We start from the raw sequence: 72,089 nt of genomic DNA, 5'->3' as shown, positions 1-72,089 counted from the left end.
AGTCTAGCCTATGTCTGTTGGGCTCCCAACTAAAATTAATAGTCTTGGGTGAGTGGGCAACTAGTTCTCCATGTGTCTAAGAACCATGTTTCTTTCAATAATGACTTAATCGGAAACAGGGACACTGAGCCTCCCCCCATACATGGTCAGTTTCGAGGACTAGGTTGAGGTCTCCTCCTATCATAAAGGGTCTGTTTGACCAGGGAGTGAAGGTGTATATCTCCTCCATTAAGAAGGGCTCTTGTCTTGGTTAGGGATGTAAACTGAAGCTAGCATAAGGGGCATGCCTTGCAGAGAACCCCATATGGTCATCCATCTCCCACCTGCAGGGTCCCTTCAACCACCAGCCGGCAGCTTCAGTGTATTAAGATGCCCACCTCTGTTGTCTTCTTGCAGCTCAAGGACAAATATTGACCTAGGTAATCTTCATATTTTGGAAAGAGTGGTCTAATTGTAGTAGATGGGTTTCTTGCAGAGTCTCTCTATCCTCTCACAGGAGGGATAGTTTGCGAACAAGGGAGCTTCTTATAATTGGGTTATTAAGGCCTTAGATATTATAGGTGAGATTATGAAGGCCGTTCAAGATCATAGGTATGTTTCTGGGAGTGCCAGCCCTATGGCTATTCTGTTAGGAATGGAGTCTTTGGTTGGCAGTCAGGTTACCCCCTGTCCAAGCAAGGACCCTCAATCTAGTCAGGGTAAATGAGAATTATACTCAGTTAACTCAGTTAACCCCCGCTCTCCTCCTTGGTAGCTTGGGACTAGCTGGCAGGCTTAACTTCAGAAGCAATGTGTAAAGTATTTGTACCAACACACACTATAATACAGTGAAAACACTACAAAATGGACACTACACCAGTTTAGAAAAATAGTAAATATTTATCTAAATCAAACAAGACAAAAATGACAAAAATCCAACATACACAAGTCAGTATATGAATTTTCAAAAGAATAAGAGCCAGATGTAGCAAAGGGTTTTACCCATTTTGTGTCTATGGGAAAATGTGTTCGTACATATGGCCCTTAATCCTTAGAATACAGTGAAAAGGCTCTGGTTACGCAAAGGACTTGATTTGCTTCAGAAATAAAGCTGAACGGGTGAGCCTGTGTCGGAAAAGGGGTAGCGATGCGTCGATTCTTTACTCTCAAGTGAGGCAATGCGTTGTTTCCTCTTCTGTTCGGGTCAGCGATGCGTCGTTTTTCTCCCTCGCAAGATAGCGATGCGTCTATTTCCGGAAGGGGCTACTCGGGTCCACGCAGAGTCAGGTGGACTTTGACACCCAGGGACGATGCGTGGGGTTTGCATTGTTATCAGCCTCCGGGAGTTGCTCATAATTTCTTCAGCCGCAATGCATCGATCTACCAGCCACAATGCAGGTGGAACGTCGATTTCAGCCGCAAAGCCAGCTTTGCGTCGTTCATCAGCCGCATTACAGAAGGTGTGTCATAAATTTTCCAGCACAGCGTTCTGTGCATATATTTTCAGTTCTTGTCTGCCAGCCATGGACTGGATAGAGCACCACCTGGCAGGGCAGGAGCCTCACCAGAGAGTCCAGGTGCTGGCAGGGGGAAGTCTTTGATGGCCCTGATACTTCAACAACAGGAGGCAAGTTCAGTTCAAGCCCTTGGAGATTCTTCTCAGGCAGCCATGCACAACAAAGTGTAGTTTTGTCCCCTTTCACAGGCAGAAGCAGCAACTGAAGGATAACCCAAAAAAAGCACAGTCACAGGCAGAGGCAGCACCTCTCCTCAGCTCTTCAGCTATTCTCCTTGGCAGAGGTTCCTCTTGAATCCAGAAGTGATCTAATTTTCAGTGTGATCTGGAAGAAGTCTTGAATTTGAATATCATCACCATTATAACGTATTGGACTCCCATGCCTTGCAGCATCTAATATTGCCTCTTTGTCTTCTTAATGGTAGCAGACAAGTATGTCAGGAGTTTGTTTTGAGTTAGGGTTTCTGGGGCCCACCCTATGAGCTCTGTCAATGCGTAGTGTGTCTGGACCATGTTCACCAAGGAAGGTCTTTGCTAAGTTCTTGATGAAGCTTTTCATGTCCTTGCCTTCTTTGCCAGGTGTTACACCTCTGATGTGGAGGTTGCACCGGTGAGACCGGTTTTCAAGGCCTTTCTGTTTTTCTTAGAGCATAATCAATTGATCATTCATTGTCAGCAAGCAGGAGCTGTACTCCTCAAGGTCCGGTGCGCGTTCATCCTGAGTCGTCTCTAAATGGTTGACTCTGGTCCCCAAGTCTTTGAGAATCATCTAACGTTCAGATAAGTTATGCTTGAGGTCTGTCTGTACAGTGATCAGCCCAGTCTTCAGTTTGGTGAAAAGTGGGACCAAAAGGTCCCACAATTGCCATGGGATCTTGCTCCGGGGTCATCACCAGTGGCACAGAGTGCATTTTGGAAGTGTCCACTTTTTTTAGAAGAGGAAGCTTGAAATAATGAACGATTGTCTTTTGTGTATCATAGAGGCCATGGTGTTGGGTATGTTGGTTGCTGTGCAGCATGAAGCAATTTCTCTAGCTAAAGGCTAGTCCAGGCACTGTCCTGCCTCCCCAGGTGTACACAGGCATGACAAAAGGCCTTTTGTTGTGGTTTCCCCATGAGACAGTCTTCTGAGCAGCAGCAGAAGCAGGGATAAGTAGTGCCAGGAGAGAAGGGCCAGCGCTGGGTTAGGGGACTGTGTGCTTGTCGTGGGATCCTCTACTTCACCCACCCTTGCATCACCCCCCTCCTGATATGTGGTATTAAGGACCTCCAATCCTGTGGTGTCAGACTGGGAGGGCACAACCTCTGCACCAGTCAATGCAAGTCAATGGCGGGGTGCTTGAGACGCTAATCCCCCCTTGGTTGTGGTGGCACCCAGAAGGTGTCACTCACCACTGATACCACTGGGCCTTCACTAGCTTCTCCTTGCCCCATTGAGGGCCTTGGCTCATTCTCTCTGACAGGCCCACTGTCACACCCACACCGCTCTCTCTCCAGGCCTCCTCATGGTGTGTCTCTGCTTTAGGGGGGAGGCAGAGGGGCCTTCACTTTGCTCAATTTGGCCTCAGCATCAACCCGGGGTCCCCATGGTTTGCTGGCCTTTGCTGGTGTCTCCTTGTGCTGCTGAGGGACCCGTTTTGAGGCTAACCCTGCTCCTCCTCTCTGACTGGCCTGTCATCACTCCCAGGACACTGTCTCTCTAGGCCTCCCCGTGATGTGACTCCACCTTTTAGGGGAAGCAGTGGGGGCCTTCCACTTTACTAATTTTGGCCTCTACATCGACCCAGGGTCCCTGTGGTGTGCTGACAAAACTGGGGCTTCCTATAAGATGCTGTTGGCAGCACCTCCCCCTCAGCAGACAGGTAACTCTGGCCCTGGGGGCAAGTGCACTACAGATCCTCATGCGCTGCTATCTTGCCTGCCTTGCGACTCAGTTGCTTTCTCTGCTGCACCTCCGGGCAGCAGCCAGCCCTGCACTCTTTGGGGCTGCTGTGGCTTTGGGGTCTTCCATATTCCAGCTCCTGTCATAGTCTGCACCTAGGCCCTGGTGGGAATCCGCTAACACAGTAGGCACCCCAATCCCAGGCAAGCGTTCCCAGTTCAAGGGTCCAGCACCATCTTGGGATTTGCCATGCCCCCCACCAATGCTGATTCAAACAGGTTGTTGACATACAATGCTATGAAATGAAATATTTGATTAAAGAAGCAGCCAGATATACAAATTAAGTGCACAATAAGTTAGAGGAGTTAGCTGACGAATGAGAAATAAAATAAAAAATGTGAAACAAAATTATAAAATGGAGCTGACTCATGGTGAAATTGAAGAGTGAGAGGAAAAGCAAGTGACTCAGAAGTTGGGACAGGACTGGTGTTAGAATTTCTTTGAAGGGAAGTGAATGGAGGGAATCTAGTGCATGTGCCGTGAACAAAGGTTGATCTTTATGCTTTCACTACAAATTTTCCTCGAATGCAAGAGGAACCAAAGAGTTGCACAGGTTAGCAAACATATCACAGGTGCTGTGGACTGATTTGAACTTATTATTTGAGATTATGATCCCTAATGATTTGTGGGCAGATTGTAAGACAGTAGTTGCCCGGCCAAACTTTAGATCCAAATAGGGTTGCTCTTAATAATGCTCCTTCTGAGAAAGTAGGTAAACATAAATATAAACATGTATTTGAGCATCTGAAGAAGAGAATACTTGAAATAGCTAAAAACTTAGGTGAGAATTCTGAGAAACTCACAGAAACCTAGGGAGCAGTATATGCCTTTTATGATAGGCTTATGAAGATTTTAAAGAAACACAGCAGAGTTGATGATCCAGCGAAATATGGTGTCAGTAGTTTTGTTTCTGTTTTTGTCACATGTTTGTGATCAGAGTCATTGTAGGAAAGTGGGTTATAAGTAGTTGGGGTATTCACCCTCAGCTAGCAATAATACCACAATCACTAATAGGTACAGTCAAGACTCAGTAAATTAATCCTTGCTTTCCCCTTGGTAGCTTGAGAAGTCAGGCTTAACTTTGGCATGTGTAAAGGTAAAGCATGTAACACCACAAAAACAGTAAATAAGTAAAAGACACAACACAATACAAATCCAACACCAATTTATAAAAATAGAGAGTATTTATATCTATGAAATGACACCAAAATGACACAAATCCAATGTAGGCAACCTGCAGATATGATTTTTGATTAAAAGAAAAATTGTGCATTCCAGCTCCAAAAAACTCAAAGTGCCACTTGCAGCTATCTGGCCATGCTGGATTAGGGCAAAGTAAAAATCTTAGACCAACCGCAATGGAGCGTGGGTCGGATAGGTTGAGCGCTACATCCTGGCCAAAAGTTTGCCTTCGGAGTTAGGGCCTGCTTTAGCTATTGGCAGACAGGTTACAAGTCACAATGGTGAGAGATATCCTGTCCATTGAAACCTAAATCCCATAGGAAATAATGAGATTTAGGTTTTGACGAATGGGACATCTGTCACCGTTGTGATATCTTATCTCAATCAGGCCCTACATCTTTTTCTTTGAGCTTTTCTCTCAACGTCGAGTGCTTGGATCCAGAGCATTCAGTGGGGCAAACCAGTGTGGTCAGACCAATTCGCGAGTCGATGACGGCAGCTTGACTCTTGACTTCAAGTCAGTCTTCTCCTGGAGCTTCTCAGCAAAACTTTGTGGAAAGTTTCCTGACTTTCAGATCTTGTTCTTTTTGGTTCCTTTGGAGGGATAAGTGTCCAGTAGCATGAGCCAAAGGTTCCGACATTCTATATTGCCTCTTGGGAGCTAGGACTCAATCTCCCACAATGCACTTTTCAGTCAAGAAAAGTCTAGTTGTAGCTGGTCAGCTGGGGTAGTCCTCTCTTTGACTGCTGTAGGTTAGTTCTTTCAGCATTTTTGTGCTTATTGCTGCTCAGGGAGTCCACTCCTTTTTCTTTGAGTCAGCCACAGTCCTTTCTTTGTGAAGCTCTGAGAATGCAGCAGGAGCAGCCCTTCTGAGTCAAAGCATTCTGTATTCTATTTATATAAATTGATGGCGGATTTTTATTGTATTGTGTCTTTCACTTATTTAGTGTTTTAATGATATTAAATGCTTTATGCATACCTGTCTACTAAGTCAGCCTTGACTGCTCATTTGTTAAGCTAACAAGGGTTGGGAAAGGATTAATTTACTGAGACTTGACTGGACCTATTATTGACAGTGGTTTACCCCCGCTTACTAATATCCCCCCCAATCTAACATTTGGCACACAGTGATGGGATCCAGAACTTGTGGTTAGTAACACCATTCAGTATTTAAGGTGGACTAGTAAAAGTCCCCTTAATTGGCCAAGCAATCATAGGGGTCAATTACGAATTTGGCGGACGGAAAAGGGCATCTGCCAAAGTCCAGATGGTCAGGTTGCCACCAGTGCAACTGCCTTCCCGTGGGCCCCATTAAGAGTTTCCCACTGGATCAGCAGGCAGAAACAGTGTTTCCACCTGCTGGCCCAGTGGGAAAAGGCCTACAACATTGATGCTGGTTCATAATAGAGTTGGCGGCAATACTCTAGTGCTTAGGGTGCTTTAGTATCCATTGCGATGTTCGCTTTCTGCAAAGCAGACAGCGAACATCGAAACGGGGCTGGCCAAGTGCATAGGCAGTGCAGGGCCCCCCCTGGGGCCCTCTGCACCCCGTCTCCTCCAGCAGTTACATGGCGGGGCTACCGCCATGTAACTGCCGGTGGAGAAGGGACTTATAATCATCAGGGCAGCGCTGCCCTGGTGTATTAGGACCACCAGCACCGCTAGTCCCTCCTGTGGAGCAAAACTGGCGGTGCTGGTTGTCTGACCATGGCGCTACTGCCACAGTAGTAATGTGGCTGTCAGATGGCCACATTAGCGGTGGCCCGACTGCCACCACGACCCTGGTAGTCTGAAGACCGCCAGGGTCCTAATGACCCCCACAGAGTTTGATTTCTAATTTGGACTAATATTAATATATTCATCTTTAATTTTCTTCTAAATGAAACTGACCTCAATTTTTGCAAACAATTTTCTGCCTCAAACCAAGAGATAACATGGAGCTTGATCTAGCTAGCCTACTCACTCTCTAAGTGACCAAGCTTAGAGACCTGTGTAGGGATAGGGGATTGCCAGCACCCTTCAGTTCCAGGAAGGTAGTGCTAATAAAGGCTGTCACGGCCTCGGCAGAGGCCGAGCTAGAGGATCCCACCTCTGATACAGAGAAGGCTAAGAGATAGAAGTATGGGGGAACATCCTCTACATTCACAGAGCACTGGGCCCTGCCTAGAGCTAGTGGGGGGAGTTGATCCACCAAAGGAGAACAAGGACTGTCCCTTATGGAAAGAGAGCATGAGGCACAGCTGCCCAATATAGCCTTAGAAGTTAGGAAGTTGGCCCTGGCCAAGAAGAAGTGTGCATATTAGGTGAGGAAAACCACAAGGGACGGTAGATAGGAAGATGGTGGCAGTGAAGAAGTGGCTGAAGTGTCCAATGGTGGTGGGTTTGACACAAGCCTACCCTGGGGGATTGTCCCTAAATACCAGGAAGAGTGACATTGAGAAATGGCTGACAGCTTTTGAGAGGGCCCTCAAGATGAGGAGAGTGAGTTCTCAGTACTGGGTTTCACTCCAGTGGGAACTGATCCAGGTGGTGGGGAGAGATAGGCTCTTGACCTTAGAGTGAGAGGTGGATGAATCATATCCCCACCTGAAGCAGAACTTGATCAGAAGGTTTGGTCTAACCCTGAGCAGTATAAGACAAAGTTTTAGGGGCATCCAGCAAATCAATATCCAGTCCTGGGTTGAGTTTGCAGACCTATCTGTCAAGACACATAGAGGGTCATTCTGACCCTGGCGGCCGGTGGCCGCCAGGGCCACCGACCACGGGAGCACCGCCAACAGGCTGGCGGTGCTCCAATGAGCATTCTGACCGCGGCGGTTCAGCCGCGGTCAGAAGCGGAAAGTCAGCGGTCTCCCGCTGACTTTCCGCTGCTCATTGGAATCCTCCATGGCTGCGGAGCGCGCTCCGCAGCCATGAGGATTCTGACCCCCCCTACCGCCATCCAGTTCATGGCAGGAAAGCCGCCATGAACAGGATGGCGGTAGGGGGGGTCGCGGGGCCCCTGGGGGCCCCTGCCGTGCCCATGCCAATGGCATGGGCACGGCAGGGGCCCCCGTAAGAGGGCCCCAAAGACAGTGAAATACGCGACGGGTGCAGTAGCACCCGTCGCACCTTCCCACTCCGCCGGCTCGATTACGAGCCGGCATCCTCGTGGGAAGGTCGTTTTCCCCTGGGCTGGCGGGCGGTTTAACTGGAACCGCCCGCCAGCCCAGGGGAAAACTCGTAATACCCGCCGCGGTCTTTTGACCGCGGCGCGGTAATTTGGAGGCGGGATCCTGGCGGGCGGCCTCCGCCGCCCGCCAGGGTCATAATGAGGCCCTAAATGGCTAGATACAGGGCAACAAGAAAAGTGCCTATGAGGGGCTGCACAATTTGATTATGAAAGAACACATATTCGCCAATTGCCCCACAAAACAGTTAAAGGAGTATCTAGTTGACACTAAGCTGTATAGTCCTAGGGAACTGGGTGAGACAACAGATGAGTGTATTCACACCAGGGTGACCAAGAAGAACCATGGAGGTGGTCAGAAGAAAGGAGGACAGGTCCCCTCCCAGAAGAAAGCCCAGGGTAACCAAGATAGAAACCAGACAAAGTTCTCAAAAGGTCCCAAACACCAGCCCAAGGAAGGAGTTCCCAGAGCCAACCCCTTACAAGGGAAAGGGCTATGAGGGAACACATTTTAACTTTACAAAGGCAGAGTTGTGTGTTTATTGCTTGCATTCAAGATAAAAAAGGGAAGATGCAGCCTGCACAAAGAAGCCCCGCAGTGGTGGGCAGTCCAAGGGAATTGCTAGTGTAGGTGTTGAGTGGAAGATTGCCCAGAGATGGGGAAAGGGTATGCAGAGGAGACCTTAGTTTCTAAGGGTGGGATGAAAGTTCCAACCCTGGCAGCCTCACCTCCAAGCATGGAAAAGTACAGGCAAAGACCTAAGATCAACTGGACTTAATTAGTGGCTCCGAGGGATACAGGAACAATTGTGACCATGGTGTTGGACAAACTGGTTCCCCCTAAGCAGATGCGACCTGATGTATTCACCAGGTCTCTTTTACAGACAACAGAGCCAAGGTCCATCCCAGGGCAATGATGAGACTGAAATGGGGAAGTGTGAAGGTAATTGTGTCTCCTCCCCTCACAGTAGAGTGATTACTGGGAAATGACCTTGAATCTTCTGAATGGTCAGAAGTGGAAAGGCAGGTCCATCCCCCCAGAGTGTGTTTGTGTTGTGACTAGGGCACAGGCTTCACACCAGGGGAGTAGACACCTAGACCCTGCAACAATGGACCATGCCTCCAAGCACAAAACAAAGGTCAAAGGGTCTGGTGAGCCAGCCCCAGCAGCTTCAGCGTTCCAAAAGGAGTTCATTCATCCACAACCCAGAGGTGTGACTAACATCTGACTACACTCCTCTTAAAGTCCTCTCCTAATCTAATTAGGGAGGCTCCCACCCGACTGGTGGTCTAGGAAGTGGGGCCTCACCTGGGGCCTCTGACATCTGTTCTCCTGCCTTTGAAGTCCAGCTTAATCTCCCAGCCCCCTTCCCCCTTCTGGCTTCTCCAGGTAGCAAATCTCCAACCAAATGGCTATATTGTTTCAGCCCTGTCTGCGTCACACCTATTCAGGAAGCAGCTTGGCTCAGACTGTGAAAGGCTGACCACTTAGAAGAGGCTGCTTTAGGTAATTTCATGATGGTAAGTTTTAAAACTACTTTCCTGTAATAGTTTACCTTTTTATAATCTATGGGTCACCCATAAGGTCTGCCCTAGGTGCCCCAAGTGTAAGGTGCATTGTTATAAAAAGAGGGACAATATGAAAAAAACATTTTATATGCCTTAGTAGGGGAAAACAGCCAAATGTGTTTCTCCTTTGCAGTGCTGCTAGCCCCACAGGCTTACATAGGAAGGCTTTATTAAACTTAATAAAGTCTAACTTTTAATTGAGGCTAGTTAGAAACATCATTCAATATATCAAAATAATGGATACAATACATCCACCAACTTGCCAAGGTTAGATTGGTTTTCATCCTATTAAAATATTTTTTCATCACAAAGAAATATAAAAAAAGGCTTTCACAACTACTGCAATGTATTTTTAAATGTTGTGTGTTAGGAAAAAACTTGACACCCTATATACTTTTATTCACCTTTCAAAGTCCTGGAACTCTGCAATCAGATGGAAAATTAATTGTAACAAAAACCGACTTTTGATCCCTGTCTGTGAGCACAGGGCAAATGTGACATAAGAACAAGATTTAGAAGCATCTTTTATATGCCCTCCACTTTTCAACTGAACCTAACACCTGTTCTGTGTCAATTCACCAGAAGGGACCAGTAAGAATAAAAAATAGCCGGACATGATAAAATAAGACTTGCTGAAGTGAGTGGTGGAGTGGATTTTTGAAGCCCTGGCTTCACATCATCTTTAGGTACACCAAGAATGTGACTGCCACGTGTCTAGGGTATCCTTCTTAAACTCACAAATGACCATTAAAACACTTGCTATATAGGTCATTCTATCAACACACACTACACTCTATTCAAATTAGGTGGCCTCTTAATCTTACACACATTGAAGTACTTCAGACCTCCTTGGGGGTTTAAGGTGATATACAAATTCTGTAAAACTATGTTTAATGCAAATGGCTAACTTGTTTGGGCACCAAAGGTGCCCCTTTAAAAGAAGAAAAGCCGATGTTTCAGGACAATGCAGTGTCTTTTTAATGATAACTTTTTGCTTTGGAAAGTTGAGTTAAATTGTTTCAAAATTAAAAACTTGTATTACATAACAAAAGGATATGTTTACTGAAACTGAAAATCTTTTGTTCAGTGACAAACTTACTGTGATTCTAAAGATTTCTATTGAAAGCGTATTACTGAGTGATCACTGCTATCAGTGCCATCGATCCTAGACTGTATGTTTGGGTTAACGTATAACTCTCACATCTCAAGTGGAAACACTAATGCCTGAGCTAGTAAAACCTGCAGGCCTGCTCTGTACAGTCTGAGACTGTGAAATGTGTATCTTTTTAACTTTTCTACCTTACTCCGTCCAAGCAGATTTTTCTCCTGCACGTGTAATTAACAATCTACTTGAAAGGGGCAAAATGGAGAAATTAAAACAATTAACATGTAGAAATTAAAAACGATGCTGCAAAATTGTCTTTCTTGAATTGTCTTTATCATTTATGGCTTTTTAGATTTTTAAGGGAAATAGTGTTAAAATATCCATTACTTACAGCATATTTGCTAAATGTGCTTGGGGCAGGTGAATCTCCAACACTCCTGGGGAGGGACAGGTGTGCTTGGCAGACTGGGAAGGTATTATACTATTTTATAACTACCCCTGCAGACCCTGTCGATTTTTAACAAATTTATGTGAAGTAGTACTCTAAATTATCTATTTGGATCCATATATTTATGTTTTTATTTTGGGTGGGTGAACCACCCTAAGGCCCTGTAGAAGAAATCAGTCTCTCACTTTAGGGTTGATAACAAGTTCAAAGTTTAGCAGCTTGTTGCTAATGTCAGCAGCCATGAGAAGCTACTGGCTAGCTGTGGCCTCCTCGACAGGAAATACATGCCAGCACTGCAGGGGCTACTGTGGTTGCCTCCCAATATTATCAGATATTGTATTGGAGCATTTGTGTAGCATTTCATACCCCCTGAGGATATAAAGCACTTTGATTTTCAATGGATCCACAGCTCCTTTTTAGAGATGTATGGTTGGAAGGGTGTTGGATGCGATAAGGCCTATGTGAAGTGCTTACTTTGAGCCAGTGGTTGCCAGTAGGTCCCACAACGACTTATATCTGAGCCCCGGCACTTATTTTTTCTCATTAGACATTAACCCAGAGTACGAAAATAAAAAAATACAATAGTGGGAGAGAAACATGAAAAAGACTGAAAAAGAGTGACAAAGGGAGAAAGCAGGAACGAAAAAGAACATGAAGGAGAGAGTTTCAGGGTCACAGACTGTCCGACGAGGGATTAAAGTTGCATGAGGGAGAATAAAGACTACGAAGCATTGGTATTCTGTACTACATCTCTCTTCAGCACAGGCAGCATATTCTGAGCAAAGATTTTGGCCACACTACTTATTATTTTACCAATTAAGCACTGCCTATGTGGGAGATGTTTGGTTCAGGTGCATGAGGTTCAAAGACATGATCTAGACATGATTTGGCATGTATCACTGTATGAAAGTATGAAACACTGAAGCGAGTGTGAGCGCACAGGCAATGCTGCACTTAACTACATATAAAGTTTCATGTATAATTGGCTACATCTTGTAAGTCTAGGGCAAAGACACAGCAGTTTCCTGTATGTGTCATAAATTGTGTGAAAGTACAAAAGAAAGGTGTACATCAAATTATTATTTTTGTCAGCAAATTAATTCACCGCTTAAGGAAAATAGAGTAATTTCAGCTGTAGTAATGCTGAATGTTGGGCATAAATGGTGCACTTTCATAAGGGCTGTGCAGCCCACTCCAATTTAGTACTAGAGCTCTTAAAGCTAAGGATTGACAAAGTAAGGAGAGAGCTTATTGGCAAGGGAGGGGACTTAGAATAGTGTTAGGTGGGAGTGGAGTCTTGGGGAAGGAATAAGAAGATGAGGTGCTTCACCAAATATTTTGTGTGGGGTACGCTCAAAAGCTATGGCTACCCACCACTGCTTTTAGCATTCACACTAAGTCTAGGGATGGAACCATTGATTTAAAAGCCACACAACGCAGTGAAGAACTGGGCAGCTCAGACTAGGACACAAACATAAGATGCTGGCTTCTTGGGCTCCCTGGCTCCCAGTAGGCACCATAATAGGATATACTTCAGTCCCAGAGTCTAGAACATGACTAGTTGCTAGAGAGAGGCATAGTTAGACAGCTCCCCAAACACAAAGCCTGGCCTCAGAAACAGAGGCGCCAGTTTTGAAAGACTGACCATACAACTGTAGTCAGACAGTTCAGTCAGCATCTCTGAGGCAACGGAGATGTCAAAGTTCTCAGAACCTTGTCTACAACCTAGCACTATTCTGTCCTAGTCTAGAGATGCAATAATGACCCTTACAGTAGCGACACAGGCCAGAAACATCAGGACACCCATCTTGGTCAGTGTCTCCATCCTTCAAAGCACAGATTGAGACGTCCCATTTCCTGACAAGTCCAGCAGCACCAGACAGCACTCCTGAGAGTTCCACAGAGCCCACACAGAAACCTCTGGCATGATAGTAGCTAGCAGAAAACAGAACCAGCATAACCCAGGCAGGTTAACCCACATAGTGGGGTAAAATAGCCCTCAACCAGTCACAGCAGCTTGGAGTGTGAAAGCAAAACCGCCTCTGGTAATAACTTGAGAAGTTATAACTTCATGCCGGAGTGCCCTCTCAGTGCCTGAGGATTCCAGCAGTACACGTTTCTTCCAGATGTGCTGTCTTACTGTATTGGGTGCCAATTATGAAACCTCCTCTGAAAGTAATTACACAATGTATTTATGAACGCAGATAGTATCAGCCCCTTCCAGCATTGTCTTGTGAACTTTTGTTGGTGTTTTGTCAGTGCTATAAAATATCCTCAGTTTGAACTTCCTCCAGCAATGACTCCTTGGTGTTTTGGAAAAAGAGATAGTTCCACATAGTCCTAAAAGTGCACTATCAGTGCTAGAGGGCTCCAAGAGTGTGAGTTTGTTGCAGTGCTTTCTCAATTCTTTAGGAAGCCAAATAGCATTGACATCTTTAATCAGTCCGTTCTGGGAGTCAATCGGTTCCAGAAATATTGGCACCCTCCAGGAGTGCCTTCTCAATGCTAACATATCACAGCCGTATGGGATGTTTTCTAGCAGAGTTTTTTTCAGTAGTACAAGTTCATAGCATTGTGTGCTTCAACTACCAATTGCTTTCTGAGTAACTTTGGATCCGAGCTGGAGATAGTCTGCACTTATATTGCTGTCTGTGCTGGTAGTCTACAGCAGTGTAGTGTTTCCTCAGTGCTTTAGAATGCGGATAGTGCACATATCAATGGACAGTGTCTTCTCAGTGGTAGTAGGCTCTAACATTGTGAGTGTCTGCCACAAATGCTTTATCTGGGATTTAGGTTACTGTTACTGCCAGCTTGCCACAGTAGGGCGATCTCAGGTCTCAGGACTGTGACCTTCCATCAGTGATTTCTTCTTAGTGCTATGGCAGCTTAGTAGTGAAAGAAGCATCCTGAAGCACATTCTTTGTGCAATCGAACCCTCCTAGTATGTCCTTCCCCCACCAAAGCCTACTTGATGCTTTAGAATTCCAGGTAATGCCAACTTTCCTCAGTAATGTTTTCTTAGTGCCAGGGGAAGTACTTGCAAACTATTCCTATTTTGCAAAGTGTTTGTTTTAAAAAACTAGTGTACCAGTCAATTCACCTGCTGTAAGGACAGTTTTGGGGTATTTCATCAAGTAGGGGCCAAGAGAAAAGGGGTGTCCCAAAGCGCGTTTTTCTCATGTAACTTCCCATAGAGATTTTAGACACAACTACAACCCGGAATAATGTTCTTGAATGGTGTAGGATTCCAGAATGGTGCATTGAAAGTCCTTACATTTTTTGTCAAATCCTGAAGAAAGATCTAGAAAATTTGAAGTTGCCTTGTAACAATATATAGACGACTTGTTAGTGGCATCCAAAATGAAACAGGACTGTAAGATTGGTAGATTTGCCCTATTAATTCATCTAGCTGACAGTGGGCAACAAAAATGCAACACTGTAAAAGAGAAGTAATCTATCTTGGACACTATATTGAAAAGGTGTGATGAAAGTCTCAACAGAATACGCTTTTGCGATTCAGAGAAAGGCCCACCAACCCCCAGGATGGAGGTTTAGATGTTATTAGAAATCATTGGCTACTGTTGTCAGTGGATTCCAAACACTTCCTTGAATGCAAAGCCTTTAGTAAGGCTGATCCACAGTGACATACACAATCTGATACCATTGGACAAATGAAGCATTTAAAGAGAGAGTACACCAGTAGTACACCAGCACTGGAAATGCCAGACTATAATTTAACTGTACTTCCGTTCTTTCATGAGAACGTTGGATGTGCATTGTTAATCCTCGCACAGAAACATGCTGGGCTAATGTGTCCAGTTTAATACCTATCTACCATTTTGGATCCAAGAGCTGTAAGTCTACAGGATGTTTGAAATCCATTGCAGCTGTTTGTGTTGCCATTGAACAAAGAGAGGGAATAGTGATGGGACATACTTTAATTTTATATGTTACCATTCATTAGAAACACATGATACACAGTAGGCTGACTCTTTATGAGTGACTCATCCTTGCAGCAGGGAACATTTCCATAAAAGGTGCAATTCATTGAACCCAGTAACAATGCCTAGTATTTCTGAGAGATGCTGTGAAGACAGTGAAAGTAATCAAATTAAGGTGTTTGGACACCTGGATATTGTGTGGACTAAATATTGTGTCAAGAATATCAAAGACAAAAATATTGTGAAGGTAAGTTTCTCTAGGAAAGCAAATGTTTACTATACTTGACTCCACATATATCTACTTTGACGTTTTAAATACATATATATGTATCTGTGTATGAATATTCAAGGGACGTTGATGTGGACTTAAGAATAATAAATCTATACTTACCTTCTTGATATTTGGGTCCTCAATATTTTTGACTCAATATTCTGTCTACACAATACTGTTAGTTCAATATCCTATCAGACAACTGAAATTGAGGAGTTTGATGATGATCCAGAGAACAATTGAATCACAGTTACTGGAATATGTACCAAACCAACAATGGCTGATTTGACATTATTTGTTGATGGTTCTTGTTTTAGAGACTAATATGCAGCATTGACAGCTGTCTATGCAGTATGTTCCATTTCTGATAATCTGAAAACATCTTTTCTAATGGCTGTAAATTGAACACAAGTGGCAGAATTAGTGGCATTGACAAGTCTTTCAAATCTTTTGTTTTTTAGAAGATTTGAATGTGACAATTTATATGGTTAGCTAGTATGGGTTTAGAGAGGTTCATGACTTCAGTCACCTGTAGTCACAGAGAGGCTTTGTGGCATCTTCTAGAGCACCTATAAAAAGTGCTTGTATACTGGATTTATTGAAAGCAATACACCAGCCAAAGGAAATTGCACTGGTCAAGATTGTTGCCAGAACGATAGTCACACTAGACAACAAACATGCGGATTAGGTGTTAAAGTACTGTGCATTATAAGATGAGACAGTGGTGAAAGAAAATGAAGATGATCAATCAAGAATAAGTACCCCACAAAATGCAGAAAGTGCAAATTTGTAAATTGTTTCTTTATGAATTTGATTGACTTCTTTGAATGAGTTGAGCAACCAGAAGGAGGTAGCCTCAGATTATAAGAAGAAAAATGGGAAAGATTGCTTACAAGAAAGATTATCAAGACCTGTAGGTTAATGCTGAGAACACATATATCCTTGCACTGCTGTATCTAATGGTACAATATCTGCATAGCCAAACTTACACAGGTAGGGACATCATGAAGTGTATATTTAGGAAGTATTGGGGAAACACATGGGGCCAGATGTAGCAAACGATTGCGACTCGCAAACGGGCCGAATCGCAATTTGCGACAGTGCAAAATCGGAAATGGGATGCAAAAAGCCAATTTCCGACTCGCAAAAAGCGATGGGACCCGTTTGCGAGTCGCATCCGGTGCGACCCCATTTTGCGACCCGCAAATTGCAAGTCGCAATTTGCGAGTCACAACCCATATGCAATTGCAACTCGCAAATTGCGACTAGTCGCAAAAAGGCCAGTTTGCATGTCCCATTTACCACTAACTCAGAGCAGGTGGTAACCACTACCAAAGTATAAAAGGGGACCCAGAAGGCATCTGGGTTACTCAAGATGGCGGATATATACTTGATAGCAGTGAGGAGGAGAGTCTACGCAGCCCAGCAGAGGAGGAGGAGGGGCCACAGACAGGAGAAGATATATAGAACCAGGCAGACTCTTTTTCAGCAAACTGAAGAGGAGATCTATGACAAATACCGCCTTAGCAGCGCAGCCATTCTAGAATTAATAGATTTACTGAAACCACAGCTAGAACACAAGACTCTGCGTGGCTGCGCCATCCCTACGCATGTGCAAGTACTATGCGCACTGCACCTCTTGGCCTCAGGGAGCTATCAGGGGGTCATTGCCGTGGCAGGTGGGGTATCCCAAAGTGCAGTGTCAAGGTTCCTCAGGGCATTCCTAGAAGCCTTAGTCACGCACATGTCTCACTTCATATACTTACCAAGGAATGAGGCAGAAATTAACAGCACCAAGCTGGACTTTTACCGCATTGCCCACTTTCCTCATGTCATAGGGTGTGTAGATGGGACACACATTCAAATATGCCCCCCTGCTAATCTGGAACACATTTTCCGCAACAGGAAGTGTACCCACTCACTCAACATACAGGTTGTTTGTGATGCCCATTATGTCATCACGGACATCGTTGCTAAGTTTCCTGGCAGTACCCATGACTCATACATTTTTAGGCATAGTGGGATACATCAACGCCTGGAACGTGGGGAATTTGGAAACGGTTACCTCCTAGGTAGAGCCACAGACACTTGCAGACATACACACAGGTCACTGTGTACGACAATCTGGACTTCCTAACCGTGTACTTTTGTGCCCAACAGGTGACAGTGCATATGCTCTCAGGCCTTGGATCATGACTCCGTTTTTAACACCCAGAACTGAATCAGAGAGGCAATACAACAGTGCGCATAAGAGGACCAGGAACCTGATTGAGCGCACCTTCGGACTGCTGAAGGCAAGATTCAGATGCCTCCACCGCAGTGGAGGCGCCCTCCAATACACCCCCATTACCGCTTTCAAAATTGTGGTTGCATGCGCCATCCTCCACAACATAGCCACCCGACGTGGGCTACCTCTCACCCCTGCAGACCCAGATCCTGATGAGTAAGAGCAAGAACAACCACATCGCCATCATGGGGATAGAAGTCTAGCTAATCAAGGCAGACTGAGACGGGACCACATTGCAACGCAATATTTTGGACGGTACGTGTCAACTCCCACCATACTCACCTATTAACCATTTGTTAAGTGGAACAAAAATAACTGTTTTATTAATGTCATGAAGATACTATATACAAGTTGAAATTGTCCATGGGCAGGAAAATGCCAACCAGTCATGTGGCACATTAACGCCATGTGCCACATTAATCTGTCCTGGCTGTTATCTATGATCTCCTGCCCCTCCTGCCAGCTTGGCTGGTCCCTGCTGCGTCCATGGTGCTGTGCCTACCACTCCTCAGCACCCTACTGTCAGTGGCAGAGACACTGCTCACTGTTGAGCCCTCCTCCCAGGTGTATTTGTTAACTTCCTGGCTGTGATGTCATCATCATGTGCCAGGAAGTGTTTCCAGAGTGTTCTGGTATGCTTTCTAGAGTGTTCTGCTGCATCTGCAAGCAATTTTGAAGGTAATCGCAATTTGCGACACCCACTCGCTAATTGCGAGTTCGTTTTTTGCACACTCGCAAACAGCGACCTCGCAAACTGCGGACTCGCACACAGCGTTGCGAGTCCGGCTGCGAGTCGCAAAATCGGATCGCTTTTTTTTCTGACATTCCAATTTGCGACTCGCATTTTGCGACTCGCATCAACTCGCAAAATGCGAGTCGCAATTTTTATTTTTGCTACATCTGGCCCATGATTCTGAAATGTAGCTGAGAACATAGAAGTTAGGTGTGTTAGAAAAATAATCAAGGAAAGAAACCTCTAACAGTGATGATCCACACTGGCAATTCAGAAGTCCCATTTTCAAGACTTGAAGCAGCTGTTGTAGAGATGCCACCATACAGTGGTTTAAAATATATCATGGCCATTGCTTATTCTCAAAATGGGTAGAGGCCAACCCCGGCCGAAGATCAGCTAGCCAGGCAGTTGCCAAACCTTTGTTCAGGGAATTGATGCCTAATTTTGCACTCCAAACGTCTGTTGAGGCAGATCGTGGTATTAATTTTAAGAAAAAGATTTTGGGAATCATCTGCACAGCATTCCAAAAAAATAAGAAGTTTCATTGTAGTTATCAACCTCAATCTTCAGGTGTGTTAGAAAGAGCTAATGGTACACTAAGAACAAATTGGCTAAAGTGTGTTCTTCAACTGGTTTAAAGTAGCCTGACACTCTCTTTTCTGTCCTAATGGGCACAAGAAGTACTCCTGACCAAAAAGACTGGGTTATCACCCCAGGAAGTGATCATAGCAAGGGCAATGAGACTTGCATACACTCCTTCAGGTGCACTACTTTTAACAACTGATGACATTGTACAAAGTCCTGGCTGATATGGCAAAATCTGTCTCTGTTCAGGTGAATGTGGCAACAGAAGCAACAAAGGACATTAACTGTCATAACCATAAACCAGGAGACTTTATACTGGGCTGGATGTATATCAGGAAGAAGAGCTATGGAGTGGACCCTACCAAGTGAAATTGACAACCAACACTGCAGTGAAGTGTGCTGGAGTGCTGCAGTGGATCCTCACTGCTCATACAAACAGAGTGCGAACAGCAGAAGAAGTGGTAGAAGCAACCACTGAATCAGCTACAAAATCATAAGGTGAAGTACAAGGTACAGATCAAAGCCAAGCTCACACTTGTAGCATGTCTCCGGGGCTGGGAGAGTGAGAATTTTGAAACTGTGAAGAAACACATAGGCCCATATTTATACTCTGTTTGCGCCGGATTAGCATCATTTATTTTGGCGCAAATTCGGAACAAACTTAACTCCATATTTATACTTTGGTGCTAGACCCGTCTAGCACCAAAGTTATGGAGTTTGAGTCATTTTATGTACGTGAAAACCTACCTTGCACTAATGACATGCAAGGTAGGCATTCCCGTGCAAAAAATGACTCTAAGGCATGTGCGCCTTATTTATCTTCTGGCGTCAAAATGACGCACAGGAGGAGGTGGGCCTTAAAACATGGCGCCCAAACGTGTTTGCGCTGTTTTTTACGCCTGGGTCAGGGCATGCTTTAAGGGACCTGTGGGCTCATTTCCATGGTGGGAGACCATGGAAGCAGTCCACAGGTGCCCTTCCCTGCACCCAGGGACACCACCTGCCACCCTCGCCCACTCCTGGTGGACACCCATGGATGGGTGGACCCATCCATGGTGAGTGCAGGTAAGTATAATTTTTTTTTTTTTTACGTGGCATAGGTGGGCCTAACTTGGACCCCCCTAAATGCCACTGTGCCCAATGGCCATGCCCAGGGGACAAAAGTCCCCTGGGCATGGCCATTGGGCAGGGGGGCATGACACCTGTCTTTGCTAAGACAGGAGTCATTTCCATGGGGGTTGTGCGTCAAAAAATGGCACTAGTCAGGTTAGAGCCAATATTTTTGACTCTAACCTGACTTGCACTATTCTTTGGCACACAACCGCCAGTCTTCCCTTCACCTCCACTGCCCGGTTACCGTCATTTATTTTGACGCTAACCAGGCCGCAGCGCCGGCTAATGTCATTCCATAAATAAGGCGCCCGGCTGGCGTGTTGGAATGGCGTTAGCAGGCGGTAAACTTTTTGACGCAAATCTGCGCTAGTGCTGATTTGCTTCAAAAAGTATAAATATGGGCAATAGACTCATAAAGTTTCTGGTCCGTGAAATCACCGATGAAGAATCTGAAAAGCCTAAATCTAGCTTATAAACAGGGATCACCGTGGAAACCTGTTACCGTGTAAGGGCCAAAAACATGAGTGGCAGCAAGAAGAGGTAGTCTCTGATCCGAACAATTATAAATTGCATTTGCAACTTTGATTTACTCAAACCCCTGGAGGAAAAAACAGTTTGCAGTGAACAGTTGTGGTAAAGCTGATCAAAGTGCAAGCTCACGTTCAAGCTTACTTTAAAGTTTCTTGGAGAGTAAATAACCTTTCACAAAGACTGTTGGTGAACATAGCACAGCTGAAGAAGATATTCCACGGAAAAGAACTTGTAAGAGAAAGCATTGTGAAGCAGAAACATTTGAGAGACCATTCGATGCTGAAACCAGAGGAAGTGAATCTCCTGTTGGCAAATGTTCAACAAGGAGCAGAATTCCAACTAGAAAATATTCTTCACTTGAATGGGTATATCTAGTTACAGTGTCAGAAGAAGAAGAACCTGAATTAGAAAGCTACAGTAAAGTGAATCATTGTCAGTACAAATTTGAGAGAGAAATAGAAACAAAAGAAGAACCACCTAGAAATAATGAAAGAGGCTGTCAAGACAGATTAAGAAAAAATAAATAGTTGTAGGACAAGATAAAAGACTTTGACACAAAACCAAAATTAACTTTCGAGAAAAGAAACTAAAAAGATTATTTTGAAGAAAAGAAATCCATTATTGGTTTAAAGAAATGTTTTGTTGCCTTTGTTTTAAAGCATCACAATATTTTTTTGTCTCAACTTGTTACGACTCTGCCGTCCCATCTCTAGGGGGCGCTGTAAACGGACTATCTGTAGCCTGGGAATCATAATTAACACTCACCCAGAGTCCCTTTATGATTCCTGTTTGCTTCCCTTTTCCATATGGCATGCTATAGAAGAATTATAATTGCTCCCATGGACTTCAGGTCCCATAATGGACTGCCTGGTAGTCAGTAAGACCTGTAATCTTCTGTCCATTGCTTCCTATTGGAAAGGTCCGGTTGTTCCTTTATACTGGCTTCTCTCCTCCAGGACTTGTGAGAGACTGAAACTGCACACACCTGTGACCTCTCTTGTGCAGCCCAGCCATGTGACTCCGCCCTGGGCTTGCTGCTGCCTGGAACTGCTTATAAGCTGCCATTTCCTGAAGTTCCTCGTTGTGCATTGGAGTTCGATTCCTATGTGTACCAGACCCCTTGTTGGATTATGTTCCAGTCCTGTTCCTGTTCAGCTTCAGCCTGAACCTGCTCTCTATTTCTCAGCCCTGTTCCTGCTTGTTTCAGCCAGAGTCTGCTCCCTGTTTTTCAGCCCTGTTCCTGATTATTTCAGCTAGAGCCTGCTCCCTGTTTTCGAGTCCTGTTCCTGCCTTGTTTCACCCTGAAGCTGCTCTCTGTTTCCCAGTCCTGTTCCTGCTTGTTCCAGCTCCCTGTATTCCAGTCCTGTTCTTGCTTGTTCCAGCCAGAGCCTGCTCTCTGTTTCCCAGTCCTGTTCCTGCCTTTGCTTCAGCCTGAGCCTGTTCCCTGTTCCTGCCTTTGCTTCCTAGTTTGTTCCTTCTGTTTCTGTTTCTTCTTGGGTTATCATGTCTGGTAACTGTACTATCAGTCCTCACCTGTGTAGAAGTGTTTTCCTTTGTACTGGGGTTGGCTCCTGGTTCCAATTGCAATTGCAGCCCCCATCCTTTGTCTAGTGTTGTATGTAGTCTTTAGTGCATAACAGTGACAATGTGCTTATGCTGTTTTCCAGGAATTGCTACTGTGTTTCCAGCTGGACCCACAAGGGCTTGTCTCGTGTATGTAAGTACAATCCTTGTTTGTGCCCTAAGGGTCCAGGCACAGAATCACTTCTGCGACTTCCTTTCTATGGGGCTTGCAGGGTGACTATCTGTAAGTGTAATCTGAACAGAGGCATTGACGTTCCCGGTTGATGTGGGAAGCACTGAACCCTACCCGATGTACAACCACAGTGGTAACTGCAGTGTGTTTGTCCATTACTGATCCGTTTCCTGTTTGTTCACACTAAGGTTGCTCTGCCTTCACTTTCCTGTTTTCTTTGCCTTACCATAGCTGTCCTTTCCCTGTGTATGCCTTTAGCTGCTCTTCTGCTTCGGTACACTACCTCTTTCAGAGATATTCTGTGATGTCAAGGGGTGCCTCAACCCGAGTCCTGACAAGACCTGCCCGGAACCGTGACACAACTAGAGGATGGAGAAGAGAAAATGTTGTGAAAGTTTAAAGTTATTGATAATGTTCACAATAATTTTAGATCTAGTAGGACTCTTGTTGTGTTTACTGGCTCCAGTGGGATATGCTTCTGTGAACGCTGAGTTAACTACTGTTGGCAATAAATTGGAACATGACATACTAGAGCATAACAAGAATTTATTAGTATCAAGATAAATTCTTAAGGGTGATTGCACAAAACAAGCATGACACTAAAATTACTAAATGGGGTCATGTATGTGTTTGAGAAGAAGAAAAGGCTATAATGGAGCAGATAAAAGAAGAGGAGGAATTTAGATTGTCGATTTTGCATCTTAGGTTGAGGATGGAGCAAGAACGAAATGATGAGTTATGCATGGTACAGCATAGTCAAATGGGCAGATGTGCAGGAATGTCCAGCAGGTTGGTCATTATATCCTTCCTGTTCTATAATTCTATGCCAAGGGAATCAACAGTTGTGTCAGAAAGCAGAGTGGAACCACACATCTGACCTGAAGATAGAACAAGGAAGGGTAAAGCTTCAATGATGTCTCCCATATTGCACATCCAATACACATACAGGACACAAATCAATCCTCAGGAATCATGTTGCAGTGGGGAGGTCACTACATATCTGCAAGGTAGGTCTGTAGGTCACACACATGCAGAGTAAAAGAACCATTCCTTGTGGCAAATATCACCAACAGAAAACCTATCTTGCAATGTCTAAAACAGTTACCTGACATCAGGTTTCGGACCAGTGTGGATGGGCAGCTGGTCTGTCATGTGATAGTTTTAGGGCAGACCATACACATTCAATCTTCAGTCTTGAAACCATGCAACATGCGGAACCTTATGCTGGAGTCATGCCATGGCAGCAGCAAGTACCACATGACTTTGGCAGTATAGCAGTTACACCTCCCCGGATGGTGACTCAGCATCCCATCAAAATGTATGACACAGACAGATGGATGTAGTACACTCACATCCCCGATGCAAAACACAAGGATGGACAATGTCACTAAGCAGACAGGGTTAGAGGTCTTGTAAACATTAGACCACACATACCTGGCATTCATTTGAAGAATTGCTGTCCCAGCTCAGTCCTAGATTCAGCTGCATCCTCCTCATCTTCCTCCTTGTCCGTTCCAGAGTCATCAGCCTGAGCCACTGGTCCAGCTGCCAACTCCTCCTCATCCAACAGTGGAATGTGTCTTTGTAGAGCAAGATTGTGTAGCATGCAACATGCCACACTGATTTGGCAGACTTTCTGTAGTCTGTACTGTGGGGCACCACCGGGCACATGTAGGCACCTGAATCTTGCCTTCAGTAGCCCAAATGTCCTTTCGATTACACGCCACATTCTGCTGTGAGCCTCATTGTAACTGCCCTCCCCATCTGTTGTAGGGTGCCTCACTGGTGTCAAAAGTCAGGGCAGGCTGGGGTAGCCAGAGTCACATGTGTGCACAGAGGTACGAATCTTTAGGGAACCATGAGAGACACTGAGCTAACTGTGAAGTGAAGTAGCATAAATATTAAACATAGACAGTGGTACACGTACCAATGAGCCAAGCTCTCTCGCTCTGTAGTCACGACATCATTTGTGGGACACGGATGTTCCTCAAGACATAAGAATCATGTACAGATCCTGGAAACTTTGCAGTCACATGGGATATGTATTGGTCGTCAAGACACACCACCTGCACATTGATCGAAAAGTTATTCTTCCTGTTCCTGTAGACTTGCTCATTGGCCCTGGGTGGAACTAAAGATATGTGGGTGCCATCAATGGCCCCTATGACATGTAGAACATGTGCAATGTCATAAAAGGCTGACCACAGCATGCAGATCAGCACGTTGTGGGAACCTGATGTAGCTGTTCAAGTGCTGTGAATCGGCTGTGAATTTCGTGCAGCCAGTCCCACTGTCTCCTAAAAAGATCCTGAGGCGAGGCAATGCAGGACAGATAACTCCTGTACTGTTGGAGGGATGGCACGTGAATTACGTATGGCTGGCAAGAGGTCTGGCTCCAACTGGGTACACAGTTTCCTGATGGTCTGACGGTTCAGACGATAAGTCTGTATTATGTGTTTTTCTTTCATGGTACCAAGGTCGACTAGGGGCCGGTAGACGGGCGCATTTCTCAATCTCCCAATTGTACTGTATCGAGGCATAGGACAGAACACATTTCAGGACATCTGTAACACTGTTGTTACCAAAGTACACCATAGAAGTGGCAAACAGGACAAGTAATGTAGGGTATTTGCAACCAGAGACAGGGAAACAGTTATTCACAAGGTACACAACTGCGACATCTGGCTGTCAATTCCATTGATGTACTTGTCACAAGGGGTCTGTACAGAGATGGATGTCAGACATAGTAAACTCGTCCCTAAGTCGGATACAGTTATCAAACATCCCCACATTGAAAAGATTATACATCAGACATATTGGCAGGTGAAAGACACTTCACTAGTTGACATCATACATCAAGCAACTAGTGATTAGCTTCATGCCTATGACGCACTAGGATGACATAGAAATTTTTAAAGTATGTGAAATGGCAGCCGACTGTCCTGCATGCTTTGGACAGATGGAAGTGACCTCAATCCGCTGGTGTTAGTCGTCATGGCAGTAGGCAGTCGGAACCATGGTGCAACTCCTCGTTGGTTAACATTGATGTCCATTGGAAATTGTGGCAATCACTGCCAGCGGTGATGGTCATGACCGCGGCGGCTGTGACTGCCATTTTCTATAGCCCAGCACACTTGACTCCTGACACTCGAGCAAGCAAGACCTCCACTGCGTGAGATGCTCTGTTCTGTATCTGAAAGCCACAATGGTACATCCTGCAGGAGATAGGGCCATGGCCTCAACCCAGAGGAGTAAAACAAATTGGTGGAAGGGGTCTTACCCCTGTATGGACAGCTGTATGGGGCTCCAGATCAACAGGTCTGTACAATGTGGTAAACTTATCAGCTAGGGTGTTGTTTGATGCCATGAATGTAGACATGGCATGATTGACTGCTGGGGTTGTGTTGTTTGAATGATAATGGCGTATTGTGACTCTGTATGAGCATGTGCTGTGCATGCTGACTGTAGGCCACTGCTATATGTGTACTGTAACTCTACATGAATATCTCATTTTGTCTGTGCCTCCCATGCAGGTCAGCGCCCATCAGAAAAAGAGGTTATGGAGAGTCATCACCGAGCAAGTGCGGACCATGGGGGTCCATAGCCGGCAGAGCACCCACTGCAGAAATCAGTGGGAGGACCTGAGACACTGGGTCTGAAAGATCGTGGAGGTCCAGCTGGAGACATCCTCCCAACAAGGGAGGGGTGCCGTCAGACTCTGACCTCCTAATTGCCTGCATATTGGCAGTGGTCTACCCAGAGCTAGATGGGCGCTTGAGGTCAGCACAGTACTGACTGTTTCATATCGGTTGTATGGGTGTCTATTCTGTCAGTTAGATTACATAGGTACTAATGAAATGTGTGTACATTAGAAAAGATGTTAGTCCTGGCTATTACTCCCACTGTTTAGAAGTGGTGTGAGTTAGCTTTTAGACACCATGCAAGCAGTAATATGTTGGTGCAACACCTTCTTGCCCAGTTTCGTTTCAACACACTCCTATGTTGAGTTATTTCCAAACCTTGATTTCCTATCCCTGAGTCTGCTTTAGTTAGCCAATGTCATCTAGTTAGGGCTGATATCAGGTAATACGTTTTGTGAGCAGAGAACTTCTACTGTGAAATCATAACATTCTCAACCGACTTCTGTACATCATGAGTCCTTTACTAACCTGTCTAATATTTTGTGTGCAATTAACATACGTAGGACATATGAAAAACAATGTGTCAAAAGTGTCAGTTTGGTATGTATATGTGGGTAGTTGGCAGTGTTTACCATTATAGTAAGACTGATGACAGACTGCATCATGTCCAAACTAGTCATTTTGTTGTAATTAGGAGGTAACAGCTTGCATATTGGGTTTTGTCTTCATGACCAATGTTTGAGGACAATGTTTCATATCCATTCCTTGCCACGCAGAGGAGGAGTAGATTACTTGTTGGTATGTGTAGTAGATGGGTAGGTATTGATCCTTTCCTCCCTTTCTTCCTCTCCTACCCTCTTTTCCTGTCCTCTTCTATCGTTGGGTGCATCAGCATCATCAGGCGAAGGGGAAGGGGCACCAGCGAGTGGGGAAGCTGCAGCCCATGGGACCCAGGAGGCAGAGTCCACCGACGCGGAAGGGACCAGTGGGACAGAGGGCGAGGGGAGCACCAGAGGGGAGACCCTTACAGCAACATCATCTTAGGATTCCTCCTCCGATGGAAGTTCCCTGGAAGTGGCAGACCCATATAGGACCATCCCAGGCCCATCCTCATCCACCACCCTCCTTACCAGCACAGCCCTCCCACATAGTTGCCTGTACCAGCTCACCCAGGAGGGTGGGTGTCTACTTTGCTGCAGGCACCTCTGCCCCTGCCCCCGTCAGCCCTGCTGCCCTCAATGAGAAGGCTAGTGACCTCCTGAGGTCCATCTCTGTGGGACAGTCAACAATTGTGAATGTCATCCAGGAACTGGCATCCCAGATGCAACAAAGTAATGCCTACCTGGAAGGCATTCACAGTGCCTTGGTTGGCCTGCAGAGATCATTTCAGGCCCTGGCCTCCTCTTTGATGGCAGCCATGTCCCTTCATCTTCCATCCCACCCTCCAGCTACCTGTGTCCAATCCAACACCCTTCTCCCCTCACCCATCCAGAGCACACATACAGGCCAGCATTCATCGACTACAACAGACAAGATGCACAAAGACAAATAAAGGCACCACAGGACACAACACAAGCATGCACACAGTCAACACACACCTGCAGACATGACAACAGACATGCCCTGAACTGTCTCCCCCTACAACTCCTCCATCACAGTCACATAACCACTCATACCTGCCATCACTACACCAATACTCCCTGGTCCTGCCACCATCCTGTCATACCCACAGACATCACAAGAGCTGTCCCGCAGACATCCACCCCACACACCACACCCGCACTCACTATGACAACCATCACAACCACATGCAGCACATCCACCTTACTTGCAGCCACCACCCCAAAATGCACTCACACATCTTGCATTTAATCTCCCTGCACCTCTTCCCCCTCTTCCCAAAAAACATAAACACCCTCACTCACCCACCCAGCATACACCCATCACACACAAGCACACATTGTACACACCTGCATCCATGTCCAGCACACCTACACCTCCTACAACTACTCCCTCTACCTCCACTCCTAAATCGTTTACCCATGACCACCTCTGTGTACCTAAAAAACAATTCCTCACCAGTCTTGATCTGGTCCCTGCTCTTTTCCCACCCTGTGATGCCCGTAAGCGCCATGGCTCTCTGCTTCAACCCAGACCTTCCACCTCCCATTCCTCACATGCCCCTCCCCCTGCTAAGAAATCACCCCTCCAAAGCCTAAGGTCCCTACTCCTACCCCAAAATCCAAACCCCTTCCCCCACAATCAAAATCGAAACTTAGAGCCCCCTCCCAAACCTAAACCCAAGGACCCCCCTTCCAAGCTCAAGCCCCAACAACAGCACCCTCCTCGCTCCTGATGTGCCTGCCTGCCCCATTGATGCCCCTGCCACGTGGAGGCCAATTTTCAGTCAGGAGTCAAGTTGTGGCATGTGACTTTGCCCAATGTGCCTGGGGCACATCAGACATTTAGACTGGCCAGGAGGCCTTATCTGTATATAGTTTTACCTATTTATAATATTCTAATACATCTGCCCACATAGCTGTGGATGTCAAGTTTGAGAAATTGTCCGGGTTTCCTCCAACATGGTTGTGTTATAGCTGTAAACTTTGATTTGTGTGTTGTATGTGTATGGGATGTATCTATGCTGCTGCATGCCCTGGGTTGATTACGTGCCATGTGCTTGTTGTGATGTGTTGTTATGGTTGTGTGTGGCATTGTTTGATATTGGTGTGTGCGTCCATGTATGTAGTGATGCATCTGTGATGTCCTTTGTATGTTGTTTGGGCGTGGCATGTCACCTGAGGCCTTGTTTGGATGTCTGTACTATTTCTATGATTGTATGTCGTTGCTACATATTGCTGCCAGTATGTGTCGTCAGGTGGAGTTGTTCAACATGCCTTTCTGAGTATGTGTTTGTGTGCTTGTGATGTTATCATTGTGTGATTGTGGGGAGTTGTGTATGGCTGTGTTTGACAGTGGCAGTGGTGTACGTGTGCTGTGTGAATGGCACGTGTCTATTGGCTGTAGTGTGTGTTGTTTGTATATGCCTTTGTGTAGTTAGTATGTGCGTGTGAGTCTGTAGATGTGTGTGTTTATATGGGCTTTTGCATGTGTGTGGGGCCGTTGCTGTTGTGCCAGGTGTGTGCAGTGTTTGTGGATGTGTAATTATGCCATTCCCTCCATTGTGTGATAGGTGGGGGTACTTATGGCTGTCATATTCGTCGCTGCTACTGGCTGTTGTATGGTGAGATACAACTATGGGAAGACTTACAGGTTGGGTTCCATGGCAGCCGCGGATGCATCTATGTACCTGGAGGTGAGTGTCGCCTTTTATACTACCAGTTTCCGTCAGGCTTTTCGTGGCGGTCACACCGCCCAGGAAATCCCCTGACTCGTAATAAGGTGTCAATGTATTTGTCCCCGCCGGCCTGGAGATAGCTACTGCTGCCAGTGTGGTGATCCGGTGACGGCCGGTCAGACCGCACTGTTGGTACTGGCAGTGACTTGGCTGTGTTGCAGTTGAATCACTGCCGTGGTCGTAATATGGAGCTCTGCATCTCAGGCTTGGTGGCAGTGCAACTGCCGGCATGGCGATCTGGTGACTGCCAAACTCCCAATGAGGGCCTAACCTAATAACTGTGGTGGTCATCATGACATTGGCAGTGACTGTTAAAGTGGCGGTAATACCACCAACAGGCTAGTGGTAATTACCACCAAATAATCACCATGGTGGTGATAACTCCCATAGACAGACAATGTACCACACCAACCAACAGGGTGTTAACAACACTCACCACAGTGGTAGCCATCAACAGCCAGGCGGAAGACAAGTTACCGCCCACCATATTAACACATAGCAAACCGCCACGATTTCTGGGGCGGTACCAACGTCATAAAAAGCCTGGTGAAACAGAACACAGAAGACGAAAGACTCACCATCACAGACACAGAGAATATCATGAAACCGGAACTTCAAGTGTTCCCGATGCTCTTGTACACCATGCTCCATCTGGAAAACCAACGCTGACGAAGATGACAATGGTGATTACAGCTGCCTAGCACACAAGGGAGGGAGGGAAGAAAAAGAGAGTGACAAACACACAACACACACCATACACACAACCAGCTACAGAGGAAAACCTGTCTCACAGAACACATGTCATAATAATGCAAGGACAACATTTATCCAGAACTGATAGTGTAATTTGATGCTAACAGCCACCATATTGTCCAAGTGACAAGAAATACATGAGTCACTGTTCAGAAAGAGAAAATGGCCAGTCCAAAGTACAAAAGGCCCACATGTCCACAGGGTACACTCCAAGGCCCAACTCGTTCCCTGACGTAATCCGCACTACAATGTGCAGGGGCATCATGTTGGGAATAGCCAGGCACCTCAGGGGGAAGGCGGTTGAGGGGAACCTCAGCTGAAGTGGGAAACTTTCCCACCGGTTCTGTAGGGGGCTTCTTGCCCATTTCACTTTGCTAGGGAGTGCAAGGTCACAGTTTCTGAGGAGGGGAACTTGCCCACTGGTTCTGGTGGGGGCTCCTTGTACAACAGTCCCTGGAGGGTGGCCTACATGCCCTCTGCTGGTGGTGAGGGCTGCTGTGTCCCAGCTGGAGGTGAGGGGCTCTGTGTCCCAGCTGGAGGTGAGGGCTGCTGTGTCCCAGCTGGAGGTGAGGTCTGCTTTGTCCCAGCTGGAGGTGAGGGCTGCTGTGTCCCAGCTGGAGGTGCCGAATGCTATATCCCCGCTGGAGGTGAGGGCTGCTGTGTCCCAATTGGAGGTGACGGCTGCTGTGTCCCAGCTGGAGGTGAAGGCTGCTGTGTCCCAGCTGGAGGTGAGGGCTGCTGTATCCCAGCTGGAGGTGAGGTCTGCTGTGTCCCAGCTGGAGGTGAGGTCTGCTGTGTCCCAGCTAGAGATGAGGTCTGCTGTGTCCCAGCTGGCGGTGAGGGCTCCTTGCCCACTGCTGTTGGAGGGGGCCTCTCTTAGTTGGTGGAGTGGGACCCTTCTGTTTCCTGGATGGTGGAGTGGGATCCTTCCCTCTCTTGGGTGGTGGAGTGGAATCCTTCCCTCTCTTGGGTGGTGGAGTGGGATCCTTCCCTCTCTTGGGTGGTGGAGTGGAATCCTTCTCCCCCTTGGGAGGTGGAGTGGAATCCTTCTCCCTCTTGGGAGGTGGAGTGGGATCCTTCCCCTCTTGGGTGGTGAAGTGGGATCCTTTTCTTTCTTACCTCCAGAACTAGGAGGTGCCTCCACTGTCCCCGTGAACTGTTTGGCTGAGGTGCTTGGCCCGGTCATTATGACCCTGCTCTTACGGGCAGGATTTGTTGTTGGAGGGGGAGGGAAGAGGTCAAGTTGGGCAAGGAAAAGCTTCTTAGGGATGGTACGAGGGATGAGGGATGGGAGTGGAGGTTGAGGGAGTGGTTGTTGGAGGTGCATGAGCAGTGTCCTGATGTGAGGTGGATGGCTGTTGGGTGTCTTAGTTCATGTGTTTGTGTCTCTTATGGGGAGCAAATAGGGTGGGAGAGGACACAGGGAACGCATGGATGGATGTTGTGGAGGTGTCTGCAAGTGAGGTGTGTGTGCTGCTTGGTGTGGTGATGGTGGTGGTGGCTGTTGATGCAGTGCATGCAGGTGTGAGTGCGGATGTGACTGAGGGAGGAGGAGGAGGGGGAGACTGTGGAGGCAGTGGATGTTGTTGTGTGTGCAACTGTCTGTTGTTTGTGTGAGTGCTTGTGGCCTGAAGTGTGCTGCCTGTATTTGTGCCACTCTTGTGTGATGTTTTGTGTGCATGCTTGTCTGTATGTGTGCATGGGACGGGTTGGGGTAGAGGAGATTGGGACTGGGAAGTGGTAGTTGGATGGAGGAAGGGTAGGAACAGGGACACTGGCTCCCATCAGAGAGGAGGCCAGACCTTGGAACGATCTCTGTTGGGCTGCCAATACACCGTAAATGCCCTCCAGGTATGCATTGCATTGCTGCATCTGTTATGCCAGCCCCTGGATGGCATTCACAAATGATGACTGCCCTACTGAGATGGATCTCAGGAGGTCAATTGCATCCTCACTCAGGGCAGCAGGGCTCACTGGGGCGGGCCTGAGGTGCCTGGGGCAAAGGAGATGCCCACCCTCCTGGGTGAATGGGCACAGGGAACTCGGTGAGGGGCTACTGGTATGGGGTGGCGGTGGACCTGTAGCTGGGGTGGTCCCAGAGGTGTCCGCCACCACTGGGGAGCTTCCATTGGAGGAGGCATCTGAGGCAGTTTTGTCACCTCCTGTCTCTGCCATGCTGCTCCCCTCGCCCTCTGTCCCACTGATCCCCTCAGCGTCGGTGGACTCTGCCTCCTGGGTCCTGTGGGATGCAGCTCCCTCTGTCGCCGGTGCCCCTGCTCCTTCGCCAGATGATGGTAATGCACACATTGACAGGATGACAGAAGAAAAAAGGGGGAGAGAGAAAGGGAGCACTGGGTAAATTGCAGCACCAACACCACAGATGGCATACACATTACTGTCACACACAGGGATCAGGATTGAGCACCATGCATCGCACTGGCATTCCATTGGCTAGATACCACAGCAAGATTTGAGCCAAGCCCTGCCAACTGCACCCCTCCTGGGAGTTACTAAGCCCTATCTGACTTGGAATGCAACCTAGCTAGGTTACCAGATTTAGCAATACAGCCATTACCCTTGAGCTGGATCACGCTGCGATCTCTGAGCTGGCATTAAGGGGCACCCACTAACTGACACCCTCCACCACGATATCATGCCACCTACCAATCATAGTTGTAACACACATTGTTCTCACCCCCTTGTGGCTGCTGTGATGCCCTCAAGCGCCCATCCAGCTCTGGGTAGGCCACCACCAGTATGCAGGCCATCAGGGGGTCAGATTCCGACGGGCACCCCGCCCTCATTGGGAGGCCATCCCCAGCTGGGCCTCCACAGTCTTCCGGGCCCAGCATCTCAGGTCCTCCCACCTCTTCCTACAGTGGGTGCTCCGCCTGCTGTAGACCCCTAGGATCAGCACATCCTTGGCGATGGCACGCCACAATCCCTGATGGGCGCTGACCTACAGAGGAAACACAGACAGGAGGACACCATTACATATACAATCCAGACTGTCACACATATAGCCCATAAATCCCCTTCCATCCCTGTTGGCACACACATCACCCAGCGCCCACCATGTAAACTACCACCAGACATACGACACCCCCACCAAATGACACAATGCTTGCACACACATATCCATGCAACCTTGTCACATGCATCGTGCCCATGGTGTACTCACCCATTGGTCTGTAGGCCCATACAGCTGCTCATACTGGGGTAGGACCCCATCCAGCAAACGCTCCAACTCCTCCGAAGTGAAGGCAGGCACCCTTTCCCCTGTCACACGGGCCATGGCAGGATCCAGACACAAGTCACAGCAACAAACGCAGTGTAGGTGTTGTCCTGTGGAAAGTCAGAAATCAAGTGAGGTTATAGACACAAAATGGTGGTCACGGCGGTGTACACCGTCACCGCCGTCGGTGATCCCCATTCGCCACTGTACTCCATAGAGCCCCATGTTATCCAATGAGAAATAGCACAGTGTTGCAAGACTGCCTTCCCCCATGATGCACAACGCCGGCAAAGTTACCTCACTTTCATCTGTCCCTACATACAGGACAGGCAGTTGCCATTTTATGGTGGTGGACAGTATTAAGATAATCGAGAACTGCGTCACTTCTATAATTTGCACATACATTGCCATTCCCATTGTCCCATCACCTCACTGCTCTATGTACATTGAAGTGGTGGCGCCATTGTTCAAATTGTCACAGCCTACTCACTCTTGTGTCCCTTAGATACCTACCACTGCGGAGGAGTCGGAGGAGGAGACAAGACCCCGTGTACAGACCCCTTGTGGACTTGGCTACACTGGGGGACAGGCACATAATACTGACCTATAGACTGGACAGGGCCACTATCACAGAGCTGTGTACTCAATTGGAGCCTGATCTGATATCAGCTATCCGTCATCCCACTGGAATCCCCCCTCTACTGCAGGTTCTATCAGTGCTCCATTTCCTGGCAAATGTTTCTTTCCAAGTGACAGTGGGCTTGGCAGCAGGAATGTCACAGCCAACATTCTCAATCATGCTGGCAAGAGTTTTGTCTGCCCTGGTGAAACACATGTGCAGCTACATTGCTTTCCCCCAGGTGGAAAGTTTGGCCACTGTGAAGGCAGGATTCTATGCAATGGGACATATACCCAATATTATGGGGGCGATTGATGGTACACATATTGTGTTTGTCCCCCTGGCCAGAATGAACAGTTGTTCAGGAATCGGAAGAGTTTCCACTCACTCAATGTGCAAATAGTGGGCCTGGCTGACCAGTACATCTCCCACGTCACTGCCAAGTATCCTGGGTCGGTGCATGACGCCTTTGTCCTGAGTAATAGCAGCGTCCCTAGTGTGATGGGCCAACTACAGAGGCACAGGGTTTGGCTAATTGGTGCGCTTGACTCCCCACCCAATGTATGTCAGTGAATGATTTCTGGTGTTAACCCCACACTATTGTGTAAGGCTAATATTTGTCCCTCAATACTTGCAGGTGACTCTGGCTACCCAAACCTATTGTGGCTCCTGACCCCTGTGACGAATGCCAGGACAGGGATTGAGAATCGTTATAATGGTGCACATGGGTGAACGAGGAGAATTATTGAAAGGATTTTCGGCCTTCTGAAGGGCAGGTTCAGATGCCTCCATCTAACCGGTGGATCCCTGTGCTACTCACCCGAGAAGGTCTGCCAGATAGTAGTGGCACGCTGCATGTTGCACAACCTGGCCCTCAGATGACATGCACCTTATCTGCAGGAGGAGGAGACTGGAAATGCCTCTGTGGCAGCAGTGGACCCTGAGGACAATGAGGATGAGGAGGCAGAGGATGAGGATGTGGACAACAGTACATCAGTTATACGTCAATACTTCCAATGCCACACAGGTGAGTCAGTGGAACTGACCATTCTTCTGATTATAGACGTTTTCTGTGTGGCTGTAGCAGGATGGAATTCATTTCCTCCGCATCTCTCCTTACTGTCACCTATGGCTTCTCATTATGCAGATGTTGATGATATAACAACTGTGTACTGATGTGATGACTACAGACAGATACAGGTCATTAAATGTATGCTATCACAGTGTTAGGATCATTTGCACATGATGTGACTGTTCCCATATATGCACATTTTCATCACATAAAACACTTTCGTTCAAGGGTGTTTATTGTACTGCAAATAATTGACTGAAAACTGCAATGGAATGAGGTGATGGTTAAGGAAAGTCCAGGGTATTGTTCCAGTCTGTTTGTAGCACATGTCCAGTGTCCAAGGGGCCATAGGAAGGGGAATGAAGGCAGTTCAAAGTGGACAAGGTGACAAGGTGGGACACAAGGGGACAATCAGGAGGGTCTCATTTCTTGGCAATGGTCTTGATCTTGGCAAGTGTCTCTGGCTTCTGTATGGGTGGCTGGGAACGTTTGTGGGGTGGTTCACCTTCTGCAGGAGGAGGGGTGCTGGTGGCCTGTGGGTCCTGTGGCAGGGCCTCCTGCCCACCAGCTGCAGTGTAAGTGGTGGGCTGGTCAGTAGACTGGCTAGTAGTAGGGGCCCGCTGGTGTGCTGTCCATTCCCTCATGATGTTGTCCATACCTGCCAGCACCTCTGCTATGGAGACCATGGTGGTGTTGAGGGCCTGCAAATCCTCCCTGATCTCTTGATGGTGTACCTCCTGCAGCTGCTTGTTCTCCTGCATGTTGGTAAGGATCTGGCCCATCTTGTCCTGGGATTGTTGGTAAGCCCCCAGGACATTAGTGAGTGTCTCCTGGAGAGTCGGTTCCCTGGCCCTGTCCTCCTGCTGGTGCACAGCGGTTCCCCCAGTGTCCCTGTTTCCCTGTGTCTCTGTCTCTTGAACGGTGTGCCCACTGCCACTGACCCCAGGTTCCTGATTGTCTTGGGGGTTAGGTGTGGACTGGGGTCCCTGTACAGTTGGGCACACTGCTGGTTGACGTGTCCTGGGGACAGAGGTGTAGGGACGCTGGGTGGGTGCTGTGGTGTTGGATACTGATGGGGGAGGCTCTGTGGTGGACTGTGATTGAGCTGGGTCGGCCGACTGACCAGTAGTCCCTGATGGGCCAGGTAGTTCATCCACATCGTGAAACCCAGAATTACTGTCATCACTGGGTGCATCTTCTGTTGGGGGACTGGATAGTCGTGGCACCGCCTCGCTGCTGAGATTGGCTAGGGCACCTGTGAGGATGTAAGTGATGTATTATACTTCATGTCTGTGGCATATTGTACATCCCTTGCTTACCCTCTATTGTTGCTGTTGCCCTGCCACCTTTGTTTGTGTATGGTGATGTATTGTGTGATTGTTAGTTCTCCATGCTGTGCATGCTTTGGTGATGGGTGTCTATGCATGGCTGGAAGGGCTGTCCATGCATATATATAGCATGCAGGGCTTGGCATTGGGGTTAGTCAGATGTGTAGGTGCAGTGTGTGGGATGGAGTGGAGTGATGGTAGTCAGGGTGAGGGGGTGAGATGGCATGCAGGTATGGGGGGTGATAAGTAGTAAATGTTGACTCACCAGTGCCCAGTCTTCCGGCTACTCCAGTGAGTCCTCAGGATGCAGTATTGCCAAGATCTGCTCCTCCCATGCTGTGAGCTGTGGGGGAGGAGGTGGGGTCCACCACCAGTCCTCTGGATGGCGAGCTGGTTCCTTGCTGCCACGGTAGGTACCTTCCCCCGTAGGTCGTTCCACCTCTTCCTGATGTCGTCCCTTGTTCTTGGAAGTTGCCCACAGCGTTCACTCTGTCCACGATTCTCCGTCATAGCTCCATCTTCCTGGCAATGGATATTTGCTGTCCCTTTCCTCCAAGGAGCTGTGGCTCTACCCTGACTATTTCCTCGACTATGACCCGCAACTCCTCATCTGTGAAACGGGGATGCTTCAGTGGGGACATGGGTGTTGTTGGTGTGTATTGTGCAGAGGGTGTTAAGTGATGTGGTGGGATGTGTGATGTGGGGTGTGAGACGGATGGATGGGTGTTTGTGGTGTGTGTTTGCAGTTGTTTCAGTGGTCTTCGTGTTAGTCTTGTGGCGCTCATTGGTATTCATAAAAGATGGTGTGTAATGTGGGTGTATGTTTTATAATGCTGTGGGTGAGTGTGAGTGGTGTGTGTATCAGTGTCAGAGGTGTGATTTTAATTTTGGCCAATGTTGTGTTGTTTTGTATTGGGGTGGCCCGTCTGAGCGTGCCAGTGTGTACTGCCAATGGTTTACTGCCATTGAATGTCCGCCTTGGTGATTCGTGGGTCATGATGTGGTGGTGGTTGTTTTGTTGGCGTAACGGTATGGTTGTTCATACCAACACTTTACTGCTGACCTTTGGGCTGGGGGATTTGTGTATGTGGCAGTATTCTGTCGGTTTGGTGTGTGTGTCATAATATGGTGAACAAATATTCGCCACCACGGCGATATGTTGGCACAGGGGCGGTAAGCAGCATTTACTGCCAATGTCATAAGGAGGGCCTATTTTGTTAGAAATGGGGTATCTAATTGTCAGAGGTATGCACCCTGTCTAAGTAGGGACTGCCACTCTAGACAGGGTATGTCAAAAACACACCATAAGTTATCCTGTGTTCACCCTGTGGTAGCTTGGTTCCTGCAGACAGGCTTAACTTGAGAGGCAATGTAAAAAGTATTTGCACACTACTCAAACAATAACACAGTGAAAATACTTCAAAAAGACTCCAGGTTAGAAAAATAGATCTGGATTTAAAAAATAAAACAAGACTAACATGACAAAAATCCACCCAGTAAAAGTCGAGGTATGAATTTTTAAAGATTAAGTGTAAGTATAGCGCTTTGCAGTGAATAGTGATCGATGAGTTAAAGGGTCACGCTGGAGCGGGAAAAGGTCAAGAGTTCAGGTCACCCACAATGGTGCACAAGCTAGATACAGGGCCAATGCAGACCATGGCACAAAGTACCTAGATCCTGGTAGCAACAGCAAGCTGCGTCATTGGTTCCCACGCAGGTCATGTGTTGCACCAAATTTTTCCATCCAATTCCAGTGATACATTGGGTCTGTGAGCGAAGTGTTGGTTTCAAAGTGTGACAGTTCCAAATTCGATGTGCAAAGATTCTCCTTGTTGTAGATGCGATGAATCAATCTTCTCCATGCAGTGGCAGCGATTTGTCAATTCCAGACCAGTGGTTCTGAGTGCAATGCAGCAGTTCTGAATGCGATGCACCAATCCAGTTCCCGCTTCATTTCTGCTCTTGCAGAAGAGGATGGGTCTGTTCCACTGGAGAAAACTGCTAGGTCCACTTCCAAGGGTCCAGGACTAGGGTGGCATCACCCCGCATGCCAGACTCACAAGCAGATGAGTTTAAGGGTGGGAACAGGAATGTTCTAAGTCTTTTGTATCCATGAGACTTAGAAAACAGGAGGCATGCCAGCTAGCCCTTGTAGTCACTCTAGGTTCTAGTGATGCAGGTTCAGTCCTTCTCACCCAGGCAGGATAAGAGCAGGCAGTAGGGCAGCTCAGCAAGGCAAGATTCCAGCAAGGCAAGGATCCAGCAGGGTAGCAATCATTTAAGCAGCACAACAGGACTTCTTCCTGGAAGAGTCATCATAGGTCCAGAAATGCACTGAGGTGGTGGTGTCTGGGGTCCAGTACTTATATCCAGTTGTGCCTTTTAAGAGGGGGACTTCAAAGAAGGGTCTTTGAAGTACACAGAGGCCCCTTCTTCCCAGCCCTGGCTCCAGACTATCAGTAGGGGGTAATCAGCCCTCTGTGTGAAGATGCCATTGCCTATTCAGGTGTGTCAGCCCCTCCCTCCCATCCAACCCAGGAAGACCCATCAGCCTGGTGATGGGCCATCAGGAAGGGAATGGCCCATCATGCACACCTATGTGTGTGGCTGTCTGGAGCGAATGGGAGACAGGCAGAAGGCACACAATGGTTTAAGTAAGGAAAATACCCAATTTCTAAAAGTGGCATTTTTAGACTTGCAACTTAAAATCCAGCTTCACCATAAATTGTCATTTCAAATTGTGAGTCGAGGGACGCCAAACTCGAAACAGCTATGTTGTCCCAATTGGAAAGTACACTTATAAAATGTGACAAGGTAATCCCAATGTTAGCCTATGTGAGACATAGGCCTTGTCGTAGTGAAAACAAAATTGAGAGTTTTTCACTACCAAAACATGTAAAGTTTAAAAGTACATGGCCTGCCTTTTGAATCCACTGCGCCTTGCAATGTGGGTTATGCAGGGACTACCTTAGGGCTGACTTATATGTATAGAAAGAGAAGGTTTAGGGCAGACAAGAGGATTTACTTGCCAGGTCGACATGGCCGTGTGACACTGCACACACAAGGCTCTGTAGTGACAGGTCTGCAACATGGTTAAGGGGCTACTTATGTGGGTGGCACAATCAGTGTGACAGCCCACTAGTAGCATTTCATTTACAGGCACTGGGCACATGTAGTGCACATTACTAGGGACTCAGAAGTTAAATAAATATGCCAATTGGGTATGAGCCAATGTTACCATGTTTAGAGAAGATAGCACATGAACTTTAGCATTGATTAGCAGTGGTAAAGTGCTCAGAGTTCTAAAGCCAACAAGCATGAGGCCAGAAAAAGAGAAGGAGGAAGGCAAAAGGTTTGCGGTAACCATTCGGAGTGGGACATTTTCCCAAAAATATATCACTATAAATATAAATAATAAAAAGTTACATAAAAGTAACATTCAAAATTTGAAAAAATATTGAAACAGTTTTTAAAAAGTCTGATAAATAGTACACTTCATGGTTCAAATTAACAGTTCCCACTCCAACATAGCTAACAGTAGAGTAAGTGTTACACTTTGGAGAATTGACTGTTCTCACTGTCATTAAAAGGACAGTGTTGGACTTTAAAGGGGGTCAGATTTGCTATTTTACCTGCAGCCTAGGCAACAGTAGGGAAAGTGTTGGATTTTTAAAAGGGTCAGATTTACCATTCCCATTCCAATGTAAACAAAAGTAGTGAAAATGTTGGCTTTTAGAGGGTTCTGATTTACTATTCCCACTCCAACATAAGCACAATTAGGGGGAGATGTGGAATTTGTAGGTATTGGATTTACTGTTTCCACTACAATCTGAGCAACAGAAGGGATAATGGTGAATTGTTGAGGGATTGGATTTACTATTCTCACTCCAACCCTAGCAACAGCAAAGAAAATGTTGGGCTTTGGAGGAGTAGGATTTACTATTCCCACTCCTATATTTGCAACAGTAGGGAAAGTGTTGAACTTTAAAGGGGTAACATTTATTGTTACCACTCCTAAGTTTTTAAATAAACCATTTAAATGTATTTTGTTAAAAGAATATCTATAAAATAATAAACATATTAAATAAATCTAAAACAAATAAAATTACATTTACTCAATACAAATGTAGTATTACAAATAAAATAAAAACAATTAAAAAAGAAAACACTTCCCACCCCATTGCCCTAAAAGATGAACAACAATAAACAATTCAAATGATTAAACAAATGGGTAGTAATAAAAGAATAATATCTAATATTACATGCAACATTAAATACAACTAATAATGAATACAACATAATTAAAACAATTACAAAATGAGTACATTTAGCAACCAATTCATAATTTACAGGTTAAACTTGCCACTCTACTCCCCTACAAATCCAACAACACACTAAATTAACAATTTGCAATTAAATAAAACAAACAACATTTCATGTAATAATTTACAAAATATACTAAAACAAAATAAACATACATATTGTTAAGATGATAATAACTTGCAATACCAGATTAATTTAAATATATTAAACCAATTACAAGCAACTTTATATGCAACTACATTCAAAACAATATCAGATTCCACTGTATTTGAGAAAAAATAAATATCTAAAACACGATATTCTTACCTTCTATATTCTGCCCCACAACATCCTTGGCATCCTGATCTTTTTGCCATAGTATTTGTGTCTCGCAATATTTTTACACAATATTGTGTCAGAACACCTTCAAGCACTTAATAATACATGCCGAGTGTTTGTGTTTTTTCCATCATATTCTGAGGCATCAGATATACATAAACACCTTAAGGTTAAAACATGCCTGGTAGCAACTCCGATCTCCGCTGTTATTAAAACTGAGGGCCCCTGATTCTAGTAGCAGGCTAGAGGCCAGTTGTAATTACAACTGACAGGTTAACATAACGGCAGCATACGAGACCTCAGTATTAGCAAGCCAGAAAGACCTAGAAAGTTGCAGCTACCCACTATTACACTGGCAATAATAGCTTGTGTTTTGTTTAGTGCCTACTACAACTTTTGACAATTATAAATGTTGTAATTACAACTGACAGGTTAACATAACGGCAGCATACGAGACCTCAGTATTAGCAAGCCAGAAAGACCTAGAAAGTTGCAGCTACCCACTATTACACTGGCAATAATAGCTTGTGTTTTGTTTAGTGCCTACTACAACTTTTGACAATTATAAATGTTGTAAATAACTACTGTTACTATTTCCTGGTATAGTGCTACTCAATAAATTGATGAAAAGCTAATTTGGCATTTCTGGAATTTGAATATGTGACCTTGGGTGTAAACAAATGTCGACAGTGAGCGCTTAGCTCACCAAGACGTCTTGACGATATCAACATTGTGGAAGTCTCTTTGGGGCGGTGGGATGGAGGAGTAGTCTTTGGTTAAGCAGTGATTTTGTGCCTTGGGTAAAACTCATGTTTCCCTTGCATTATTTACTTCGATCGAATCATTTTGTTTTACGCTCCTTCCCACAGCAGAGCAAGTTTGGTAATTTGATAATGTCCTAGATTAAGAGAATGAACCACAAGAAGTGAATGTGGGTTTCAGGGTAACTGTCCGTGCACCACCCCCTGACCCTAGCCTAGTACATTCAATGAAAGACTAAGGGCCGGATTTATACTTTTTGCCACAAAACTGGGAAAACACAGTTTAGAGGCAATAAGTATAGTGCCTTCTTGCACCATTCCACAGCACCAGCCGGGCGTCATATTAAAGGAATGGCGTAAACTTGGGCTAGGGTCTTCAAAAATGATGCTAGCCAGGCGGGGGTGGCGGTAGGGAAGGAGGGAGTGTCCGTCAAAAAATTAAGCTAGCCTGGTTAGAGGCAAAAAATGCCTCCAACCAGACTGGTGCCATTTCCAGGCGCAAAACCACCAATAACATAACTCCTGTCTTAGGAAAGACAGGGGTCATGCCCACCACCCCAATGGCCAGCACATGGGACAAGTGTCCCCTGGGCATGGCTATTGCACCCTGTGCCATGCAGGGGCCCCCAGGTTAGGGTCCCCTATGGCACTTTAAAAAAAAGTTAAAAAATACTTACCAATACTTACCTTACTTACCTGGGATGGAGTCCCCCATCCTCCAGTGTTACTCTGGTGTGGGTGGGGTGTTCCTGGGGCATGGGGTTTATTGATGGAAATAGGTCCCGAAGTCCCCTAACTCCTGTTCTGAAGCAGGCGTTAAATAATGGTGCAAAGCAAGCTATGCACCATTATTTAGCCCCTCCTCCCACCATTGCGTCATTTTAGCACGGGGGATAACTATGGGGTTATGGGGATAGCACCATTTTTTAGATGGTAATGCCTACCTTGCATCTTATTCACATAAATGGTGCAAACTCCTATATTTTGCCGTTAGATGTGTCTAACGTCAAAATATAAATATGGAGTTAGGTTTGCGCCACATTTGCGCAAAAAATTATGCAAATTTGGTGCAAACAGAGTATAAATATGCCCCTAAGTGTAGCAATCTTATCTTACTTTAAGAACAGAATCGTAGATTCGACAGCTTAAGAATAAGACACCTGATGTGCAACCTTCATTCGTGTTCTAAAATTGGATGGCTGCAAATATTTTACAGAAGGATTACCTGCTGCAATGGAAAGGACAGTGGTTCTGTTATGTTTATAAATCTGCATATTCCTCGAATATTAGAGATATATTGCAGGAGCAAAAGGTTGAATGGAATTGAATTTACCTTCATATTTGATGGAGAATTTCATTTGTGTTTGCTGAAAAGATAAGAAAATAGCACATGAGCTAATTATTCTACAAATTTGAAGCTTGTCCTTTTCACACACAGGGATTTAAATAAATTGACTCTCCTTTAGTTTATGACCATTGAAGAATCAGTAATCCCATAGCATCCTGCATATACAAAGACACTATATAACTTGGTTTCCCCACACGTCAAACACCACACCAAAGTGTTTCATATGTACTGACTCACAGATGAACCTGTGCAAGCTAAAGTGTAGGTGAATGTTGCTGGGATTTATACTTATCTGGGATGGTTCTTCTCCTGATTCAATGACATGAGATGTTAGGAACATCATTCAGATGAGCCCTTCTCCCCTGAAAGATGTTCTGCTATTTGTTGGTGTGTGGCATGATTAGATGACCAATTGAGGAACCAAGACTTTCATGACGATTTGAGTACTTTTGATGTTATTTGTCTGCAGGAGACGTGGTCTCTGGAACACTCACAAACAAGAGTATTATGTAGTATGCGTAACTGAGCTTCATTAGATCAACAATGAGAAATTATGAATATGCTGTTTTACTATCCAGATGTTGAGGACCTAACATTCATATCATAAACTCATGCAATGAGACATTAATCTGCATGAATCTAATGTTGATGAGAATATCGTGAACGGTCTGGAACGTTTTCTGAGAGTCATCTGTTCCATTGAAAAAAAGACTGGTTACGAAGGATGGCAATTGTTTGTGATTCTAATCTTCTGTATGAAGGCTCAGAGCCTGAGGCCAATTCTTGTAATGCACAAAAATTCCAAAACTACTCCAAGGAGAGATGAACGTCTGGTGCCTACCACGGCGCTTCCTTGCCCTTCTTTCTTTCATTAAAGTGTTGTATTTTACCCTTGATCGGCTCAACGGTTTTGGCCCTGTCAAGGATCTGTGTGGATTGGAAAGCTCTTTTGATCAAGCCTCCTTTACATGTTTGCTGACAGGTAGCCTTCCATAACGCTGGGCAACTATATACCAGGGTTTCTAACATTGCAAAAATGCTTCCTTGGATTTTCACAGCTCTTGGCCTGCTTAGTTGAAAGCCACAATTTTTCTTGGTATTGAAATGTGCACACAGCACTTTTTTGAGCTTTCTGTGTGTCTCTGTATTCTTTGTAAATGATGTTCTGATTAAGCTTGTTAGCACATCGGACCTTAATAAGGAAACTTACAAGGGGAGGCAGATAGGTCGATGAACATTTTGACTTGCTTTGAGGTTTTTCCAAGATATATCCAGTACAGATACAGATCAATAACCAATAATAATCAATGACATCATCAATTAATAGGAGTCAATAAATGTCACCCACCATGACCTCTCAGCCATGAATAACCACATCTTTAGGTAAAAGTTAGAACATTTATTTTCCTATATTAACAGTGCTAAAGTTACATAACTTAATCTCAAAATCAAATGATACACATACAGAAACAATATTGGCTGTCCAAAGTGACAAAATAATTGCAATCTAATCAAAGCTTGAGCTAAAACCCATTCTAAGATTACAGTACAAATTAATAACAACAATAACTGTGTAAATGATATTACATACATTTAGGTTCAGCAAAAAAAAGACATCGACTGTTATTACATGTAGAAAACTTAATCAGTGAGAATCCTAACTAACATCGTATTAGAATAGCATGTTAGGGCTTCATGAAAAACAATTTAGTCACACAAATTTGGAAAACCATCTAACTATGGCTCTATCAAAACAGCGGTTGGTACCTAGAAACAAAAGCAAAAAGACATAGCAATCAATAACAGTGAGGTATAAATCTCCTCAATTCGATCGGCAAGCTAAGATAGTCTTTGTCATCAGGACATCAGTTACGTCAGCGAGGCATCAGGATTCAGCATCAAAGTTAAAAAAAGGCAAAGTCTCTTTAAGCAATAAAGTTAAGCATGCCTCTTCTCAAGACGGTCAAGAAAGTAATGGCCTTATGGCAAGATAGAAAATGGGCAAATGGTGTCCCCTTCTTAGTGCAGTCTGGCTAAGTATAGATTTCCTAAAACTACTTCCCACGTCCTAATTGATCAGGGGATTGAGTGTTTACATCTAGTCTAAAGAAAATAAAACCACAAATCTACACTTCTACTAGCACATGGTTCACATGTCGATAATTGGTTCCTGCTCCTCTGTTCTCGTCATTTGTGCTCATCAGGTAACAATATCGTTGCAGCTTACACTCCAGTCAGTACATTCATTGTCTTCTCCTGGGAAAGTCGGTCTCACATACATTACATTAAACATTGTTTCACTAGCAAGTACATCATCTCCTAGCAAGCAGTTCTCATGAGAAAGAATTTCAGCTACGAGCATTAGGTCAACACAGTGGAAAATCACAATCTCTCATTAATTTTATAAGTCATTTAATAAATGCAGCTTGACATGAGGGCGTGCAACTAGGCCAAAACTTTGCTAAGTTAAGGCCTACATTTAATAAAACTAATACATAATACATAACCCTCACTATGACATATTGCTACATTAATCGAACATAAGCTCAACATTTCACATTAACAAGCCATTAATAAGTACACTTTGTGAATATTGGGGGCCACTCAGGTGGGCCACTCAGGTGGGCGCACCTTCAAATGTGAGCATTATTTTTCTCTACATTAATTCATTTTCAATGCAAATCCAACACTCAGGATACATGAATATTCATTAATAAACTCATTAGAGACTTCAGCGTTAACAATCCCTCCTCTGATGACTAAGGGGGTCATTCCGACAGGCTGGCGGTGCTCCGCAGGGCATTCTGACCGCGGCGCTTTGGCCGCGGTCAGAACAGGAAAACCGGCGGTCTCCCGCCGGTTTTCCGCTGCCCTCAGGAATCCTCCATGGCGGCGCAGCTTGCGGTTCGCCCGCCAGGAACAGGATGGTGGTATGGGGTGTCATGGGGCCCCTGGGGGCCCCTGCAGTGCCCATGCCAATGGCATGGGCACTGCAGGGGCCCCCGTAAGAGGGCCCCACAAAGAATTTCAGTGTCTGCTTAGCAGACACTGAAATTCGCGACGGGTGCAACTGCACCCGTCGCACCTTTCCCACTCCGCCGGCTCCATTCGGAGCCGGCTTCCTCGTGGGAAGGGGTTTCCCGCTGGGCTGGCGGGCGGCCTTCTGGCGGTCGCCAGCCAGCCCAGCCGGAAAGCCAGAATGGCCTCCGCGGTCTTTCGACCGCGGAGCGGCCATATGGCGGTGAATGAGGCCCTAAATGTGTCATCACAATAAACCTTCCCACACAAATTTGCTAACATTCTGTCATTTCTATCCCTTTATATTTATGTTCCCTTATAGAATTCCTCCTAAACAATTGTTCTCTTTTCATTTCTTCCTTTCTCTGATAATTGTTCATTTTATTTAATTTAATCATTTTACTCAATTTACATAGTCCCCATGCTCCAAATATGCAACTCACAATTATCAAGACCCTTTGTATTATTTTCAATATCATCCCTATCCAAATGTTGCTGAGCCAATTTCCCACTGAAACAAATCCTTTGCCAACTTTTTCCCAGACACTGGGTTCTCCCCACTCCTTTAAATCAGCACTTTGTGAGAATGACCGGCGGGAGTCGACACTTGCGGAGGTTAAATGAAAGGCAAGTTTATTCTGAAATAAGTTGTATAACAAGTCCTACACCAACCACGTCCTTATCTCTTCATGCCATCTCTCTCTCTCCCTCTCAACGGCCTCTTCACCAACGCCTCCCACATTCCCCTTTCCAACATTCCACATTCTCCCTATTCTTACGCTCGTGCTGGCTCTCTCATTCTTATGCTCGTGCCAGAGCACCCACGTAGAGGATACCACACACTTTCATTAGTCAGATTAGTAAGTAAGCTTCTAATTTCTTTTCTATTATCAGGAATAAACGAACAGCAATGCTTCAAATTAAGCATTTTGCAAACTCTGCTTTCGTTTGCTAAAAGAATGTCTAATGCAAGGGGGATCTGAAGAGTCATACTTTCCGCAGCTAATCATGTATCTATCAGGAGTATGGCTCCCGACAAAATGTGTCAGCATGTTATCCACAGTAGTAGACAACTTTCGAATCTTTATCAAATTCAGAACAACTCCTACTGAAGGTATCATTGCTCCAAATATATCTCCCACTACACCAGAAGGAGACTCTCTCCATTCTCTACTGTGATGTAATTCCATAAATTTTGGAAATGTATTTAAGTCATCCAGTTGGAAATTGTTTAGGAAAACTATCCCTAAATAACATGTGCGATACCATCCTCTTGGAAGACGGTAATAAGCATTAGGCCCACAAATGTAATATATACCAGGTATCGCTGGATCCTGTCCATTCAACATAAATGTCCATTTACTCTGAAACAAAAGCACGTCTACATTCACTTGTTCCCACAAACAAAGTGTCAGTGCAAGATTTATGCCTACGTACAAAGCTTCCCTACGTGTGGCACATCTAGAGCTGATTTCCCTTGCTTTTTATTGCACGATAAGTAAAGAAAGCATGGTTCCTCGTTTCACTTTTCTATATTCTTTTATTCTGGATAAGATATATGCATCCAACCCTGGCAGATCACAGCAGCAACTGAATCCACCTTACAATCTATTTTCCCTCATTCTAAATTCCATTCCTAGTTGCCAAGCAATTACCAGGTACAACTCTCTGAATACAATATATCTCCCTCCCTACAATAGCTTTAACCAAAACAAAATATGTGTGAAATACTAACAGAGGGAAAAAAAACTTAACTCACCATTCAATTAAAATTAAATACATGTACAGATTATTATTCGCTAAATAAAACATTTTCACAACCAACTGCATATACATATTATTTACTGCCACCATCATTCCATGTAATAATCTTTTAGGTACTCTGGCCCCTAGACCACCCTCTTTTCCATAGTAGTCCTCTCTAGCACTTCATCCTCACTTGCTTCTGACCTTCCATACCGGTTTTCCTTCCACTCTTGAAATTCCCAGCGACTACACTTGACCACACTCACCACATTCCACCTCCTACCATCCTCCAAATCCACTCTGAATCTCCTTACCATGATCACAAGTTTAGGTTCCGATCACTTGGGCAAACCCTTTTTGGTACCTTGCCCTAAGTTGGTCCGCAACCAGTCTCCAACCACCACTTTGCACTCTTTCACCTTACCGCTCATCCTTCCATCATACTTACCTTGCATCCTTTCCACATGGCGTAACAAACTCTTGACATCCACCTTTTTTTTCCTGCCCTACCCATCCAACCCGGTACAGCTTTGGTACATGGTTTCATGCCTTTCAGCAACATAGATCGTGTCTCCAACGTCAGGGAATGTGGAGTAGTCCGATAATTCCACAATAAATTCTTTATTTCCCTCTTCCAATCCAAACCATTTTGGAGTGACAATTGTATATTTTCACCCAAAACCCTATTAAACCTTTCTACCAAACTATTCTCCCTGGGATGTGCTACAGCAGTCCTAGTGTGCTTAACACCACACCCTACTAAGTACTCTTCAAATTTGCATGAAGTGAACCGGGGACCATTATCCGTCACCACCTCCTCCGGATAACCTTCCCTTCTCCATACTTCCTCACAGAACGCTATGATCATACCTGCCTTAATATCCTTCACCACACTAACTTCCGGCTATTTAGAATGATATTCTACAATAACAATTGCAAAACACTTCCCACTTCCAACCAATTCAAATGGACCACACACATCCATTCCCTCCTTCTGCCACGGTTTGCTCAGGAAAGGGATAGGAACAACAGGTGTTCTCTTACTAACATGAGTTTTGTCACTACACGCACAACACAAACAATTTCTCACATACCTTTCAACATCCTTATCCATAGCTGGCCACCAAAAATCCTCTCTTGCTTTCCTCTTCATACCAGACATGCCCCCATGTCCATCATGCAAATTTTTAACACATCCTGTCTCAGGTTGTACAACACAATCAGTCTCCTCTCCACATTATATTGTTCTGCTCTGATAATTCAGACCACACATTCTCATAATTTGCTACCATTCTGGCATCCTCTCCTAAAGCTGACACTTGCTTGCACAAATTCCTTTTTAAAATTTGCATTTCAGCATCCTCCTCCAGTGCTGTTTTCCATACTTCCTCACTTATAGCCTTTGTATTCATATAATCTGCCACACCCATTCTTCATCTTCTTCATCAAACTTTCCCTCAACTGGTAATCTTGACAGACAATCAGCATTCACATTTACTACTCCAGGTGCATACTTCACAGTAAGCGTACACTTCTGAAGTCTATATACCCACTTCGCAATTCTTGATGATGCACGGCTGCCACCCTTCGCAGTAAACATATCAACTAATGATTTATGGTCTGTTCGTAACTCAAATCTCCTTCCGCATACATAATTTCGGAAATACTGAATTCCCCACCAACAAGCAAGCCGTTCTTTCTCAATTGCAGAATAAGTTGCTTCAGCTCCCTTCAAAGTTTGCGAAGCAAAATCTACCACATGCTCCTTTCCCTTGTGAATTTGCATCAGCACCCATACATACTTGCATCAGTCGAAATTATAGTATGATTTTGTGTTACAAACGGTTTCAATTTGACCGCGTCAACAATACACCTTATGAGTTTGAGAAATGCTTGTTGACATTCATTTGACCCAACATACTGATGTGCAAAGGTTGTGCTACATCCGCAAAATTCTTAACGAATTTGGCATAATACTCCTCCAAACCTAAGAATGACCTCACCTCAACTGATCCTTATTTACTGGACTAGGTGCTTTTTCAATGGCTTCCATTAGACTGGCCTTAGGTTTTATATCATCCCCAGATATAGTGTGACCTAAATATTCCACACTTTGACATGCAAACTTGCACTTATTTGCTTCAACCGTCAGTCCCTCTTCTTCCAAGACTTAGCACACCCTTCTCATGTTCATCCACATTTCCCCCCCACACTAACACATCATCCTGAAAGCATCTCACATGCTTAATCCCACCTAACAAATGTTGCATAATTCTCTGGAAGACTGCTGAAACAGATGCCAGACCAAACGGCATGCGTATAAATCTAAATGCTTCTTCAGGCATGAGGAAAGATGTCAGATGTTTTGATTCTGGATGCAACAAAATTTGATGGTATGCACTTGACAAATCTAATGTCGAATATATCTTCCCACCCTGAACACCAGCCAGTAACTTATTTATGTTGGGAATGGGATGCCCATCTACCTATATGTTGTCATTAAGGTCTCTCAAGTCCACACACATCCTGATCTTGCCATTCGGTTTAGAAGCTAAAACCACTGGACTCAACCACTCTGAAGATTCAATCATCTCTATTACTCCTATCTCCAATAATCTTGCCAGCTCACCCTTCAAGGCATCTTTCAACACCACTGGTACACTCCTCACCTTATGCACTCTTGGCACCGCGCCTTCATTCAGCACAATTTTATGATGACATTTTTTCAAACAACTCAATTTATTACTGAATAGAGTAGGAAATTCAAGTTTCCATCTTTCTGCCTCCTCCTGCAATACGGTCAAAACTTGTTCCTCATCATTGGGATTCAACAATATTTTTAACGCCTTTTGCTCCTTCCATCCCAACAAACAACGACCATTCTCCACCACATACACCCAACACACAGCTTCTCTTTGTTTGAATACCACTTCCCCATGGAAACAACCGACAATTGGAATTTTGTTACCCCTATACCCCACCAATTCTATATTAGAACTGGATAAATCACACTGTCCTAATTTAAGCCACATCATTTTATCAATGAGTGTATAAGGAGAACACAGATATGCCCACACATTCACCGACACACCATTTATGCTGATCACACACTTCGGAGGTTTATATTGATCTTGTTCTAACTTTGAAACCCTGTTTTCCTGTATTTGTTTGCACATGGAGTTGTCATTAAGCATAAATACTTCTATAAAATCGTCAACATCCCCATCCTCATTGGAAGGATTATATTACTCCTTCTGAATATTATCACATATACAATTTACACTTTTCTTTCTATTTAAACCTTTCTTTTGGTTTCACACCTTTGAAAAATGCCCCATCTTGTCACACAGGAAACACTTGGCGTCCCTTGCAGGACAATTCATTGAAAATGCCAAATGTTTTTCACTTCCACATCTATAGCATTTTTTCTTCCTGTCCTCCTTACTGCTGTTTTTGTTGTGTTTCACAGAATTATCTGTTTGTACCAACAAATCTTCTGCACAATTTTTTCCTAACTCCTTAACATACCTTGATGTATCCTCTACCCTTTTTGCCACTGATATAGCTTCATATAAGGATGGATCTTTTAGACGTAATAACTTTTCTAGAATTCGCAAACTTTTTGTACGATTTATCAATTGATCCCTAATTATTTCCTCGTGTAGATCTCTAAACGTACACATATTTGCTACCGTTCGCAGCGCACTAACAAATTGATCAATTGACTCATGCGGCGCTTGTGCTCTTGAAAAGACTTATGATGTTCCACCACTACGCCCATTTTACGATCATAATGATCCCCTAACGCCACTATTGCTCTGGTATACACATCGTCGTCATCTCCCTCTTCATCCGAACCACCATCCTCATTCACCACAACATTCACAGAGGGCAAAGTTTTCAAAACTTTCCTTCTCTCCACCCCTAGATTGCGTTTTCATTTAGCTGTGAAAATAGCTCCACCCAGATCCTCCAAATACGTTTCAAATGCCTCTTACTAATCCTCCCAAGACATACATGGTTCACCCAGCACAGATAAAAAAGTAGGTGGTGGTGCTATTGCCTGCATAATATACTACAAGTTATTTTTTTCTATTAAAGAAAGTAAAACAATAAACTAACACAATAAAAGTAGTCACCGTTGTCCAAACACGTCCGTCTTGGATGAAGACCAGCAAAAACCTTCACCTGCTGAACATCCGAATAAACAGAAACCACAAAATTATTTCACACAATCCTTGTTCCGTTCACCATACACTTCTGCCACCAGACGGTGTAATTCGCTTGGATTTATGCACAGTAACTCTGCCACACATGGAGTTGCTTTTAACAATAAAATATCCATTCCGATGGTGCAGTATACTTGTATTGACTCGCCATAACCACGTCGCACTCAGCGTTATTTTCAACAAAATAAACGCCTGGTCTATTTTCTACGGGCAATCTCCCACGTCGTCATCTTCCTGACGCACATGTAAAAGACATCATAAGAATGCTTGCGCTCCTTGTTCAAAACACAACATGGACCACTAACGTCCACTGCAGCGTGAGGTAAGTGTAAGAGACGCGCACTACTGTTTTAAAAATATCCAACAGGAAAACTAAACAACACCCAAAAATTATAGTTGCCTTTTCCCAAATGCGTCCTCTGTACTCTCCTTGCGCGTACACCTTTCTCGCTCCTTTGATATGCTAATGGCTCTCCACACCAGGCAGGAATCGATTTTCGATTGCGCCGCTAGCCTCCTCAGCCAACTCAATAATTTGCTATGTCCTTATTCTATACCATCAAGATATCGGTGTCAGCGATGTCCAGCCTGCGCTCCCGTCACATGTTACCAGTCACACCGCTGCTGTGATTAATGTTTATACACATCAGCAATTGCCGACCATTGAGAATATGTGGCCATCACTTGAACCTTGCTAGGGTTGGTCCAAAACCTTCGGATCCCATCCTCGTCGCCACTAAAGAAAGCACAGTTCCTCGTTTCGCTTTTCTATATTCTTTTATTCTGGATAAGATATCTGCATCCAACCCTGGCAGATCACAGCAGCAACTGAATCCATCTTACCATCTATTTTCCCTCATTCTAAATTCCATTCCTAGTTGCCAAGCAACTACCAGGTACAACTCTCTGAATACAACAATACGAATAATCATTTCTAAAAGTCCTTTTCCCTAAACCCTTTTCTAACTTCTCTTTCAATGCCTTTATCCTGTCATCCGTCTGATCTAAAAAGCTCTTCTCTAGAGGTGTAAGCAAGCATGTCAGTTTATTCCTGTGAGCTTAAGCTGCCACAAAAGGTAATGTAGGCTCAAAGAAATCCCTAACTAATACTATGGTGGTCATTACAACCCTGGCGGTCGGTGTTAAAGTGGCGGTAAGACCGCCAACAGGCCGGCGGTAAAAAATGTGCAATTACGACCGTGGCAGAAACCGCCAAAAAAGACAGCCACTTTAACACTCCGACCGCCATGGCGGTGCAAACAAACAGCTTGGCGGTTACCGCCAACAGACAGGTGGAGGACAAAGTAACGCCCACAGTATCACAACCTACCAATCCGCCACCTTTTCTGGGGGCGGATTCACAGCGGATAAATACACGGTGGAAACAGGATTTCAAAGGGAAAACGCTCACCTCTACACACCCCACAAGGAACCAAAACACCATGGAGCCGGAACTCCAAATTCTCCCTGCAATAGTCTTCCTGCTCCTCTACCAGGAACACGAATGCCGGTGGCGAAGACCACGGTGAGTACTGCACCTACGACACAGGTGAGGGGGAGGAGGGACACACACACGCAACACCCCCACCCCCACCCTCACCCACTTCAACACACACTAATACATACTTATACATGATAGTTACACCCCCGACCCCCTGGAAGAATGCAAAGAGAAAAGAAAATGAGTGTAACCATTGTAATATATTAAAATCAAGTAGGCAAAAATATATATATATATACACCATAAACAAAATATACACCAAGCATAGTAGTCCAGGTAGTGCTCCAGTTAAGTCCGTGGAACAATGGGCCCACACGGTATGGGCGAGGCCCACACAAGATCCCCGACCATGACGGAGAGAACACTGCAGGGGCATCAGAGAGCAAGAAAACAGGCACCTCAGGGGGAGGGAAAGGGGGGGCACCTCAGCCGGTTGAGTGCACGATGCCAAATCAATGAGGGGGCCACATGCCCACTGTTCAATCCTGGGGAGTGCAAAGCCACAGTCTCTCAAGTCTCTACAGTAGGTGGGTTGCCCACTGTTCCATCCTGGGGAGTGCAAAGCCACAGTCTCTCAAGTCCATACAGTGGGTGCGTTGCCCACTGTTCCATCCTGGGGAGTGCAAAGCCACAGTCTCTCAAGTCTCTACAGTGGGTGGGTTGCCCACTGTTCCAACCTGGGGAGTGCAAAGCCACAGTCTCTCAAGTCTCACAAGTGGGTGGGTTGCCCACTGTTCAATCCTGGGGAGTGCAAATCCACAGTCTCTCAAGTGGGTAACTGTCTCCACTGGTTCTGGAGGGGGCTTGGTGCCCAGAGTGCTTCATCCTGCTGAGGACAGAGGTAGTGGATGTATCTCTCCACTGGTTCTGGAGGGGGCATTGTGCCCAGAGTGTTTCATCCTGCTAAGGACAGAGGTAGTGGATGTATCTCTCCACTGGTTCTGGAGGGGGCATTGTGCCCAGAGTGCTTCATCCTGCTCATGACGGACTCAGTAGCGTCAGTGCCCTTGGCGCTTGTGGTCCAGCAGTGCTTGAGGCGGCGGTGCCCTGTTCAGCGGTGCTTGAGGCGGCGGTGCCCTGTTCAGCTGTGCTTGGAGCGGCGGTGCCCTGTTCAGCGGTGCTTGGAACGGCTGTGTCCTGTTCAGCGGTGCTTGGAGCGGCAGTGCCCTGTTCAGCGGTGCTTGAGGTGGCGGTGCCCTGTTCAGCGGTGCTTGAAGCGGCGGGCTCCTTTGCAGTGACTCAGCTGCTGGCGGTCCTCTCTGTCCCAGCGGGGCTTGCGCTGGGGGTCCTCTCTGTCCCAGCGGGGCTTATGCTGGCGGTCCTTTCTGTCCCAGCGGGGCTTGTGCTGGCGGTCCTCTCTGTCCCAGCGGGACTTGTGCTGGTGGTCCTCTCTAGCCCAGCGGGGCTTGTGCTGGCGGTCCTCTCTGGCCCAGCGGGGATGATGGCGGTGGCCTCCTGGGCTGCGGGGATGATGGCGGTGGCCTTCTGGGCAGCGGGGATGATGGCTGTGGCCTCCTGGCCAGCGGGGATGATGGCAGTCTCCTCCGCCATGCTGCTCTTCCCAGACTTTCCTGGTTTCTTGTGGCCCTTCCCCACCTTGGAATGTGTCGCAGCTGACTCCACACTCCCACCGGGACCCCTGGGAGCGGCTTGAGTGGCTGGAGTCTTCCCCCTCGCCCGCCGGGCACTGGCCAACTTTTGATTCTTGACAGGTGGGGGACTGTCTGTGCTGTGGCTCCGTGCCACACTGGCTGCCCTGGTGGCCGGTGCACTCCAGATTCCGGTGACTACAGGCACCACTGGTCCCGGAGATGTTGTGGCTGAGGTGCTAGATCGGGACCTAGGAGACGGACGGGGTGGGGGAGGTGTGGGAAAGAGGTCAAGGTTGGAAAGGAAAAGGTTTTTGGAGACACTGGGATGGGTAGATGGAGGGGGTTTGGAAGTGGAGGAAGAGGTTGTGGTTGTAGGAGGTGTTCGTTTGCTGACTTTGGGTGAAGGTGCATGCGTTGGAGGCTGTTGTGAGGTGGACGGCTGTTGGCTGGGTGTGTGCCTGCGTTTGTGTATCTTGGGAGGTGGCGTCACAGACACACTGGGAGAGGACACTGGGGACGTGTGAATGGTAGTGGGGGTGGTGACTGCACGTGAGCGGGATGTGGTGGTGTGTGTGCTGGTGATGGCAGTAGTGGTTGTAGATGTAGTGCATGCAGGTGTGAGTGTAGACGAGACTGGGAGGGAGGAGGGAGATGTGGAGGAGGGGGACACAGTAGAGGCAGTGGATGTTGGTGTGTCTGTATGTGTGTGATGCTTGCGTGAGTGCCTGTGGGATGTGTGGTGCTTATGTTTGCCTGAGCTTCCCTTGTGTGTTGAGGTGTGTGCATGCTGGTCTGTAGGTGTGCTGGGGTACAGGTGATTGGGTCTGGGTGGAGGAAGTTGGAGAGGGGAGGCTAGACACAGGGACAATGGCTGCCATCAGTGCTGAGGCCAGAGTCTGAAAAGCTCGCTGAAGGGCCGCTGACCAGAATGTATGCCCTCCAGGAATGCATTGGTTTATTGAAACTGCCTTTCGACATCCTGGATGGCATTAAAAATGGTAGATTGCCCAACAGTGAGGGACCTGAGGAGGTCAATGGCCTCCTCACGGAAGGCAGCAGGGGTGACTGGGGCAGGGCCTGAGGTGCCTGGGGCGAAGGTGAAGCCCACCCTCCCGGGTGAGCGGGCACGGGGCAAAGGCTGAGGGGCTGCTGGGAAGGCGGTGCTGGAAGGGGGGGTGGTGGCTGTACCTGTAGATAGGGGGGCACAGATGTTGCCGCCACCACAAGGGAGCTCCCATCAGAGGACGAGTCTGTGTCGCTGGTTTCAGCTCCTGTCCCCGCCGTGGAGCTCCCCTCACCCTCCGTCCCACTGGTGAAGTCCGAGTCCGTAGTGTGGCCCTCCATGGCCATGTGGGATGCAGCTCCCTCGTGCTCCGGTGCCACTGCTCCTCTGCCTGATGATGCTAATGCACACAAGAACAGGGAGACCACAAAAAGGGGGGGACGACAGAAGAAAGACATGTTGAGTGCATGCATTACCGCTACCGTTGGCGGACACGAAAGACACAGAAGCCCCCTGCACTACGCCGCGCTCTTGGGCTCTACTGTTCAATTCCTGGGAAATGGCCTACTAGGCTATGGACGACATCTGCACACATGGATGACACAGGGGCATGACTAGGTGTACTTGGCACTCTACAGAGGTGGGGTGGGGTGCCACATGGCCTGCCTTACGGAGGGACCTTGCCTACGGAACTCGTCCTGGCCTAGGGAAACCCACAGCCCACCTCCCCCACCCAGACACCTCCACTGCGCGTAAAATCAGCAGGATGAGAGTGTACTCACCCCCTTGTGGCTGCTGTGATGCCCTCAAGCGCCCATCAAACTCCGGGTACACCACCGCCAGGATCCTGAACATCAGGGGGTTCATGGTGCGATGGGCACCCCTCCCACATTGGGAGGCCATCCCCAGCTAAGCCTCCGCCGTCTTCTTGCTCCAGCGGCGAATGTCCTCCCATCTTTTCCGGCAGTGGGTGCTCCGTCTGTGGTAGACCCCCAGGGTCCGGGCGTCCTTGGCGATGGCACGACAAATATCTTTTTTCTGGTGGCCGCTGACCTACATGAATTATACAGGGGAAAGAGAAACTTATTACCAACTGCACTGTCACAGTCATTGGCCCCCATCCCTACCCTTGCCATGTAGCACATGCACTCACCGTTGTTTCATGCACGCCGCAGTCTCCCCCTCCTTCTTGCATCCACCCCACTCCACACAGGCATAGCCCATACAGCATGCTCCCAGTGTACTTACCTGTTTGTCTGGAGGACCGTAGAGTAGCGTGTACTGGGGGAGGACCCTGTCCACGAGTTTCTCCAACTCCTCCGATGTGAAGGCAGGGGCCCTTTCCCCAGACACTCAAGCCATTGTCTCTTCCAGACCGAGGTCACAGCAGCACTTGCAGTGTAGGTCCTCTCCTGTCGAAGATCAGCTATTGAGTGATTGAACAGATAGAAAATGGCGGCCACGTCCTTGGCGGTGGGTACCGTCACCGCTGGCGTACATCGTCATTGGCTCCTGGGATCCATAGGGTTCAATGTTAACCAATGCAGCATTGCGCTGCGGTCTTCGACCGCCTACCGCGACGGTGTACAACGCCAGCGCAGTTACCTCACATCCCATTGTCCCAATTTACAGGTCAGACAGCTGCCATTTCAGGGGCCCTCATGGCTTCATTTTTAACTGCGTCACACATACCTAGGCCTAGACTCAACACACATACAGGCCACTTTTTGGATTATGATTTGTGTTCAGTGTAAGCTGTGGGTACGTACCTCTGAGTTGGTTGACTCTGTGCTCGCTATTGTCATTCATAGGCACCGTCCGCTGGGACATGAGAGGAGATAGCGGCATCCTCCGGTGTACCGACCGTTGGTGGACCTGTCGACAATGGAGGAAAGACATGTGGTCATCACCTACAGGCTTGACCGTGCCACAATCCAGGAACTGTGTACCCAGCTGGAACCAGAACTGATGTCAGCTATCTGCCATCCCACAGGAATCCCCCCTCAAGTGCAGGTGCTGTCAGTGCTCCATTTCCTTGCAAGTGGGTCATTTCAAACAACAGTGGCCATAGCATCAGGGATGTCCCAGCCTATGTTATCCAACGTGTTGTCCAGAGTGTTGGCTGCCCTGCTGAAACACATGCAGAGCTACATCGTTTTCCCTCAGGTGGAGGATTTGCCTACAGTGAAAGGTGATTTCTATGCCCTGGGACATATCCCCAACATCATAGGTGCCATTGATGGTGTAGTGAGGCCATTTTATTATAGCTTCATGCGCGTTAGCTTAACCTATTAGGCCTCTGTGCACTTTGCCCTAGATGCATTTTATTTAGCCTCGCACTGTTATTTTACTATAACTAGTTTCACGGTCTTGTTTTATTTCCTTCTATCACACTGTTTAGCTTACTTCAGCGCTGTGTTCGCAAACAATACATTCTTGCTCACTCTGTGCTTGAGTCAAGGATACAATCTGGTACATTGCCAATAGACGTGGTAGAAGTTTAGTCTTTATGGTTTGTAGACAGTACACATTCTTACGCAGGAACATCGGGGTGTTAGTTCACATCAATAGTATAAAAACACTTTCTAGTCCCAGTACACGTAAGAGGGAGATTCCGACCAGGAACCCACAACTAGACGCTGACTGCCCTGTTGCAGATACTGATCCAGATCACAGGCCTTTGCTCATGTATGAGGGTCGATGTCCTACCGGGGGAACCTGAAAGGCAGGCTTAGAGCTTCACATGCTGTGCTCAAAATATAACTTAGAGAGGGAACGTACTATAGTTGTACTATGATAGCATTATTCTTATGTTTCACTCTCCTCGTTACTATTTAAATCCTACTGTGTTGTATGGTTCTGGTTATTGCGGCTCACGCCTTGTTATCTAAAATGCAGTTGTTTCATTAAATCAATCTTTAAAACTCAAACTGCCTTTGTCATTTATATATGAGACCACACTGTGTATGAGAGAACTGGTTGTGACCTGAGTGACCACGACTTCCCTGGGAAGCACTAAGATGTCATGCGCTCTGCTGCCCAATTGTCTCTTTCCTTTGGGAGAGATAAGGCACTGCTAGTTAGCCGGAGCTCAACCCGGATTTGGGGTGACAAGGGTCCTTCACCGTGGGTCACACTTAGTCCCCCACACTGTGAACGAACTTGCCGCCCAAAAAATCCAGTATTCTCATTAAAATAATGAGAGCCTACGCAACATGGCACCGCCAACGTTTGGTTTGGCTCTAATTTTCAGGTCCACCAGTTTCTCTCGGTCTCATATAATATAATGATCCCTCAGTTCCTTTAACGGAGATGTCCGTGGCACTGAACACTTCCACCACCACGGTATAGGTAAACCCTGATTACAGCGGATGGTTGTTCAAGCTTGAACCTTAAAAGGAAAGACCCCGTTTCTTGGTGTGCCTTCTCTGAACTCTCGCTGTTTTTCTAATGGCGAATCCCCAGGTAATACAAATAGCTCTTAATATGAGACAACCGCTCACAGCACATTTGCTTGCATATGGTCTTCCGATCCAGGGTGGTCCAGTCACGTTTGTGGTGGCCGCCCACGCAGCCTATAGAACAGAACTTTTTTACTCCTGGGTCACATTTCCAGCACTTGATGGGAATACAAATACATTTCACACATTTATGGTTGCGAACGCGCCTGGCCAGTACAGGGTGTATGCATACCTAGAGATACCTCTATCTTATCAAGAACATAATAGTTGGCTCGATGGCGCTCTACCCCATACAATATTACCAGTAAGGTTAGGTCCTCTAAGTAATGATGGTCCTACCTGGCCTTTACTGGCCACATATACACCACATCCTGCGGTTGCAAATATGGCGGTGGCTGAAGTTCGACGTATATATACAGACTTAGGGGGTCATTCCTACATTGGCGGGCGGCGGTCGGCGGTCGCCGCCCGCCAAGCGGGAACCGCCGAATGACCGCACCGTGGTCAAAAGACAGCGGCGGCCATTCTGGCTTTCCCGCTGGGCCGGCGGGCGACCGCCAGAAGGCCTGCCGGCCCAGCGGGAAACCCCCTTCTACGAGGATGCCGGCTCCGAATGGAGCTGGCGGAGTCGAAGGGGTGCGACGGGTGCAGTGGCACCCGTCGCGATTTCAGTGTCTGCAAAGCAGACACTGAAAATCTTTATGGGGCCCTGTTAGGGGGCCCCACAACACCCGTTACCGCCATCCTCTTCCTGGCGGTGAAAACCGCCAGGTACAGGATGGCGGTAAGGGGGTCGGAATCCCCATGGCGGCGCTGCAAGCAGCGCCGCCTTGGAGGATTCCCTGGGCCAGGGGTAAACCGGTGGGAAACCGCTGGTTGCCCTTTTCTGACCGCGGCTTTACCGCCGCGGTCAGAATGGCCCAGGAAGCACCGCCAGACTGTTGGCGGTGCTTCCGTCATTTTAGCCCTGGCGGTCGCCGACCGCCAGGGTTAGAATGACCCCCTTAATGGCTACATATAGACGCTTAGTACAATTTGTGATGCAGACACTAAATACAAACCCAGCGCGTGCTGCTCCAGCACAACCACATGCAGTGACACCAGGTATAAACCCGGTGACTGTACACTCTATTATGGGTAAAGTTCCAGCAAAACGGGAGGAGACTCCCTTTTGGCTGGCACAGAAAATCAATACGCTGGAGGCGGTATTTCCCCATACGGGACCCCAGGACAAACATCGAATATTAACTATGTGTTTACCATTTGGCATGGTTCCCACAGTGGAACATTGCGATACATGGGGCACGGTTTTTGCCGTGCTCTATACAACGGCACACGGTACACCGACATTGGCCAATCTACCGGAAGTGCTTAAGCAAATTCAGGATGAATACGGGGCTGCCCCGGCCTTAGATTTAGGAATGCAACTGATGGGCAACTTTGCCATGGCTTCTTCAATAATCCTCAGTAATCTTAAAGGGAAAGCAGTTGCACTTGCAGTGCAAATGCGTCTTCGTGACGTCCCGCAACTAGACCAGGAGCGGGAACTGCCAAAAATAATAGCGGAAACATATTCCAGTATTGGTTGAGATAGCCTAGGGACTAGACCGCAAAAACCTCAATTTCAGGGAAAAATTAGTAAAGAAAATGCTAAACAGCAACTTGAGGGTAATAAGAAGCGCTGGGAGAAAAAACAACAGACACCTAAAAAAGAAAGGGGAGAATCTCCGCGTACGGAGACCCTGTAGAATAGGTATAATCTCAGAAATAGGGATAATTTAAAAACGCCTGATAGATATCAATATACTGATACACGCCAATCTCGTTCCTTTCAGGACTCATCGGAAAAGAGAAATGAGAGAGGTGGGTGGTCAGAACGGAGAACAGAGTACATGAAACCGAGACAGGAATCACAACGCTCTTCGGAGGTTTCTGTCAAGAAGGAAGAGAAACCGATACAACAAAAACAACAGTTTAAAAAGAAAAAGGTGGTGGCAGTCTCAGTTAGACATGCCACTCAGGAAGAGAGTTTTCTTGAAGAACAAGACATGGGCACTAGCACTGATAGACAGCGCAGCAGAGGTCACAATAGTTCACCGGAATCTTCTAGAGCATGTGGAGGTGAAAGCAAATGATGACTTCATACAAGTTGAAAAAGCAGATATGCGTGTCTCTGAACCCGATAGGGTGTATACCGTGACTTTACAATTGGAAAGAGACATTGAACGCACTATACACGCAATCTTTTGGGATCGTGTAGTAAAGATATATGACATTTTGCTGGCTGAACAGGATTGGCCGCCTGATTTTCTCCGCACCTGCCCAGTTGGGGAGGAGGTTATTAAACCTTCGTCCTCGCCTCTTGTTCCAGGGGAACTCGCAGAGTCCTATTACATCAAATGGGCTCTAGCACAAGCACCTGCCTTATATAGAAATCACGTAGGGTGGGATAGGGATTCTCCATATCATATAATTCCAATTAAAGGTGAACCTCAGCCACAACCACAGTATCCCATAAAACATGAAGCAAGGGCACCGGTGAGGGAAATACTTACACAACTGGAATACCAGGGGGTAGTTGAACCCTGTGTCTCGCCAATGAATAATCCCTTATTCCCTGTAGCTAAACCGGACCATTCATATAGAATAGTCTTGGACTACAGACATTTGAACGGACATACACATACATATGCTATACAAAATTCACATAGCGCCGCACTGATGAATCACATTGTGCGGAAAAAATACAAAACGACTTTAGACATCTCGAATGGATTCTTCTGCCAGAATATAGCACCCGAAAGCAGGGATATGACAAGCTTTAGCACGTTAGGCTCCCAGAAAAAATTCTGCCATTTGCCTCAGGGGTATAAGAACAGCCCAGGACTGTTTGCGGATCGTGTGACTGAAATTTTACAAGAGTTAGACCCTGAAGCATTGTCTTATGTAGATGATATATATCTCACGGATGACGAGTTGCTACAACATTTAAGACGAGTAGCTCACATTGTTGTAGGGTTTGCCGACATTGGCTACAAAATTAACTTCAAAAAATCTGAAATTGCCTTCCTCAGCGTCATATTCCTGGGATACGAGCTGTCGAACGAACGTAAGAGCCTAGCGCCCCAATTCTTAGAAAAATTTGCACAATTGCAACCACCTAATATGATTAAGAAACTCCAATCATTGTTGGGCTTTCTGAATTTTGGCAGAACATACATTCCTGATTATGCTACACGCAATAAAACTTTATATGAATTAATAAGTCCTGATTTCTCAAGCAAGTTCTGGACAATTGAACATACACATACTCTTCGGGAGTTACAACAGATCTACTAGCTGCAAAACATTTACATACACGGGACAATAAGACGCATTTGGTCATCAGGGTTATAGCTGGGGCCATTGGGTTTACGTATGTCACATTTAATGAAGGTGAGATAGTCCCAATTGGATACAAGTCCCACTTGTATTCGGCTTCTGAACAACGATTTGCACCCACAGAGAAAATTCTCACTGCTGTACAGATGGCTGTTATTAAAGAAAGACCTCTTGCCCAGGGTACACGCATTATTGTCGTTTCCCCTATTCCGGCCCTAGAGGCTGTTACAAAAGCTAGCGTTCCCAACGCAAAATCACTGCACCCGCGATGGATACAATGGGCTACGTCTTTAACAGCCACTGATGTAGATTACCGTTTTGACCCAAAATTACAAACTCAAGAATTTCTGCAATATGAAGTTCCCGCTGACACGTTGCCTATTGATCAATATCAAGTAGTAATGTACACCGATGGCTCTGCGCAACTGGCGGTTGGTACAAAACACCAATATTCGGCTGCATGTGCGATAGTGAGCGGGCATATGGAGGGGGAGAAATTTTACACAGACCCCTAGGGGATTGTACGGCACAATTGGCTGAGCTATAAGCTCTACTAATGGCACTAGAACATACGGATCCGACACAGTTTACACTGATTGTTTGTGATTCGTATTATTGCGTCCAGTCTTTTAATGAATACCTACATTACTAGCACTTGAATGGGTTCAGAGATTCAAAAGGCAACACCATAAAACACAGACTACTGTGGGGGAAGGTAGCAGACCTGAAGGAGACGCTACCCAAAGTCCATGTTGTACATACTCTTGGACACCAGCGCATTGGAATACACGTTGCTGGGAATACTTTGGCTGATGAAGCCGCAAAGTCGGCAGTGGCGGTAGCCACTGTGGCTGCAGTGACTCATTCGGGTTCCAAACCAGACACAGAGATTCTGGCTGCCATAAAAGCTATGGTTGATGGCATGCCGTATCCTAAAGGATTTCCTAATAAATACCAATTCTTCATGGGAAGTATGTTGAGCGCTGAGGTTAAAATTCCTAGCGTAGGCATACGCGACATCCCCAATAAAGTTGTAAGACCACAATTGATTAAAGCAGCGCATGAGGGAGTGGCATCTGCACATGCTGGCGTGGCCGCCACAATTTCGCTCGTACAGGCCCATTACTGGGGGCCTGGTCTCTATAAAGAGACTAAGCAGTTTGTCCTTTGTTGTGACATCTGTCAACAAATTAAGGTTTCCACAGCTAAGCGCCCGCCGCAGGCACCCCTCTTAATATCCAACAGACCGTTACAATGTGTGTACTTGAACCATTGCGGTCCACTAACTGCGGATAGTGCATACAAATATATACTAGTCGCTGTTGATTCTTGCTCCAGATTTGTGTGGGTGTGGCCACAGCGCTCGGCTGACGCTCAAACTGTTATTGAAGATTTGCGTGTCTTTGTTGGTACATATGCAGTTGCGGCATTCCATTTGGACCAGGGCTCTGCTTTTGCCTCAAGGGCATTCAGGGACACCATGGCTTCGTTGGGGGTCCAGCTCCAGTACTCGTCTCCATTTCATCCCGAGGGAAATTCTGTCGTGGAGCGATTAAACCGCCATTTAAAGCAATCCTTAACAGCCAAAGTCTTAGGCACGGGTCATAGTTGGCTAACCCACCTGTATGGAGTTCAGAGAGCACTAAATAACTTGCCTAGAAGGTCCCTGGGGGGTCGTACTTCATATGAGCGCCTGTTCGGAACACAAATGTTTGTTCTGGATCTTGATGGTCCTGGTGTGGAGGCGGCGGAAGCGCCTTTTGACATAAATGATCATGTCACCGTTTTTCAGGAATTACAACAGTTCCGTGAAGATAACTCTTCTAAAAGTGCTGCCTCCACAGGAATTACGGATGTGCCAGTAACACCTACTGGCTGGATTCCCAGGGTTGGGGATCTTGTGCGTGAAAAGGTCACAGTGAAAAAATAATTTTGCCCTTCTTATCGAGCACCAGTCCCTGTGTTGGGGATACACGGAACGAGAACTGTTATTCTACCACCGTTGCCAGGTGCCAAAGTAAATCGCTTTGTTTCTATTGACAATGTCAAGTTACAACATGTGGCCGATTCTGCACAGCAGACCAAGAGGAACGTCCAGTACTTCCCGAATCCCTCTCACTACTGGGGAAGATGTTCCGCTTCAAGTTATCTGTACCAACACTGTTGCCTCTCCGAGCTTGGGGAGGGTGGATGATGATCTTGCATTAGTTCCACTAACAACAAATAACTTAGTAACATTTGATCAAGTCACCATGACTACTCACGTGATGGATGGTACTATCTACAGTGTACCACCGCGAGAAACACCAACACCTCCATTGAATACGGCGACACCTTTTGCACAAACTGCCTCTGGGTACTTTGCCAACAACGACGATGGTCTATCGGACTCGTTTGCCTCTTCGACTACTGACCTGTCAGGTCCACGTAAGCTGATGTCTTGGCTTAAAGATACGTATTTAGTTTTTCCATGGAATTATCTGTGGCTCTTGTTGACTATGCTAGCATTTTTTCTTTGGATTGGGTTTGTGATTACCTTTTTTCTGCTGATACATGGTCATTTTCTTCCTGAGAGATCAGCGGTTGAACAGGTGGAGGAGGTGTTGAAGCCACATTTTTCATCACATAGGGTTTGAAGAGACTTGTCCTTTGTGAACATTTCTGCAGTACCAATTCCATATGGGATTGTGTGGGATAAAGTAATGTTTAATATATACGGTCCCACTGAGATAATTCAAATACTGTATGTCCTAAAGTTATCTATGAATGATATGGTAATACCGGGCATTGTATCTGATGATTGGGATGTGAAGACAGTTGATTCCATGATGACTGAATTACAATACTATACTGTCTATGAAAATGAAGATGTTTACCAGTTTAAAGACAATTATGGTGACATGTTTTGCTATAATTATTATTGGCACCACTTTATACATAAGGCAAGTAGTCCAAAAACGATATTTGACTATACGCAATGGGAACATTGCCTGACTCCCCCGCAGGGAAGTTCCAAAACGTATTCTGATAAATTTACGTATTTTACTGGGCATCATCAAATGAATGCTAAGTCATATTATTTTAAGTTAACTCCGTCTAAAGATAAGCAAATGTTGTTGACTAATACGAAATTCATATACTCAGATTCTTTTGTTTCCTGACTGTCGATTGAAGGTTATGAATATTGGTCAAATAATGTTGATTTGAAAAGTGTTTGGGGAACAAAACATTGGCAGACAAAGGGTAGAGAAACATTGTTTAAAGCATGTCTCATTCCCGTCCAAATGATTTTTTTTAATGAAACAGTGCAGCAGACTAGCTGTATGGGCTTAGCAACAATTAGAGAATTGAACATGCCTAGTATACCTGTCCCTGCAAAAATTTATAACTGGCAGAGATACATAAATGCCACTTTTAGTGAGCTTACAGATTAGGTCCAGAATGGTTAATTTAACACTTCATTGACTAGTCCGGGCGGGTGGTTATTGTGGTCTATCAACACCAACGGGTGTCATCAACGTTTTGTCACCTCCTCGGGGGGTTTCCGGACGAGTCGGGCAGACCCTCGCTACATATCACCAGTACATGCTGAAATAATTACTACATATAGGGGGTCATTACAAACCGCCGTGCGGCCGCCAATGCGGCCGCACTCCCACGCTCCCCATTACAACATCCCCGCTGGGCCGGCGGGTGCAAACCTAGTTTACGCCCGCCGGCCCAGCGGGGATGCGGCCGCAACATAGGAGCCGCAACATAGGAGCCGGCTCCTAATGGAGCCGGCGGTGTTGCGGCCGTGCGATGGGTGCAGTAGCACCCGTCGCGCTTTTCACTGTCTGCTATGCAGACAGTGAAAAGCTACACGGGGCCCCCAGGGTCCCCAGGACTCCACTTACTGCCAGCCTCTTCCTGGCGGCGCAAACCGCCAGAAACAGGCTGGCGGTAGGGGAGTCATAATCCCCACAGCAGCGCGGCTTGCAGCGCTGCCCTTGCGGATTATCACCGCCAGGGCTAAAACGGCTGGAAACCGCCGGCCCCGGCGGTGCGACCACGGCGCTACAGCCGCGGTCATAATATGGGTCTCCGTACCGCCAGCCTGTTGGCGGTATGGACGCCACTTTAGCCCTGGCGGTCTCTGTCCGCCAGGGTCGTAATGACCCCCATAGTGTGGGAAAATTGTGCCAACAATGGTCAAAATAATCATCCTCGCTAGATGCAGTCAAGACACATCTCACTCTCCTGTCTAATAACACTGACTTACAAGATTTTTTGTCAGGCCCGAAGACGCCACGTAGGAAGCGTTTCTTGTACGAAGTATACAATGAAATATGGAAACCTTCCCAGCAGGAGGCTGCAGCCCAGTTAAGGCAGATAGATCAGGAAAATTTGAAAACGGCATTAGCTGTTGTGGATAATGGAATTCACACCTTGTCCGACCGCATATATACGATTAACAACATTGTTTCTTCTGCTATAAACATTATATGATCTGATATGTCTTCTTTATATCATGGACAGAGTCAGACCCGGTCCATTATGCAGTTGGGTTCCTTTAATCTAACACGACAACAACAACTAATGGCTAAGAAGGAGGCGACTTATGTCATGCTCAACATTGAAAAATTAGAAAGGTTGCCTTTTACCATGGCCGAAATCCCCTCTGCAGAGTGGTTGATACACGGGGTTATTAATCTGCCCATTTCTACGTTACAGTTCACTTCTTGTTTGAAACATGTTCCGGTAGACAGATATGAGAAGTTGGGAGATAGTTATATCCATGAGGTATGGGAGCTTCCCTTCTTGTACAAATGCCTCAATGGCATGAAAGAGGTCTTTCTTAGCAGTAGTGAATGCAAGACTTCAGTCAGCCATTCGATGATTTGTAAGCAGCTGTCCTTGCATGGGGCATGTAATGCCTCTGTTGCGAACTTGGCTTGCTATCTGAAGGGAGTTCCGGTCCCCTTGATCAAACGCACATTCCAGGTGCTTTCAAACGGCAGCTACATCTTCCTCAATAGTGAAGACTGTTGTGGCATGCGTGCCGGAATAGTTTACGTTGTTTCTGTCACTAAGGTCGTTACTTGCTGCGGGAGTGTGTTGTTTCCCCCCACTAAATTAAGGGAGGTAGCAGATATCTGGCCTCACATTGCTACTTCCAAGGTGAATTTCGACAAGTTAAGTAGACTAAAGGCTTTATTGTTTCAAAAGCATGTGGCCCTTACATCTGCACGCGAGACCTACGCACTTCAAGTGGCAAGGTCATCAGCAGAAATACAGTCCTTGTTAAATACCAACTTTCCGAGCCACTTTGGTGAACTCGTGGGATGTATATTTAATGCGTCCAGCACAGCTGGATTAGCACATTTTTTCAAAGCTGTTGGTGTTGGTTTCGTTCACACCTTCTCTTCCATATTCGGTTTAATACCTTCGGCTATTCATTCAATTTTCGGAAGCATTTTTTGGGGATTTCCGATAACTTTGGCTTTATTGGCCGGCATTTTGCTGTTGCTGTTGTTTTTCCGCAATGGCTGTCCCGCCGCAACAAGGACGAATGTGGGCGCTCCCATCAGTGCAGCTGTGTCGCAAACGCATGATGCAGCACTTTGGAGCAACACTCCTGGAACATTTGGGGTGTGACTGGTCTCTGTCATTCAGACCGGTTTTGGATTGTGTGCAGCCCGTGTTTTCAGTGCCATTGGTGCGATTTGGAACATGCACTAGACGTCTGTCTCTCACGGCAATGCCCCCCAGTGGTTGATGATGAGCTGTTGACGTTCCCGATAAGGGCTCTTTACCAGACATGTGCACTGCAGCTGCGTTTGCTTCATGAGGCTGCTTACGAGATACCCTTCCTGGAGGAAGTTGATATTAACTCGTTCACAGGCTCTGTACTGGATGCCGCCTTGGTTGACACTAGGGCTTTGGAACACACCTGCTCCTTGATAGTCTTTGGCGTGGATTTTCCGGTTTTGTCATCTGCTGAAGTGGAGAACCTCCTGCTTTCCATGACCACTGTCTGAATTGGATCTGTACTAAATTGACACTGTTACATGAATTTGGCTCTTAGCCGCATGCTTATTTTTAAATAGAGGATTAGTGTGCTTTGGTGGCCACACTACAATGGGACCCATGTGGCTTTGGTACCCCCCCCCGCAGGAGTGAACAGGTGTACAGAAACCGGAAGAGTTACCATTCCATGAATGTACAGATGGTATGTTTGGCAGACCAGTACATCTCCCATGTTAATGCCAAGTTCCCTGGCTCAGTACATGACGCCTACATCCTGCAGAATAACAGCATCCCTTATGTGATGGGTGAACTCCAGAGGCACCGTGTGTGGCTATTAAGTGAGCACCTGGAAGCAAGACATTGGGAATGGTTGTCTGGGGATATCCCTACAGGTTAGTGTGTGTCTAACAGTTGTCCTTCGCCATTGCAGGTGACTCTGGTTACCCCAACCTGTCATGGCTACTGACCCCAGTGAGGAATCCCAGGACAAGGCAGAGGAACGCTACAATGAGGCACATGGCTGCACACGGCTGATAATCGAGCGGACCTTCAGCCTTCTGAAGGTGAGGTTCAGGTGCCTCCATATGACTGGTGGATCCCTATTCTACTCACCAGAAGGTGTGCCAGATCATCGTGGCCTGCTGTATGCTTCACAACTGAGCTTTTTGAGACAGGTGCCTTTTCTGCAGGAGGATGGTCCAGATGGCGGTGTTGTTGCAGCTGTGGAGCCTGTGGACAGTGAAGACGAGGAAGCAGAAGAAGAAGACATGGACAACAGGGACTCAGTGATCCAGCAATATTTCCAGTGAGACACAGGTAAAAATACAAACCTGCCTACTACATGTACTTTAACACTACTACCTCTCTACTGTCTGTTGTTTTCACCCAGAGTATGGTCACTGAGTTGTCACTTTCCCTTACGATTTCACAGATGTGTGTCCCACAGTGTGACTTCTGCTTTGATTCATCATGGACTACAGCTGTGTGACATAGGTATGTTGACATTAGAAATGAAATAACTTTTTGACACAGTAAATGCTAATACACTATTCCGAAATCACAGACTGACTCCAGATTGTTTTGTGCTTTAAGGGTGTTTATTTTAGTGCTCAATATTGGAGGGGGTAGCAAAATGGTGAGGGGTGATGGCGGAGGAATGTCCATGGCAGAGTCCAGTCTATTAGTCTCACAGGTGCATTGCCCAAATGGGCATAGGAAGTGGAGCTGGGGCAGTTTAAGGATGGACAGAGTGACAAAGTGGGACAGAAGGATGACATTCAGGGTGGTCTCATTTCTTGGAGGGGGTCTTGGCATCGTTCTCTGTCTTTGTCCTGGATCTCAAGGACCGTTTGCGAGGTGGTTCTCCTTCTGCAGGGGGTGGGGTGCTGGTGTGGTGGTCCTGTGGCGGTGCCTCCTGTCCACTAGCGCCAGCGGAGGTGGTGGGCAGTTCATCGTCCAGGCTAGTGTCAGGGGCCCCTTGTAGTGCCACAGTGTCCCTCCTGGTGTTGAGTACTTCCTTCAGCACCCTTACGATGGTGCCCAGTGTGGAATTGATGGCTCCGAGTTCCTCCCTGAAGCCCAAATACTCTTCCTCCTGCAGGCGCTGGGTCTCCTGAAACTTGGCCAGTACCGTTGCCATCGTCTCCTGGGAGCGGTGGTAGGCTCCCATGATGTTGGAGAGGGCCTCGTGGAGAGTGGGTTCCCTGGGCCTGTCCGCCCCCTGTCACACAGCAGCCCTCCCAGTTCCCCTGTGTTCCTGGGCCTCCGTCCCCTGGACCGTGTGTCCACTGCCACTGCCCCCAGGTCCCTGTTGTTGTTGGGGTGGTGGGTTAGCCTGGGTTCCCTATAGTGGTGGACACACTGCTGATTGATGTCTCCTGGGGACGGAGGTATGGGCCCGCTGGGTGGGTGCTGTTCTGGTGTTTCCAGAGGGGGGAAGCTCTGTAGTGGCCTGTGACTGTGTGATGGGAACCTACTGTCCCGAGGTCCCCGATGGGCCGGGCTGGTCATCTAGATCCAGTTGGACAGAGGTGCTGTCATCACTGTGGGCCTCTTCTGTTGGTGGTGTGGACATGTGTGGACCCTCCTGTCCGGTGACGTTGGGTAGAGGTCCTGCAGGGGTAAAAAAAAAGTTTATTACATCTGTGTGTGCCATGGTGTGCAATGGGTGGGTGACCGTGTACCCCAGTGCTTGCATTCCTGTGTGGGACCTTGTGTGATGATGGTTTAGGGGGGTGTATGGGTATGTGCAGTGGACATGCTTTAGTGATGGGTGTCCATGCTTTGTTGTTGCATGCAGGGCTTGGTGTTAGGATGTGTGGTTTGTGATGTTGGGACATTTGTGAGGAGTTGGAGTGATGGGGTGAGGGTGAGGGTGGGGGTATGTGATGGCATGCAGGTAGGGTGGGGGATGTAATAGTTAAGATTTGACTTACCAGAGTCCATTCCTCCAGCTACTCCTGCGAGGCCCTCAGGTTGCAGAATCGCCAATACCTGCTCCTCCCATGTTGTTAGTTGTGGGGGAGGAGGTAGGGGTCCGCCGCCAGTCCGCTGAACTGCAAGGTGGTGTCTTGAGACCACGGAACGCACCTTCCCCCGTAGGTCGTTCCACCTCTTCCTGATGTTATCCCGATTTCTTGGGTGCTGTCCCACTGCGTTGACCCTGTCCACTATTCTTCGCCATAGCTCCATCTTCCTTGCAATTGAGGTGTGCTACACCTGTGATCCGAATGGCTGTGGCTCTACCCGGATGATTTCCTCCACCATCACCCTGAGCTCCTCCTCCAAGAACCTGGGGTGTCTTTGCCGTGCCATGGGGTGGTGTGCTGATATGTAGTGGTGTGTTGTGTGAGGTGCGTGGAAGTTATGTGGGTGATGGTGTTGTGTGCCTGTGGATGCTAGTAATGTTGATGGTGGTGTCTCTCTCTGGCCTTCTCTCAGTAATTGTGGTTGTAGGGGTTTGTGGGTGATGTGGGTGTGTGTTTTATATTGTATTGGGTGTGTGGGAGTGGTGTGTGTATGTGTATCAGGTGTGTGTATTTCGAATTGTCCAATGTGGTTGTGTTTTGTAAGAGTTTGTGTATTTTGAGCGCGGCGGTGTGTACCGCCAATGGAATACCGCAGTTGAAAGTCCGCCGCGTGGATTCGTGGGTTGTGATAGTGTGGGCGTATTTCTGTTGGCGTGATGGTGGAGGTTTTGTTTTCGCCAGTTTATTACTGACCTTTGGTGTGGCGGACTTGTGTGGGTGTCTGAATATTGGCGGAT

Source organism: Pleurodeles waltl, chromosome 1_2, assembly GCF_031143425.1.
Source record: "Pleurodeles waltl isolate 20211129_DDA chromosome 1_2, aPleWal1.hap1.20221129, whole genome shotgun sequence".
Taxonomy (NCBI): Eukaryota; Metazoa; Chordata; class Amphibia; order Caudata; family Salamandridae; genus Pleurodeles; species Pleurodeles waltl.
Note: the sequence above shows the minus strand (reverse complement) of the source record.